This window comes from Cololabis saira, chromosome 15, assembly GCF_033807715.1.
Source record: "Cololabis saira isolate AMF1-May2022 chromosome 15, fColSai1.1, whole genome shotgun sequence".
NCBI lineage: Eukaryota > Metazoa > Chordata > Actinopteri > Beloniformes > Belonidae > Cololabis > Cololabis saira.
In genome coordinates, this window is record NC_084601.1 from 33969857 (window position 1) to 34041945 (window position 72089).

The 72089-nt window shown below is 41.9% G+C and overlaps 1 protein-coding gene and 1 long non-coding RNA gene across 3 annotated transcripts; both read left to right on the forward strand.

The window, feature by feature from the left end:
- The first annotated feature begins 22246 nt into the window (after positions 1-22246).
- On the forward strand, positions 22247-35981 carry LOC133461284 (CD209 antigen-like protein A). 2 transcript variants are annotated; one of them, XM_061742144.1, is made up of 6 exons: positions 22247-22491; positions 22598-22714; positions 31342-31431; positions 33811-33950; positions 34172-34290; positions 35443-35981. In XM_061742144.1, exons 1-6 carry the CDS (start codon positions 22356-22358, stop codon positions 35597-35599), a joined length of 759 nt encoding a protein of 252 aa, XP_061598128.1. In that variant the 5' UTR covers positions 22247-22355; the 3' UTR covers positions 35600-35981. The 2 variants fall into 2 exon arrangements, with proteins under 2 accessions (XP_061598128.1, XP_061598129.1); XM_061742145.1 differs by lacking the exon at positions 31342-31431.
- A 27201-nt stretch (positions 35982-63182) lies between these two features.
- Positions 63183-65222, forward strand: LOC133461285 (uncharacterized). Its single transcript, XR_009784178.1, has 3 exons — positions 63183-63310; positions 63533-63651; positions 64556-65222. It is a non-coding gene; the product is annotated as an uncharacterized LOC133461285 (long non-coding RNA).
- Positions 65223-72089: the final 6867 nt, after the last annotated feature.

Sequence of the window (72089 nt, forward strand, 5' to 3'; positions counted from 1 at the left end):
GCAGCATCACTGCACATTACAGAAACACACACATGATGTAGGGTTTTGTTCAGCTCCTGGCTTTTCCTGCTTAGTTGTGATTTTTTTTTACATTACCTTCAATAAGACTCAGCGCAGTTTTATCTTTGGTTCATTCAATTCAATTCAATTTATTCAAATAATAACAAAGGTCATCTCATGATGCTTCACAACACGAAAAACAGAGATAAAAGTGATTAGATATAACACATCATAAAATAATGTATAAAAACATAAGCATCAGAAAAATATCAGCATCAGAAAAAGATCAGCATCAGTGATAAAAGTGATCAGATATCACACATAATAAAATAAAACACAAGCATCAGAAAACATCAGCATCGGAGAAACAGAAGAACAGCAAAGCATCCCAAAACACAGTAAAATCAGGCTAGCTGACTCTAAGCATAGGATTTTTTGTAGAAAAAGGTTTTAAGCTATACTTTCAGACCAAGACTGGAATATTATTCCAGAGGTTAGGGGCCTGAAATTTGAAGGCTCCACCTCTCACACTTTTCATCACTTTTGTGTGCTAACCAGTTGTTTTACTTTTATTTCTATTTTGAAAGAGTTAAATTTTGTTCTTACTTCTGCTCTTATTTTGAAAGTGTTCATTTTTTGTGTTTGACGATTGCTCACACCCGTGTCTCATTAACACCCTGCCTCTATTGTCTCTCCTCTCTTTACTTTCTGCTGCTCCATTATTGTTTGGTTATTTTAGCTCTCGTGCTGTTTTTCTGGTTATTATTGGTCTTCAGTGTTTTAGATGTCTGTGCAGTGTCTTCTGGTTTACTATTAAAAGGAATCCTGCTTGCAACTTGTGCCTCTTTTGTCTCCTGCTGCTGCATTCAAATCCTTATCACACTTGGAATGCTTAGGATAGAGCTGTGAGAGGACATGACATGAAAAGCCTGTGGCTGTGCTAAACTGAACTTAAACTAAATCTTACCCGGACTTTGAACCATATCTTCACTTTAAAATCTGATCATTCATATGAAAAAGACACAGATTATTTCACTTAAAGGAAGGTGAAACTTTACAACATGATCACTTAAACAGGTTTGCACGTAACCAAACATTTACACCTCAAAAACTCCATGTAAAAATGTCTTGTTTCAAGAAAATCTGAAGACCATTTACATTATTATTTTTCCGGTTTTAGGACAAGACGAGAATTTTTTTCATACCCCATTGGTATGAAAAAAAAAGACAATTTTGACTGGATTTAGGGATATTAGGCATATGTTGGCTATATTTGCAGTGTATTATGAGCACATCTAGACCTTCATGATCAGTTCATACAAATGTCAACGATGTGCTACGAATGCATTGGTAACTACATCATGCAGAGCAGGCAATTGTAGAACGAGCAAAGCAGACATAATAGGTCTTTAAGGAATGAACATATATTTATTATGACCTTATTGGGGCACAATCTGTTTTACAACTAACAGAACCTCACTTTGAGTTATTAAGGGGACCAAAAGCAATAGGAACCAATGCGTTTTTAAACTTGTTAGTAATCCATCTTGGAACATTATTATCTGCAGGCAAAGATATGCAACACAAACTCCTTACAAAGCAGATGGATTGGAATAGCTAGGCTAGTGTGGTTAACGTCAAGGTTGAGACATTATACATGTTATTCAGGTTGTGAACAGATGCATATAAAGAAAGGTGACATTCATTACATTTTGGAGATTTGGAAGCTTGAAATTGGAAAATAACTTCAGTGTTGTGGTGTAAATGTGGAGTTCAATCAATGCAGACAGAAATTGAACGTCTTTGCTGCAGTGAATGGGACCAGGTGCTGCCATCGACTGCAAGGATTCACTTATCTGGGGACGAAGACAGTGCACAAACTGTGTGAGGCGCCACCACAAAAGAATTTTCTGCTAGAATGCATCCTGCATCCCAGTGTGTTGGAAAATAATGGAAAACAATAGAAAAAAACAAAACGACATCAAGTTGCTCTAAAAATAAAATAGTCGTTACGATAAATGATTCACAAAGTGCCTTAAACCCTCTTTATAATTTTGTGCAAGAGATTCCTTTCATTTTACATAGGTTTTTCTGCACAATATAAATGTACAAATCATTACATTTATACTATATTTTGGAGTAATTAGGAAGTTTATTTCATTACTTATGTGACCTTAGGAGAAATGTAGCAATCCGCTTCCAGACACATTGCTAAACCACACTGGAGGAGCTTTGTTAGATGCCATTATTATACGATTATTATATTTTTCTCAGAGGGCCAGTGTTTTATCATTATAAGCACCGACTCATTTTTAATTAATTTCCCTTTGGGTGAAGTATTTTTGAATTTGAATTGAATCATTGGAGGAGAAGAGAATGGTATACGCCCTCATCAAAGTCTGGGACTGATGCGAATGAAAGCAAATCCCCAAAATGTTAGTATAAAGTCTTTAATCTGGCATTAAACCTGTACAGATGTAAGGATGTTCATTATCGGGCATAAGCCTTCATGTGCTTCAAAAAAGTCTTGATGGCGTTGGTGCTGCGACGTCTGCTCTCATCCCGATGGGGCCGTGGCGTCTCTTCAAATGCAAAATAAAACATGTGGGGGTAATTCACCACTCTCGTCATCTTCGGCAACAATGCTCACAGTCTCTTCCCAAATTCCTTTTTCATTTGATAGATTGATGTTTCAGTGGTTGATCTTATTCAATTTAATTCAAAGTACTTTATTAATCCCCAAAGGGAAATTAATTATGTGACATGAATCAATGATTCATGACTGTGTGAATGTGGCATTATATGCAGCCTTTTAGCTTTTTGTAGAATTAGCCCTAACAACATTATTTCTGGTGTTTCTTTATAGGACTGTTGGGTTTTGGTTAGATAACAGCATCAGTTTTGTGCAACTTAAAGTGGTCCCTAAAGTTTCAGTGCACCTCTATAATTTTGATTTCAAATAATTTACTGATAACTGGATTCAATAGAAGTCTATTATTTGTTACAGTCAATAAAAGTGAAATCAGTGTTGTATGTAAAACAGTTCATGCTGCACCAACTCCAAACTTCCTCACTCACAAGTCACACGAATGCAACAGCAAGACCATATCTGTCCACATTTGTCCAATTTTGTGAAACTGCTCCATGTTTCACTGATGACAGAACAACAGGTTAACAGTTTGTCTTCTTCTTTCTGGCTGTATCGCCCTGTTACTGAGTCGGTTTCTTCCAAGGACATTGTTGTTAGAGACTCTTTTTTTCACCTTATGTACAGAGACAGAAGAAGCAAAACATTTAGTTGGATCTAATATTTAATTTAGCATTTAATATGATTATCTCTGTCTCGTGGAAACAGATTTCATAGTTCCCTTTTAAAGACAAGTTCATGTAAAGATTATACAATAGGAATATTACCGATTACAAAAGAGAAGTTTTATTTTCTTTCCATGAGAAGTACGAAATGTTTAATTAGGCCAACACAAAAATACCCAACTCTGGTATTTCTGTCAAACAAAGCTCCATGAAAGACAATTCAATTTCCAGCAGGTTGTGATGAATACAGATGTGGACACAAACCATGTCTTCATAGAGACACATGTGAACACAGTCGGACCTGAACACAGTTCTAGATCCACGTGTTAAACGCGGGGTATCTGCCAATGTTAAAGGGTCTAAAGGGGAATTTAGACAGGGAGCTAAAAGCTACTCATAGGGCCCGATTTACTAAGATCCTAAATAAAGAGTACTAAATTGCGTGTGCACTGAAAAAGTTTGCGCGTGCTGTTGTTGCTTGGTTTGCGGGTGATCAACTAAGATTGCGTGCGCAATTGATAACAGGTGCAAACAGCAGTATTTAAATGAGGTGTTGCGTGTCTTACGGTTTGCGAGCGCAAACTCTGCGCCATGGAGAGTCTGGATGGAATGTACAGTCACAAGTCACAAGCGCAAAATGAAATTTGACGAGTTGGAGTTAGAGATATTAGTGGAAGAGGCAAATAAACACATTCATGAACTACAGCAAAGAAATTTAAACATTACCAAAAGAAACGCAATATCGGAGAAAACCTGCGATAGAATAAATGCAGTTGGTAACACAAAAAACGGAAAAACGTCTGGTTTTTCATATTTCAATTTTAGGCACAGATCAAAAATACGAAATAGAAAAACGGGCCACAAGACTGAATTTGATTTTAATATTGAATTGGTCGGGTTTGCATGACCCCGTGGTGCTCGGCATGATCTGAGGAGAAAAAGACAATCAGACACAGAGCTGGAGAGCGCTTTGATTCATCTATTTATGAGTTAAGTTTTTATTCAGATGTCCACAGTATATTGCAAATATTATATATTATATAGCAAACACTGACAGTAAATGTGTGACAGACGGGACCATCATATGGCACATTAAAAGAAGGTGGCAAGAAGGCGAAGAACTAAAGAAAAAGTGGCCTTTAATAAAACTTAATAAAACTAATAAAACCATTTTTTAAAATAGCATGCAGCAAAATAAAGACTCTCTCTCTGCGTATTCTTTGATTTTGGATGTCGCCTCCTTGCCACAATAACAGCAGCAGCAGATTAGCACCTTCCTTTCAAACGTATTAAATACAGACGCAATCACAATACGCGCAATTACTTTCAGGCTTGGTAAATCTCATTGCGCGTGGTAAATGGAGAAATTTGCATCTTCCCCTCCCAGTATTTAGGATTTCTGCCGGTTACGCCCCATATTGATTATTCATCAGGGCAAAAGTACTAACTGAATTGCATGTGCAATTTTGCGCATTTCAGAGACGCAGTCGTCTTTGCACGCTGTTAGTAGATCAGCTCGCACATTGGTTTGCGGGTGCTGTCAAGTTTGCACACGTTTTTACACACGCAAACCTTTAGTAAATCAGGCCCATAGTCAGGACCATAGAGGAGGCTCGCCGTCTAGTTTTATATGGTCCATGAGAGCTTACAGTGAAAATGATTGACCACTGTTCCATCCAAAAACTTCTGCTTATCACTGGACAAACTATAACAAACTATAGTAAGAGAACTGTGATGTACAGAGCTATGTATGAATGGAACTTACTTCCCAAACACTTTGAGCCAACTACTAGCATACAAGTAGTCAAATTATTAGTAAAGAAACATCTCTTAAATAAATACATATAAACTTAATTATTATTAAATGGCTATTGGTTTACTAAAAATGGTCATTGGTTCAAGTTACGATAGTGATCATAACTTAAACGCATTGTCGATGAGTATACATTGTTTGAATTGGTTGATGCTATTTAAAGAAGGTATGATTTTGTATTGTAAAGCATTACATCTAAATGTTTCGGAATGACTGTAACCTTAATGTGAGTGTCAAAAGGAGCACTGGTCTTATTTGACAGAAATCTAAAGTATATTTTGTAGTAGAATTTCCTTTTTTTTTGACTTTTTTCTTTTCTATGTTTCTTTTCTTTTTCTTTACTACCTCTTTAGGTTTGCTTTTAATTTTTGTCATGTACTGTATATTATGTGTCAGACCCCAGGAAGAATAGCTGCAGTTTTGCTGCAGTTAATCCATCCAAATAAATCCAAATAAATATAAACTGGACAACTGTTTAAGCTGAGAGGACTAGACCTCCATCTCCCCAGGAACTTCCTCCAGTTCCTTTGCGAAGACACTGAAAGATCCGCGTGTTCGTTGGTCTGGTGCACCATTAGAAAACCAGTGAACAGAATCAAATGTTAAGCTTTATTATATCATGCACAATAGGTACACTTTTCTCAAACCACAGAGGTAGGAAAGAAATGCACACACGGTGGTCATTGATCCAGTCGTATTTATACTGAAAAGTTGTTTTGTACATGAACCCCATTTGTGGAGCCAGCAGACAAACATATCCCTTCAGCCGTATTTCTCTGTTGATTGCTTCCTACTTCAGGCGTCAACCCAGAAAAGACTCTTCACTTAAAGAAGAAAAAACAGCTAAACAGTTTTAACAGTCTAGTCGTAAAAACCAGGAGGTGATCCTGCCCTGAGAGCAACCACCAGTTAGACCCTCCAGAAAAACGCGGGCAAAAATCCTTGATTCTGTGGGCTAAAATCATTGATTATGCGATTAAATGTGCGGGTTTTTTATGTGCTTTTATGCAGTGAAATTGCGGAATATGCTGGAAGTTGCGGAATATGCGGGAAGTTGCAAAATATGCGAAATATGCAGGAAGTTGTGGATTCGGCGCTGAGCTCTTCCCTCTTAAATTCAGCGTGTTGTCTCGTCTGATCTGAGGTCGTAGGAGAAAAAAAAAGGAGAGCGAGGGTGGAGAGGAGAGGGGCGGTGGCGGCCCGGGGGCCGGCCGTCTCTCTCCCTCCAGCCCGCGGCTCAGTGCTCGGGTGATTGCCAGGCGCACCGGCGCGACGAGGGGGACGAGCCAGAGCTCCGTCACCCCACGCGTCCGCCGCCAAGATCCCCAAGTGGATGGGAGCTCCGCCTCCACCGGCCCTCGCAGGCGCAGTGGTGCGCGGTCAGCGCGGATCCTGAGTCCACCGGCAGCCGCGACGGCACTCCCTTTTTCCTCTCACCCCCGCGGGTGAGAGCTGCTGTTTGGGGGGTGGTGGTTTCTGCGGGGTGCGGAGGTCCCCGGGCGGGTCCCGCGCGTCGCGATCGGGCGTCCCGACATGTCACTCACAACACTCCCCCCTTTTTCCAAACTTTATGCGAAAATGTGCGGCGATGATGCGGTGAAATCAAGCGAGCCCCGCATAATTCGCATATTCAGCGCGGACATATGCAATATTAACCCCAGTAAAAGTGATTTTTCTGCACCAGACATTGAAATCCACGGAAGGTCTGTAAATCCACGGACAGCCGTGAAATCTGCGATCACGGAATCGCAGATTCCTGGAGGGTCTAACCAGTGTAGAATCCTATAGAAAAACCCTTCAAACCTTTAAACAATTTCATAAAATCCTAACAACACCAAGGTGTTCCCAAGCCAGTCAAGAGATGTGCTCTCCTCACTGTGCCCTGAGTCTGCCTTGAGGCCTTCTCTTGGTTAGACATGCCTGAAATATCTCTCCGGGAAGAGGACCAAGAGACATCCGAGCCAAACCACCTCAAATGGTTTCTCTCCATGTGGAGGAGCAGCGGCTCTACTTTGAGTCCTCCCTTTCTCTAAGAGAGAGTCCTCTATACTTATTTTAGACACTTTGCAGTCAAGAACAAAGGCAAGCAGGAACAACGATTGATTGGTTTGTCAATTGTCCGTTCTATTCTTCTCTTGCTGGTGAAGAAGATACTTAGGCCCAATCTCAATACTCCCCCTACTTTTCTCCACTCGCCCTTCTTTTCTTCCCTAACCCCTAAAAAAGAAGGGGGAGATTTTAGGGCACTTGGCCCAGGTGCCTGTCCCATTTCTCCTACTCCCCCTCGTTTTCATCATAACCTGATCAGGAAGCAGAGAGCCAAAAGCTGTTTTAATTTCAGCTGTAGCGCTGTTAATATGGCACTTTATTAAGTTTTAATATTTTTTCAGGCATAAAGGTAACCTTAAGATCCACAACCGGGGCTCAGTTTATCCAAATAACGCCTGTTAAGAAATTTGACCCGTTGTTTTCGGAGATGAGAAGAGCCGCCGCCCCCGGGGAGCAGCCTCAGCTCACAGCCCGAGAAGAGACGTGTCCGCCGGGTCAAGCTGCTCCGTCAGCCCCGGGAGAGAACTCTCTCTGGGACGCAGCTCTGTTGAGAATTACGCTGGCTGAAATAAATCATTTAGGAAGATGTTGGTTTAATAGATGAAATCTAACAGTTGTAGCTACGCCTGTTTTGCTCCGAAATTTAGAGATTTTCTGTCTGCCGGCTCCGGAGTTTAGGTCTGCGTTAAATAGACGCAGCCTACGGCGTAGCTTACGTAACCTACGGCGTCGCTTACGTAGGTTACGTAACCATATTCCGGCGCGATCTTAGCGAACAACGGACAAAAAAGGGATTATGTACATTCACTGAGTGAATATTATGAAAGTAAAATATTGGTTTGCGCCGAGAAATGTAATCAAAATGCATTTTTATGCAGAAACTAACTCAAAATATTGATTTTATTCCCAAAAAAATAAGAAATGTCCGCCATGTTTTTTTTTTGATTCAGTCTGCAAATGACGACGAAAAGCATTCTGGGAAATTTTCATACCCCCTCGCTCGCCAAGTGAGAATCTGCAAACCCTCGATTTGAAGGGGCTATTCTCAGCCCCTAGCCCTCTTTATGCCCCCTCCCCCTTGGTGAAAAGAGGAATTGGGACACCACTACCTTCACGGGAACGCGCAAAAGTTAGGGTTAGTGAAGAAAACGAGGGCGAGGGGGAGTATTGGGACGCAGCCTTAACCTTCTCCCCCTGAAGCAGAACCTCACTCCCTACCCAAGAGGACATTACCCCCCTTTTCTGATTGAGAACCAAGGTCTCAGGTTTGGAGGTGCTAATTCTCTTCACTCTCTCCAAACCTGAGATCCTTGCCAATACAATTACATTTGGCAAATCTGTGAAAGTGATGGAGCAAATTCTAAAGAGGAACATTTCCAACATCTCACTGAGGTCAGAAAGCAAAGTGGGACTTGGCTAAAGTGCCTGCTGATTATACTTCTCCATGACAACTACCAGTGCACACATGTGTTTTTTGTTACTGGTAAAGTCTCTCCATTATGCCTGTATACAGAGATGAATAACCACAACTGAATGCCTAACCAGAATCCAATCTTTAAACTAATTCTGACTTTCGTTTGAAAACCATGTTCTCCATCAGTCCATCCAGGATCACACATGAGTGTTAAACTATCCCATAAAAAAGCCTTTTTTTGTACCTCCAGCTCACATGATGTTGCAATATTGTGATCATATTTCCATGGTCAGACTGACTCAACTGTTTCATGGACCAGATTCAAATATTTCACATAATGTTCTGACCTCTGCAACGAGAGCCTCAGTCACATGCATTTTATTTCACCATGATTCCAGCGAAATGAAACCTGATTTAATGAAATTTGCTGAGGCAGATTTTGACCCAAATGTGAACCGCATGTGTCAGATTAAAGGTTGTTTCACTGGAGTTATAAATATCACATATCTGTTTCAAGACATGCATTTGATATATTTGTTTGTTCTTCCATACAGCTAACCAACACTGTCATTTGGGAAGATTTTCAAACCATGCAGTTGCTGAAAATGTGGAGTTCAGATCCAGAATCCCAGACCTCAGTGTGAATTTTGACTGAAACTGGTGTTCTGTTATAAAGGGCCTTTTTTTTTTCACTGGGATGATAAAAATTGTTACCGTTGGAGTCACACAAGTAGCAAATGCACCCAAATATACAAAATGACTTAACTTTAGCTTTATCAATAATAATATATGTACTGTAAGTATAGATACAGTAGTTTTACTGTATGGGTCAAATAAAATGAAAAAAATAATAAAATGAAATAAATACATAAAAAAAACAACTTCAACCTGAGATAAGCATTGAATAAAAAAATCCAACCTGAAATTAAATATATATTAAATTAAAAAAAATCAACCTGAAGTAAAAATAAATATTAAATAAAATAATTCAACCTGAAATAAAATAAATAAATATTGAAGAAACACAGTCGACGACGTCAAATGGAATATTTTTAATGGCGACGATGAAGAGGCCCTTCAACAAAAGGGGCACAGTAACGTAAGCTAATGATAAAAACACACACAATAAGCTGTCATAGATCACAGTAACAGATGAGGACACTTGCAGGTAAGAAGTAGAACAGCTACATAAACACAAACCTTTCACAACATCAGACCAACAACTGTCTGACAGCTTCTTCCCTGTCTTATTTAACCGTCTCCTTTGCCTTCTAATGCCCCCTAGGGGCAGGCCATAAACCCACAAATACTAAATCAAGAAACTCAACCTGAAATAAATAAATTAATATTAAATAAAAAACAAATATGGGTCACAAATAGCAATCAATTACTCATCAAAAGAAAGTAATTTGCACCACTTCAATCCCCCAAAATATTCTACCACTCCTTTTTCACAGAGGTGAGTGCATGGGGTGTCAACAAGGCGTTCAATAAATGTTCATCAGGGCCGCTGTAAAAATAAAATCCTCCAGTCTAGACAGAGGCTGGAGACAGAGATTCCTGTCTAATGAGTGGCAGCTTGTTTGTGCCACAAAGTTTTATTTCAACAACACACCCACCTTCAAGTGAAGCACGAGTTTCCTGTGTTTTGCCTTTTTTTTTTCTTGCTCGCTCCTGATTCGTGATGTCTTTTGAACGACATGATGAAATCTCATGTTCTGTAGCTCTGCAAGAGCCTGCCTGCACGTGCAGCTCTCTGATTGGTCAGATGTCGAACGCTGTCAATCATTGCATGGTCAGATTACAGTGTCATGGTTTGGGTTTCCTGTATGGTTTTGAGCTTCATTTGAGCTTCATTTGTTGTGTTTTAATTGTTTCTTGAGTTTTGAGCTTGTGTTTATGACCTGTTTCCTGTTTTATTTTGAAAGTCTGTGTCCTTGTGTTTAGTTAGTTTGACTGACCGTCTGTCCTGGTTGTTTGCACCTGTGTCTTGTCAGTGCCAGTAAGCCTTTTTATTGTCTTGTCTTTCCCTTCCTCCCTGCTGGTCCGTTTGTTTGCCGTTCTACCTTGATGTTTTTTTTTAGCTTTTTTCTATTTTTCTAGTTAAGACCTTTTTGATTTGTATCCCTGCTTAAGCAACGCTTTTTGTTAAATAAAGTTCATTTTTGTTTTGAAACTCCTGTTGCCTCATCTCCTCCACTCAATCAAAACAGCATGCCAAGCTGATAATACTCAGACTTTTTCAGACTGAAAAAGCAATATATTAAACTGAAACACGCTGGAATTATTCTTAAACAAACACAATTTCAAATGATGATGTTTAAACAATTCTATATTTTAACAACTTCAGTCGACAGCCACTGGTTTGGCTTAAACCAGAAAAAAACATTTAATGACTATAATATGAAAAAAAACCTGAGAAAAAAAATCACAGCTCTTGAGTCAGACTTCATGTACGGTATAAGCATCTTCTCTTAGGGATGTGTGAGTAATTGAATATCAATACCACACATAATATCAACCTTCTCATATCTTCAGGTGATTCAGAGTTGAGCTGCTGCTCCTACTCATCAAGAAGAGTCAGATGAAGTGGTTCAGGCATCTGGTTGGGATGCTTCCTGGACGCCTCCCTGGTGACGTCTTCCAGGCATGTGCCACTTGGAAAACAAGGACCCAGGACACGCTGGAGTCACTATTGGCGCTTTTACACTAGTACCTACTTGACTCGACTCGCCTTGCCCTCGTTTCTTTTCAATACCCAGATGAGAAGTAGGAGGTTGGAGCGAAGCTGCTGTGACGTATTTGATTGTGTGATGTAAACGAAGAAGACAACAACACTAAAGATGTAGAACCTTGAGGAGATGATAAATGTGCTGCTGGGTCTGTGACTTGTTTGATATCAAGTTAAAAAATGAGAGTGAGAGAAGCTTCAAGCAGCAACGCTTTTTTAAATTATTTTGTTTGTCTCTGCGCTGCTGAAAAGTCAACTGAGCCGTGAGCAGCTATGAGGTGACAGAGCTCCTGGTGGATCTGGTCGTTCCTTATCGCCCGTCTAGATCCTTTTTAATTCTCTCCTGAGCCACCAGGTTTATGAACATCTGCACCTCAGAGTTGGATCACCAAACAGACTTTTGCTGCTATTACCTATCGAATAAACTGAACAAGAAGCCGCGAGTCGCTCTTTCGCTGATTTCCACCTCCTGACTAAGAAGTCTGACTCCAACCCCCCGACCAATCGGTGGCCTGTAGTGTGATGATGTCAGATACAGCCGACTCAGCCGCTTAGAACCTCAGCAGAGTAGATACAGAAAAAGTATCTACTCTGCACGTTAGACCCCTAGTGGGAAAAGCACAAAACCGAGTCGAGTCGGGCTGAGTAGGTGCTAGTGGAAAAGCGCCAATCATTTTTCTCGTAGCTGGCCGAGGAACATCTTGCTGGATGAAGTGGCCGAGGAGAGGAAGGTCTGGCCCTCCCTGTTGAGGCTACTGCCCCCGGGACCGACCTGGGATAAGCAGTAGAAGAGGGAGAGATGGATGGATGGACACAGTACTGTTCTGACATGTCATAGTAAATCTGACTACTTCATTAAAAGACAGAATTCCAGATGGGTCTAAAGATGCTGCTATAGGACACATTTGTTTGAGACAGTTACTTCTTGTGCTCTGTTGGTTTTCACGGCCAGATCAAGTCCAAAAGTCCAAAATCATGGCCAAAAGTCAATGTTACAAGAACATGGAATAAAAAATCTGTTAAATAATTTGTGATTGTAACAATGTTCATACAGTAAGAAAAACATGCCAGAGTTTCCTCATACTTTGGTAACCACTTAAAATTGTATTGTTATTGTAATCATGTTCAATAATTGATACGTTTCATGCATAGGTAAGTCATTTCTCCCAGATTTGTTTGAGATATGCATGCGGTGTATAAGGGAGGTCTGTTTGGTTTTAATTTGTTCTTTCTGTCCTGGTTTTGAGGTGAAATGTGACGCAGGTGGAAACCGGAGAGGATGGGGGGGGACTGAACAGTCTCGACCAAAACCCTGGGGAGTCAGTGTGGATGCCCAGCATGTTCAAATGTTCACACATTTTGTATTGTACTATCGCACTTATTACTCTGTCATGTGAAAAATTATTTGAACCCCTGGGAATTAATTGGTTTTCTGCAAGAAATTACCATAAAATGTGATCCGACTCCTTACTAAGTTATGATAATAGACAAGCTGGGTTTTAGATGTCCACTTTTGGAAAGAGAAGTTACATTATTGTTTGTCTTACGGTGGACTGATGGATGCTTAAATACTTGTGTACCATTTTAGCTGGCACTGCTTAATTATTGGAGGGGGGAAAAATCACAATGACTTCAGTAAGTGCTGAAATGATTATTATTTAAAATGATTATCCACTCACTTTAGATTTATACTACATTACTCAAATTTAAAAACAATTTCCATGGTGAATTTAAATTGTAGGCTAAATAAATGTTCAGACTGAGTAAAATTGATTGAGGCCAACAGGTTAAATGCTGGTAAAGCTGCTCAAACAATCCCTTAAATGTATTTGACCAGAAACACCGGTGTGAACTTGATTACTAAATTAATACATTTAGGTTATGCTCAAACAAAAAGGAATAACTCACGAGTGGATTTATTATTTTATCTGCAGTGCAAGTGTCATTCACAGCACGAGACAGAATATATGGCAAAGTATTTACTGTAATTATACTTTGGGTACAGTTAACTTAGTTTAGATTATTTAGGATCCCCATTAGCTGTTACACTTGGCAACAGCTATTCTTCCTGGGGTCCTCAAAATATCATACAAAATACATACAAAAAACTTGAATTAAAAATAAAAATACAAGTACAAATATTGCAAGAGAGAACAATTCATTACAGCATAAAAAAAGTTAAAAGTTAAATTACAATATTTCATGGGCGTCAGTTTGATTTCAGAAGTGGTGGGGACATTTACCATAAACCTGAGTAAGGTTTGAAAAGTGCTGGGTACGAGCTAGGCCCATTACTTCCGAATTGAGGTTTCATGATAAATAATAGGCATTGCATTAGATGATGCGTATTGACGCGATATTGTCCCCATATTAAAAGCCATCTGCGCGGTCTAATTTAGGTCGTCGGAAACATCATATACATATTGCAAGCCTTTTATTATTTTAATATTGCTGATCATGGCTTACAGTTTAAGAAAACTCAAATATCCTATCTCAAAAAATTAGAATATTCTGGGAATCTTAATCTTAAACTGTAAGACATAATCAGCAATATTAAAATAATATAAGGCTTGCAATATTTCAGTTGATTTGTAATGAATCCAGAATGTATGACATTTTTGGACTCCAGAAAAATAAAGGACTTTATCACAATATTCTAATTTTCTGAGACACCCTGTAAACTTGTTTATGTCGTTGTGCTGAACCACTTGGGAATATCCATGGTTACTTTGTGTTAACGGAGCAGCAGAGAGCAGTGTCTTGCTGCTGCAGGAAACTGCGCGCTGGAAGCAGATCATTGACGGACACTGGCTGATTTATGGTTCCGCGTTGCACCAACGCAAAGCGTACGGCGTAGGATACGCAGGGATGCGAACGTACGGTGCGCGACGCTGCGTAACCTACGCCGTAGGCTACGCCGTCGATTTAACGCGGAACCATGAATCAGGTGCATTTGTCAGTTTTTTCAGACTTTTCGTCTTTTCAACTGAGCATGAAGACACGTAAAATGAGGGTGCAATGCATGCTTATGCACCCTCGTAGAACCGGGCCTGCAGAACGCAACTTTTAATTCCCAATTCCCAACTCCTACCTGGAGGTGAAGCTCAGTCCTCCCCGCAGCGATGTCTGTCACACACATACAGATCTGGGCACAGACGCAGCAGGTCCTGTTGTCCCGCCACTAAGATTTTGCTGGCCTTAATGTTTCCTGTGTTTTATTGTGTTCATTATTGATACATTTAGTGTTGATGTGTGTGTGACAGACGTGTGTATGGGGCGTTAATGAAAATACGGGACAAATCGCGTCTTACTTAATTTTTTTTTTTTTTTTTTTTTTTTTTAAGTGGTGGGGACAAATCTGCTCGTCAGACAAAGTGGTGGGGACGCGTCCCCACCGTCCCCGGTGGAAATGACGCGCCTGCAATATTTTCATTGTGTATAAGAAAGTCCTTCAGTCGTTTCTTAAACTGCCTTTTATCGTTAATTTCTGTAATACATGCTGGCAAAGAGTTCCAGAAAGTCATTGCCCTGTACATGACTGTGTTCCTCATTGCCTCAGTTCTCGGCTTAGGCATTGTGAATCGACCCATTGCAACATGTCTTAGTTATTTTTTCATGCAGCACTGTTTAATGAAGGGAACTTACAGGTATTTGTATCAGCCTAAAACACATTGTGATAGTTTATTAATGTGACTCTTGTATTGCAGATGAAATCAATTTGTTGCAAATTAATACAGAAAACCAGTTAATTCCAAGGGTTCACATACTTTTCCTCCATACTGTATTTGACCAACATGTTTCGGGTTTTACCTCCTTTATCAGTGTCATCTAAGTCGTCTGTAAGCATCTTGTTTCCAGACAGCACGTGTTGTACAGCTTTGTAACTTCTAAGTCTAATCCAGCCCCATTATTCAAATCAATTAAAGGGGACCTATTATGAAAAACACGTTTTTTCTTGTTTTAACATATATAAAGTGGTCTCCCCTCACCCTGCCAGCACAGGGGAGACAAAATACCATGAAATTCTGCAGGGTCTCTGACCCCCGCCTTACAGAGTCCCCCAGTGTCACGTGACCTTTTTTTGAGCCATTCTGAATCTGCGCCTAGGGTGACGTCACCATAGGCGCTCATTTCCATAGGTTCAGCCTCCGCTGCTGAAACCACGCCCACAACCAGCTCTCTCCGCTGCTGGAGCGTGCTACCTTCAGCCAGTCGGACGCGGCGGATCCGGGTTAAATCATCCAGGTTCCCGGGTGGTTTGGGAGCTGGGTCCTCGGGGGTCCGTCCCAGGTCGGACCAGCTTCACTCTTCGAGATTTTCAGCGAAATCTGTCGGTTTGATCACCGGTAACAGGAGATGCGCCGCGGATGCGCTCCGGAGCCGATCTGTGCGCCTGCCGTGAGGTTGCAGCGCCCGTCGCGCAGCATCCGCCGGGCAGATCCGGCTGAAATTCCGCTGGTCGGTCCCCGGGAGTCCCTGCTACCAGTCCAGGCGGGTTCCTGCGGTCCCGGCCGGTCGGAACCGGTCAGATTCCCCCGTTAAAGCCGCGGTGATGCGCGCTGCTCCAGCAGCGCTGCTCCCGGGCGCCCGGCGTGGCTCCGGGGCCAGCGTTCAGCATCCGCCGGGTAGATCCGGCTTAAATAGTGCATAAATGTTATTTATATACAACTCATATTTTATTTTTTTAACAATAAAGTTTCCATTTGTGAAAATTCAGTGTTGTGATAATTTACAGGCTCGGGCTGCTCTGGCGGAGCAGGTTTATTCTCCTCCCCTGCTACACGTCATTCAGGGAGCCAATCAGCACAGAGCCTCATTATCATACCCCCCCCTTCCCTAAAAATTAGGTGCAGAAAAAGAGGTTAGAAGCGGTAAAACTAGTGACAGGGCCCACAGGCTGGATTTATGATTTATGTAGAAAAAACAAGCTTTAGATTGTTTTTAAGACATTCAAGGCCTGTTTAAAATATACATTAAATGCCATAATAGGTCACCTTTAAAGAAAAAAAGTGTTCACATTTGTTTTTAAGTGTGTAAATTGTCACATATTGTAGAAGCCTAGTGATTCAATAATAACAACCTGTTCTCTCCATTATTATCAAACCTATTTCATTAAATTACATTAAGATGTCACACTTATTTTAGATATATTTCCAAACCTGCACCAGTTACCTTCATAAAATGTCACTAAAATCGAAGGGAGGTGGGAATCTTCTGTCTTTAATTTTTACGATTCTTTTTTTTGCATTAACATGAAGGAAGGAGGAGAGAAATGGCGAAGGGAAGGAATGAATGAATGAAGGAAGGCATGAAAGATAAAAAATCAAAAAAAATTGTAATTTCCTTTTGTGTGCTACTCATTCAAACCACAAGATGGCAGCATTTAGTTAATTCCAGAAGCTGAGAGCTGCAAATATGATGCTTTCATCTCCTTTGCAGTGTTGACCTTTGGCCTTGTCCCTTGCACACGTAGATTCCTCCTGATTCTCTGAATCTTTTGACATTACACACTGTAGATAAGGGGTCTTCAATTCAACTGGTCACCAGGATCTGAGATCCAGTCATATAGAAAATGATAGTACAAGAAAAATAAGCAGTAATAAAAAAGTGGTACAGAATAGAATAAATAAAAATTCACATTCACACACCAAGTTTTTGATCCAAGTGTCACGATATTGCACATCAGCGGTCAGATATAGCACGTTCTTTTGGATATTTTATGGCAGATCTTAGTTTCCTTGCACGTCATCATCATCACATCATCAACACATCTCCTCTCCATCATCCATGATGGTCAGCAGTTTGTCCAAAGTTCTTTTTTCTGCATCTGTCACCAGCGAGTCCAGCTTTGTTCCAACCATGAATCCAGCCCATCTGAGAAGTTTATCAAACCCAGAGGAGTCTTTCTTGGATATGCTACACCCTCATCACACAACTGTGTAGAAAACGACTCTGGCAACCACAGACTGGTAGGACATACACGTTAAATGAGAGCGGCCTTCTCACACTTGTATTTTTGAATGAAAGTGCTTACACTTGTATTGCACTTCTGCTCAGATCATGGTAATACAGCATATTGCCTGTCATTATGTCCATTTGCACAGCAGATGGCAGTATTTGCTGTTTCAATGAGACCCCGAGTACTGAACTATCTGGTGAAGCAATGAGCGGGAAAGACCCGCTGATTCATGGGGCTTCATTTGACCATCATGAAGTAAGGCTGAAACAGAATCCAAAAAACAGACAAAGTCTTACACTAAAATCAAAACAAAATGCAAAGCTGGAAACTCAAGGGGGGAAAACAGACTATCTGGCAGAGTACGAAGGGAGAGGTGTGCTTAAATACATGTCAGTGGTTGACATTTCCCCCAGTTTGTGTTTCTGTTTTGCCCCGCCTGTCTTCCATCTGCCCTGATTGTTCACACCTGTGTCTCGTTACCCCCTTGTGTATATCTGGTCTTGTCTTCCCTTGCTCCTTGTGGTTCCGTACTGTGCTTTCCTCCATGTGTCCTGCCAAGTTTTTCCTCCAGTTTTTTTGATCCCTGTTTCCGTGTGCCTTTTGATCCTGCCATAGCAGCGCTTTTGGTTTTTGTAAATAAACCCCTTTTTGTTGAATTCCTGCCTCTCGCTCTCCTGCATCTGAGTCCTCATCCAACCACTCCGTGACAGAACGGAACCACCAGTATGGACCCAGCGGGAGAGAGTTCCGCCTTCTGTGACATCGTGTACCGGGAGGCGGAACTCACTATTCCTGGTTGGCGGCACCCGGATGAGCTGGAATCCCCGGATGAGCTGGAATACGCTGGAACACGCCTGACTCGGGATGGCCCCAGGAGCATTCAGGCTCTGGAGCGACGCCGACGACGGCGTCAACGCCAGCCCCAGCTAGCCGCTGTTCCGGCGGTGGTCTTGGGCGCGTTGTCGGTGGTGGTCCCGGACGCATCAGCCCCTGCTCCGGTGATGGTCCCGGACCCCCCGCAGCCAGCCCCACGGACCCGGGTTCCCCCGCAGCCAGCGACGAGGACCCAGGTTCCCCCTCAGCCGGCGCCTCGTATCCTGAGTTCCCCGGCAAGTCAAGGTTCCCCGCCAAGTCGTCCAAGCCCCACGCCAAGCCCCTTGGAACTTTGGCTGTGTGTTGGCCTGGTCTTTGGTTTTTGGTCCTTGCCCTTTTTGTGGAATAAACCCTTTTTTGTTGAACTCCTGCCTCTCGCTCTCCTGCATCTGGGTCCTCACCACACCAGTCGTGACAATACACTTGGTAGACATTTAGGCACAGGTGGAATAGATCAGGGAGGATGAAGCGAACACATGAAGTGAGGCAACCTGAAATGAGAGGAAATATGAGCAGCAAAATAAAAGCAGGAAGTGAGAATGAAAGAAACAAAAACAGACACAAATAGACTCAGGAAGCTGAAGGGACGTCACCATCAAATTCTCAATGAGCTAATATTTTCCATTAAATGCCAAAATGTCTGATATGTTGTTCATGTTCTACTGGAAATAAAATATGGGTTTATGAGATTTGCAAACCACTGTATTCTGTTTGTATTCACATTTTACACAATGTCCCAACATTTTTAATTCACCTGTAGGAGTTTAACTATGGTATATACATTATTAAAGTCACAGAAATATGAGTGTTACACTATCTCAGGTTTGCTTGAGTTTACAAGGTCCCAGTCAACAGCCTGCACATCTTTTTACTGCTCACAGACGGTGATGCATGAAACATTTCAGAGGTAGTTGTGGTTTTTATGCTGTTACTTCCTGATGGTTTTCTATTGAAAGTTTACTAACCAACAAAGAAACAAAGTGTAGTCAGGTCAGTTACAGATTGCCTCTCAAGATGTCAACAGAGATTCAAACTGCACTAGATTTGAGAGTAAAATTCAGTAGAGGGGATCATAAATATGGAAGAGACCAAGATAAATGTGAAATAGAGACGTTGGACGAAGGAAACCAACACTCTGATCCGGACTAACAACAAACTCATGAACTTTTCTCAGTAACACTTGATGCTAAAAGGAAGTTTCTAGTGATTTGGTTTAAAACATAAACCATTATCAGTAATTAGCAGTAACAGATTACATCATCATCCATTTCAGTTTCTGTAACTACAACATGAACAAGATTATTTAAGAACGTATACTTTCAAATATGATTTAAAAATACAAATGTTCTAAATTAGTTTAATAACAAGACAAAGCTTCATAAGAGCTTATTGGTGGATTCTCTGTTTTTTGCTTTTGAAGAAAAAAAACCCCAGAAGAACCTCCCAGCTGTGAAAAGAAACAGTTTCAGAGTTTTCAACGTTTTCCTGGGAGTGTTTTATCTTCTGGTTCTGGTTGGATTCATCATACGCTGTGAGTATTTGTATCTTAATATGTCTGATGTGTTATATGCCACATTAGATGCAAGTGCTACAAGTAGCACTTGCCAGGCCATTGGGAGACACTCAAACCATCAGGTGGAATAAACTGGAACAAAAGTGGTAAAAGGACTGATCAGTGGTCTCTGTTCTCTGTTCAGCTCTGTAGCTTTCAGAGTTTCTTTGACTGAATCAAAGTAATGATGGAAATACGTGACTGAGGCGTACCGAGGTGGTTCATAGATCATCACGTAGGAGCTAAACATTTAACCACATTGCTGCAGATCACATGTTTAACACCAGACTTTAATCTTTCCATACAAACACAATTTAACAAGATGCATCAAATGAACATTTTATAAGAAACTCCATGTGACTGTAGAAGGATGAATGAGGACCAGAGTGAAGCAGTTTGTAACATTTAGAGATGGTTAAAAAGGTGGCATTTTGAGCTCTTAAAAACCACTGAAGTTTCCACTCTGTTTGCTCCTTACTTTGGTGTGAGGCACTACTTTTTAACGTTACAGAGCACTTCACTCCCCCTTGTTAATTCCCAGTCTCATGAAGTATCTGGGGAGGATGTTCTGCATCCAACCTGGGACATACATTGCAAAAACCTCAAAATCTTACCAGGAATATTTGTCTTATTTTTAGTCATTACCAGAAAAATAACTTATTTGACAATTTTCACCTGTTTCAAGTACATTTTCAAATTTGCAAATTTCCCCTCTGTGGGACTATTAAAGGTTTATCTGATCTTATCTTATCTTATCTTATCTTATTTTCACTTGGAATAAGTAGAAAAATCTGCCAGTGGGACAAGATTTATCTTCTCATTACAGTGAAAATCTTCTTGAAACAGGTGAAAATTGTAGTTTTTTCCAGTGATGAGTCTTGTTTTAAAGGAGCATGAGGCTCCTTGAAAAAAAATCGTATATGTTTTAAGTTTTCTAGTAATAATGTCAGATGAAGCGTTCCAAACCAAAAAGAATGAGCTCTCTAGTGTATCTCTCCGTTGCCTTGAACAGGCTGTGTGCTGCAAAATGTGCTGCAATTCTGGACCTGAATTTCCCACGCTGTCCGTGCCGGCTTCGCTGTTGGCTGCAGTACCCCCAACGACCGTCGTGGCGAAGGGTGGCTCTAGAGAGTCTCATTTCTTAAACGGAGCCTTATGCTCCTTTAATGCAAAGTATCAACAAAAAAAATCACTCCACAGAGGAAAACTTTCAAAACTGCAAAAACACAAAGAAATACAAAACCTGACTTTAACAAATGGCCTGAAATGGAACCTCAAACGCAGCAGACAAGATGAACTGGCAAGAAGACAAGGGGAGACACAGTAGCTGTGTCCCAATTCAGGGGCTGCGTCCTTCGAGGGCTGGATTTGAAGGCCGATTACGTCACAGCGGCGCGCCGAAGGCTGTCCCATTTCGAAGGTTCCTTCAAATGCAGCCCACAAATGCAGCCTTCTTTTCCCGCTGTTGGATCCATCGGTTGTATCCTCCGCGGCCCACCATATCCCAAGATTGATTGCGCACAGTCAGAAAAATATTTATTTCCAGAAAAATATTTTCAGATTCAAATTTTTTCAGAAAAATATATTATTTCTGCCGGCGCCGGCGGACACGCCTCTCTTCCTCCTCCAACAAAATGAAAAACAAAACTTCTGGCTCCATTACTTTTTTTCTTTCTTTCTTTCTTTCTTTCTTTCTTTCTTTCTTTCTTTCTTTCTTTCTTTCTTTCTTTCTTTCTTTCTTTCTTTCTTTCTTTCTTTCTTTCTTTCTTTCTTTCTTTCTTTCTTTCTTTCTTTCTTTCTTTCTACTTTGTTTAGTGATGTAGGACAAGGGCGGGAACAGCTGGTGACGCAACCAGGAAATCCCCCACAGGCTAGACTGTCTCATTTCACTAGCGTCCGTCCAGCCTTCGGTATGGCCTTCGCGGTCTTCGAAGGCGTGGCCTACAAAGACCGCGTCCTCAGAAGGATGCAGCCCCTGAATTGGGACACAGCTACAGACTATTTATACATGAGGTAGGGAACACAGGTGGAGCCAATCAGGGGCGGGGTTGACAATCACAGTGGAGGGAAAATCACACAAAGGGGGGAAGTCAGGATCTGAAACGAGAGGGAGAAGGTGAGTATCAAAATAAAACAGGAAGCCACAAGACAACATAGACACAAGACAAAACTAAACACAACTTAAGGTTTCTTGGACATGACAGGTGGTGTGGTCCGTCTGTCCTTGTTAAAATAACGGTTAAAACACTTTCAGTCTCTCTACACAGTTACAAGAGAACAAAACCATCAAGATAACACCTCATCTCGTGTACAGGATGGTCATTCTGCAGTGTAGGTGTTAGTGTCATCCTTTGAAGTCGACCATGTTGCTGAGAATGGTTTTGAAAAAAAACCTCTAAAGTAGAGCAGACCTCAAAGTCAAGGGTTACTTACTAGGAAATGGACACATTTTAGCATGTTTTTGTTTTTTTTTAAAGGCAGTACTTCCTCAAAAATGTAATTAAACCACATAGAAGGCTGAACAAAAAACACCAGCAGCTGAACCAGCACGGATGTTACATTGAATATTGTACAAGAGAAGATCAGCACTTTAACGGCAGATCCACAGTTAGTCAAGTACAGCACCTGTCCGGCTGTCTCTGTCCTCTCAGGATGTCCTCAGACATTTATTCTAAACCAGATTTATCAACAAAGGTGAGATACAACAGGGCAGCAGGATGGGAGGAGATGGAGGTGGATATCTATGAGACTGTTGATAATCTTACTGTTTTTCAGTCACAGGAAGAAGGTAAGTGCATGACATTTAGTTAATAAAGTTCAACTTTAGAGATAATTATGTTCAGGTATTATACATTCATGTGTAGCAGCAAAGTTTATGATCTCTGGTTCTGCAGGACGACAGACTCAGGAGCATCATGCTCTGCAGAAAAGACCTGTCAGAGGTGCAACACTGTGTCGAGGAGTGTTGTGCACGGTGGTTTTAGTCGTGGTCGTCATCTTGTTCATATACGGTAAGATAAAATGCTGCACCTCAAAAACTACATGATGCATTTTGGTCACAAAGTAGGGAAACTGCTGTTTATCTCTGAAGTGCTGATGACGTACTTTCATGAAACATTGCTGAGTTTTACCAAAAATCAAACAGAGAAGTTTGTTTGACAGTAAGCCAACCCAAGAACTACTGGGGTTTTTTCTACTTACATGTGGGACAGTTCTGTGGACAAATGCTTTAAGAGTTACGTGTTAGGGTCAGAGACCATTGTTTTCATTGCACTACATGTTATCTGTCATTAGTCTTGGACCATTTGTAAGTATTGTTCCTGAACAGTAAAACAACAACAAACATCTGCAGAACAAGAACCAGTAGATTCATATGAGCTGGATGAATTGTTTCTAAGTAGAGTCGTTGTACCGCTCTGTATTCTTATTCAAACGGATCCCTCCTCACTTATGGGATTTTGCTGGCATGCTCTGTTTTTCTTTGATTTTGGAGGTTTTTTATGAAATATTAAAATATTAATTTTTTTTTGTGACCAATTTTTTATTAAGAATCTCATGGATACAAGATGATCATGGTATTGTGATAAATGGCATATAGAATGGGAGCAGTATGGTCAGAGATTCCTCCTTTTTCTTATATTAAATTAAAAAAAAAAAGAAATAAAAATTAAAGCTGCAAGCAGCGATGAACGGGCCCTTGCGCATGCAATTTTCACCAATAAAAGTCTAGGACTCAAAACTAAGTCCGATGACACCACATGACTCTTTATGTCAAACCATTCAAAAGTTATTGCAGAAAATAGGAACTATCACATATCGACCAATCAGAAGAAGGGGCGGGGCTAATTTGCACCAATTAAGGTGAAGGAGTAAAAACCGAGTCCGATCAATCAGATGAAGGGTGGGAGCGCTTTTTGGCGTCTAGCGTCGCAACGGTAACGCTTTTGACTGAGAAAAGTAATGCCCATTGTCGAAAGATCGAGACGCACATTTTGATGTATAACACACCTTGATGCACGTTACGGTTCCGGCGAAGAAACGGCCGAAGAAATGGCATAAATTGCACCAAAATTACACGATTAATTCAAAATGTCCGACTTCCTGTTCGGTTTCGGCCATGGCGCCAAGAGACTTTTCTTTAAGTTGCAACATGATACAGGTGTGTACCGATTTTCGTGCATGTGAATCAAACCGTATTTTGGGGCTTGAGGCACAAAGTTTTCTAGGGGGTGCTGTTGAGCCATTAGGCCACGCCCATTAATGCAAACCATTGAATATCAAATTTTTTGCCAGGCCTGGCTTGCGTGCAAAATTTGGTGACTTTTGAAGAAAGAAAAACGAGAAAAACCAGAAACAAAAATATTTCCTAAAGATACAATAGGGCCTTCGCACTGTAAGTGCTTGGGCCCTAATACGAATAAAAAACAACAAAGCATAAGAACTACAACAACATTAATACAACACAAAAAAAAAATAAACAAACAGCAAAAACAAAACACAGCAGATATTGACAGTTTATGACTACCCCAACCCTTCCCCCTGTTACCCAAGTATCCCAGTATCGCAAACCATCAAGATTAAGATATCCAATGACACATAACAGCAGTAATTTTCTCCACCATTAACGATGATATCCACAGAAAGTATCTGTATCCACTAGAGGATAAACAAAGAGTACTCATAATGTGTATACAATGTATATACAAAGTATTCCAAGCGAAATAAAAAAAACATAGAACCATAGTCAAAAGACAGTTGACGAGGGATGGTTATAATAATGCACTGATTTTCTTCAATAAATTCGACCAACAAATAATATTTTGTGCTTTGGCATAATGTAAAAGTGCTGTGGTAAGCTCCAACTGTACAATATCCCGGAATGAAGAGAGCCACTCCCTCACAGACAGTGTGTGTGGTGGTTTCCATCAGCAGGCAATCATCCTTTTAGCCGCTGTAAGACCAGCTAGCAGACGAAGCCTTTCATTGGCGGTGAGCTCTAAGAGGAAGTGTCATTGAGTAGCAGCAGACACTGTGAGGGAGGGATGGCTCTCGCCAAGACATTAGACATAATGCTTGAAACATTTTCCCAAAATCTATTAACCTCCGGACACTGCCAAATCATATGAAGAAAGGTGCCAATGGTATTGTCTGAACAGACAACACAGTCTCACTCCGGAGGCGTCGGATTCCGACGAACGGTCAAGAGCCATTTGCGCCATCTACTGACGCAAAAGGTACCCTTCTGCGTCTCTTTCAGACGCAAGTAGGCTCCAATTGACTCCAATGTAATCCCGTCTGCGGCTATATCTGACGCTCAGAGCAGCTGATCACCGCGTCCTCATTCCTCTTTTAAAATGCAAATACTTCAATTTAAAAATGTTTATCCCACAATCTCTGTTCAGTGAGTATCATGCATGGTTTATCAGTTATTAAGAAGCATTTTTCCACTTTGACCAGAGTGAAATGCGGATGGAATTGGGCACCAACAAACGACAGCAGCCTTTTTGAAAAATATATTTTCAGTTTAATGCATTGCATGCATGCGTTTATAATTCCCATATATTCTGTGGCTGTAGCCTACTAGTTGTCTGACATTTTTGGGAGATGTATATATATTTTAAAAACTTAAATAGGGGACTAGTAGCCGTCGTCTCGCTTTATATCCTCCCCCCACCTTTCCGCTACCCCCGATGCGTCCCACAAGGACGCTTACGCTGCGGCACTACTTGACGCGCAGGGCAAGTAATCACCAAATCACCATGACAACCACACACTACACTCCCGACTCCTCTCACATAAAAACGTACCCTGCCTACTTGTTCCAAAGTACAAAAACGTAGAGGGATTACAATAATAGCCCTTGAATTGTATAAATACATTTTTCTGACTATTCCTTTTGCGACCAAGTCACGGACTTTCAAGATTCGGGAACCCCCTCTGGGAATTCCCTCTACGTCATAGGGACGAGGGGGGATCCTGGACACGTGACAGATGCTCCGTTCGTGGGCCGTTGACTGGTATCAGCCCATGGAATGAGGCATTATTTAGTCCCATAAGTAGGCTAGTGTAGGGCTAGTAACCTGCTAGTAGTTACCGGCCATTTGTTTCAGTTATGGATAACTGAAACAAATTGTTTGAGTAGCCCAGTAATGATTTGTACGCTTGGTAAGTCTCAGCCAATCACGGGGCTGGTTGTTAGTAGGTAGGGACCCGGATCATGCCAGCCAATCAGAATCCTGGAAAAACATCAACAAATGACATGTGTAACTTCAGGTTAAGGCTGAATTATGGTCCCCCGTTACACCAACGCAGAGCCTACGGCGTAGGGTACGCGGAGACGCACACCGTACGGCGCGCATCGCCGCGTACCTTACGCCGTAGGCTCTGCGTCGATTTAACGCGGGACCATAATTCAGGCTTTACTTCCAAGACGGAACGAGTCTTTCGTTTGGAGTGACAGAGAAGTGGAGTTACTTTTAAGTGTGACTTTAGAATATTAAATTTATGATTATGATGATTATTATTATTATTATTATTATTATTATTATTATTATTATTATTATTATTATTTATATTTATATATAACTATTTTAACATTTCTAAACACAAAAACACGAAAGTGTCCTTGATAATTCAATAATACAATAGGTTCATGTTAAGGACATCCGTTTTAATTAGTTCTCCTTCGATTATGACATGTTATTAATGCTCAGTAGGCAAAGGAAGTTTGTTATGTATTGTTAGGAGGCCTATTTCAATTAAATTCAATTAAATTTTATTTGTATAGCATCTAATACAACAGATGTTGTCTCTAGACGCTTTCCAGAGATCCAGAACATGAACATAAACATAAACATAAACATAAACCCCCGAGCAATTATTACATAAACAATGGCAGGTAAAAACTCCCATAGTGGGAGAAAAGCCTTAAGCCAAACAGTGGCAAGAAAAACTCCCCTTTAGGAGGGAAGAAACCTTGAGCAGGACCAGGCTCATAAGGGGGGACCCTCCTGCCGAAGGCCAAACTGGGGGAGTCGGGAACGTCAGCAGCACACAGCAGGCAGTCTATTTTTGAACATATCACTAACGCTTTGAGCTACGAGGCTGAAATTCTAGACTCTGTATCAGGAGGTGACTTTCATCCACTGTGCGGATTTTCAGATCTGTGTGACCTTCGGAAGTGTCAAAGGTCACGCTTTTCGGTCTGCAAAGACTATTTCGTGTCTTTTTTTGCATAGTTCACTAATGCTTTGAGCTAAGAGGCTGAAATTCTAGACTCTGTATCAGGAGGTGACTCTCATCCACTGTGCCGAGGTGCAGACCCATGCGACCTTCGGAAGTGCCAAAGGTCACCGTGTGTGGTGCCTTTTTCGGGCCTTTGAAATGTTTTTTGAATAATTCACTAACGCTTTAAGCTGGGAGGCTGATTTTTGACTATGTTGCAATGCAGAAGGCCCTTTGCTAGGATCTTTTGGTCCCGTGGCTGTACGACTTCCACAGAGCTAGTTGGCATTGCAGAGGGTTCACAGAGTTGAGACTTGGCAAGCCCAATCTAGGCCCCATATGGAGGCCACAGATCAAGTTTTACTTGGTTTGGTCAAATATTATGGCAACAGTGTCCGCTCGAATGTTGGAAAAGGTGACGTTTCAAAGCCCCGCCCATCGAAAAGTACAGGTCCGATCTGCACCAAACTAACGTCTGTCTGATCAGGGGATGCCCCCAAACAACATATAAAAAATTCAGACTCCTAGCTAAAGGCGTTAGTGAACTATGCAAAAAAAGACACAAAATAGGCCCTGTTCCATTAGTCAGGAGGGGAACCGGAAGAGCTTGGAACCAGGAAGTGAGAGGGCGAGGGGAGGGAACACAACCGCCTTTTATTCCCTCACCCTCCATGCTAATAGGCTGATGCCTGATCTATCTATCTATCTATCTATCTATCTATCTATCTATCTATCTATCTATCTATCTATCTATCTATCTATCTATCTATCTATCTATCTATCTATCTATCTATCTATCTATCTATCTATCTATCTATCTATCTATCTATCTATCTATCTATCTATCTAGTAAAAACATGAAGCTTCACTTTATATTCAGACAAACTAACGTGACAGCTACGACTGTTAGATTTCATCTATTAAACCAACATTTATTTTCCTAAATGGTTTATTTCAGCCAGCGGTGATGCTCCACAAAGCTGCAGGTTTCTCCCCGGGACGACGCCGTAGTTTGACCCAGCGATCGCGTCTGTTCTCCGGCCGTGAGCTGCTGTCTTTTGATCCCCGGAACATCGGATCAAATTTCTTAACAGGCGTTATTTGGATAAACTGAGCCCAGGGTGGGGATCTTAACAGTTACTTTTACACCTGAAAAGATGTTAAAACGTAATAATGTGGCATATTAACAGCGCTACAGCTGGAATTAAAACAGCTTCTAGTCTGCTTTTACATCTCAGCTTTCGCTGTCGTTTTGGTGCGAGATGCATTCTGGGATACACTGTAGCACACTGCTGTGTGAACGGTCTGCTGGAGCAGCGTACTGAATCGTTCATTTAGTAGGCAGTATTCAGTGCATACTTTGCAGTATGTAGCATGTAGTGCGGTAGTGTCCGAATTCGGAAACGACCTTAAATAAGCCCAGACCAGCTGGATGCATTTTACCCTGGGTAACTCCAGAGAGGGTTGATTGATTACAGAGCCCATGCTGTGCAGAGGTGAACCTCGTTATGTCTAGTCCATATCCGTCGATCAGATCCGTCCCTGCTGAAGAGGTAATGCAGAAAGAGCCAGTTTCAGTATCCAAGGCCCACACCTGCTGATCAAAATGCATTGCACCTGACCTGTAAGGCCCCTCCTGCAGGTTTTAATCCCACACATTTGATTTGGGCTGAACCTTACTGGACCACGTGGGTAAAGACCTGGCAACCAGGTGCTCACTATTGGCACTTTTCCACTAGTACCAGTGCTTTAAGTGGGCCGGTACGGAGCGGTACGCAGTACTGGCACTTCTACATTTTACCCATCAGCGTACCGGAAATTATTTACTGTGTGCGGCACGTACCGGTACTGTTCTTCCCAGATTCCCCATCAGTCAGTAACTCCCCCCGATCTCCCCAAAGTCTACAGGTTGGATTTGTTGATTAAGGTGTTTTGATGCTCAAAGCTTGCCGTACAGACGTAAAGGCGTGCTTGGCCAACCTGCGGCTCGCGAGCCGCATGCGGCTCTTTGGCCGGTGTCATGCGGCTTTTGCAACTTTATTTGATAGGTGCAGTGAAAGACAGACTCGTAGGAAGTGGGTGCAAAATACGCTGCGACTGGAATCGAACCCGTGTTCGCTGTATGCAAGTCGCCTGCTGAGCCCTATACGGGCGCGCTCGTGGTTGTGACGGAAATAACTTGGAGGGACAAAATGCACGGCCAAACGGAAATATGAAGGTAAACACAGGAGGTTTTTAACAGAGTGGGAGAGTTTAATATATATATATCTATATATATATACATACACAAATTTACATAGTCCCATATTTGTATGACTGGTGGGGGAGAGTACCGGAACTTATTTTTTCCCACTTAAAGCACTGACTAGTACCTACTCTGCGCCCCCAACTTGCGCTTCTCCACTACGGGCCGAGACGGGTAAAGACTGGCAGAGTAGATACTTTTTCTGTACCTATTCTGCCGAGGTTCTGAGCGTGCTGAGTCGGCCCAGTATCTGACGTCATCACAATACATGCCACCGATTGGTCGGGGGGGCGGGGCCGTCAGACGTTTGAATCAGGAAGCGGGATATCAGCGCGAGAGTGACTCCCGGCTCGCTGCGTTTTTATTATACAGTGCAAACGTCTGTTTGGTGATCCAACTCTGAGGTGCAGATGTTCATAAACCTGGTGGCTGAGGAGGTCTGTCACTTCCCAGCCACTCGCGGCTCCCAGCTGATTTCTCATCAGCGCGACACGAACAAAATTAAAAAGAAAAGCGTCGCCACTTGAAGCTTCTCTCACTCTCATTTTTTAACTTGATATCGAACACAAGTCACAGACCCAGCAGCACATAGATCATCTACTCCAGGTTCTACATCTTTAGTGTTGCTGTCTTCTTCGTTTAGATCACACAATCAAATACGTCACAGCAGCTTCAGTCCAACCTCCTACTTCTGCTCCAGGTGCTGAATTGTAGTGGAAAAGAAACCAGGCCGAGTTGAGTTGAGCTGAGATGAGTAGAGCTGAGTAGGTGCTAGTGGAAAAGTGCTGTCAGAACCTCGGCAGAGTAGTTACAGAAAAAGTATCTACTCAGTACGGGTAGACCCTTAGTGGTAAAGAACCAAACTGAGTGGAGTCGAGTCGGGCTGAGAAGGTACTAGTGGAAAAGCGCCATTAGTGCTGGAAAGTAGTGCATGCTGCAAAGACAACCTGGCCGCACATGAGGCCTCAGTGCAGCTTAAATGCTGGCATGACATGAAGCTGTTGAGGTGGTGTGACACGGTGGTGAGTGAACTCACCACAACAATCCAGAGTGTGACACACTAATAACTAAACCAGACTTTCTGTCTGGATCCAAGCGGCAGCCGAAGTACCGCTTCTCATCGAGCTGCTAATGTAAATGTAAATGTAAATGTACTTTATTTATATAGCCCTTTACAGCCACCTCTAGGTGAGCCAAAATGCTTTACAGAATAAAACATAGACACAATAAATAGAATAAAAGAAAAAGAGTAAAAAGTGTCACCACACTACTGGGTATTAAAAGCCATTCTAAATAAATAGGTTTTAAGCCTTGATTTAAAAAGCCCCAGGTCAGAGATTGTTCCAGATCCCGGGGGCGGCAACTGAAAAAGCTTGGTCACCCCAGTGCTTGAACTTTGACCTGGGCACTTCTAACAACACTTGGTTTGAGGATCTCAACGCCCTGCCATGCTCATGCACCGTTAAAAGCTTTGATAAAAAGGGTGGGTCAAGGCCGTTGAGGGCTTTAGAAACAAACGTTAAAAGTTTAACATCAATTCTAAAATGGACAGGAAGCCAATGGAGTGACTAGAGGACCGGAGTAATGTGCTCACGTCTTTTAGTGTTAGTTAAAAGACGGGCAGCTGCATTCTGCACTAGTTGAAGGCTAATTGAGGACTTGGAGACGCCAACATATAGTGCATTACAATAGTCTGATCTTAAAATAACCATCAGAGCCAGACAAACCACAATACATCTGATCCTTCCTAGAACTAGTTTGCCTTGAGAGACAGATCAAGTGGAAATTCCCCCAGACAACGAAGCTCCAGAGATCGTTAGGAGATGTAAACCTCTTCATCACAATAAGGTGCAAGTTTGAGGAGAAGGTTAAACTTCTGCAGACACTAAAACGATATAAACATGATATAGAAGGTTACATCTGAGAAGATGCTTGACTTTCATATATATACACAAACACACACCGTTACATCCCAGTGATGAAAATAATCAGTTATAATATTTCAGTTCATAATAAAATCCTCAGCACGTCAGATTCACTGTCATTACGCCGCACTGCTTGTTGAATTAAAACATATAACTACAATTTGTAACAGTAGAGCATTATCCAATAAAAACCTTAAAGTAAATGGTTTCTGTTTTTTTAAAGCAAATTTAATGTGTGTTACAGCTGTTTTAGTCACCTTGGAAGTCAACCAGCTGAAGACCAAACTCAACCAACTGAACAACACCTACAATCAGCTGCTCAACAATGTTTCTGGTGAGAAAAATTTTAAATTAGCAAAAAAAACTCAAGCGACACAATCACCACCTAAAATGTTCATTAATCTGTTTACCAAAATTTCATGGCATGGTATTTCTGAGCAGTTTTTCCAATGAAAGAGACAAACAGCAGAAAAAAGAGTCAGAAAACGGACTGAATGATACATTTAAATGTGATATTTTTTCATCCCACACGTTGAAAACACTTGAGAAATATAGAGAATAAACATCAGAGGATAATGTTAAAAAAGATCTGAAAGTGAGTGATAGTAAGAAAGAAATAAGTTCAGTTGTTTCCTCTCTTACTTTCTGAATGTGTGTGCGGTCACACGTGCACATGTGGGGCGAGCACATGTCCAGGAGGCTGAAACTGAGTGTATTCAGTTACAACGCTGCCATCTAGTGGTCAATACATGCAACAACATGACGCACTTTCCTCTTTAATTCATGTTTCTCCTTCATAGATCAGTTTCTTAAATCCAGGTCCTCAGTCTCCACTTCCCTTCACGTTTTAGATGTGTATCTGGTCATATCTGCTCATTTATAAAAGAGTGCGTAGGATTCATACTAAAAGTGCACGTAAACCCAAAAGCCGAAAATGGCGGGCGCAAAAAAAATCCAGGATTTATAAAACCTTGTGCACGCACACTTGCACGCAATGTTTGCTTTATAAATCACAGTCCAGCTGGAAGGTTGCGCAGGTGAATTCGCCTCATATCCCGCCCTTTACACGCCCACTTCATACCATAAATGGGCAATGCAAAGTAGTTATAGCGACTATCATGGCAAGCAATTAGCCATTGGCTGGGTGCGGGACGGGACTTCTTTTTTATGACGCGCTCAGCTGATGGATGAGTGAATGAATGAAAAGTACACTGTAACGTCCACTGTCGGGTGAGGTTCCCATTTATTCTCGTTACTGTATATTTCAAAGCATGTTTATATTATGGAAAAACTGTTTATGGAGTGATCTGAATTAATTGTGATGGTTCTGGCTGGTAGAAAAGCTGTCTCCCCGTCACCCATGCTTTAATTGGCCGCCCAGAACACCTGCACTTAAATACCAATTGCACCGGTAGTGACGCGGACCCAAACCACCATCTAACCTGCCACCAAGTGACAACTTGTAAATAAACAAAAAGACTGAAATAAGCAGACAAATAATGGCTCCTACAGTAGTATTTGCATATGAATGAGCCTGCTGAGCATGCGCAGCGGCTTCCTGCAGCCTGTTTCTGCTGTGCGTCAGGATGAATGAGACGTGTCGAGCCACCGTGCCACTAAATTTCACGGAGACTGAGATCGAGATGTTGAGGATGAGGTGGAGGACAGGAAAACCACATTATTTGGTGGTCACAGTAAAAGTAGAAAAAGTATATAAATAGTATAAAATAAAGCGAGTGAGTGGCAGCACGTCGTTGCTGCGCTAAACGCCGCAATTTCCACTGCGGACAGGGGGGACATGTCCCCCCCACTTTTCAAAATCATGTTTTTGTCTCCCCCACTTTTTACAGTTTAAAAACTAACGGTAGGCTCAGCCTGTAATTGCAAATCATCAAGACACCCTGTGCGAAGGCGATGCGAAGACGGCCCAGCAGCCCCGCACCCTCTCCCTCCCCTCTCCCCTCATTGCTGCTCTACTGCGTAGGCTCTGCGTCGTTTTAACACGGAACCATAATTTAGGCTTACACCCGCACGTAAAGGTTTCACGCGCGCGTAAAACTCATTATATATATAAAAAAAATCTGTGTCCCTTTAGGGGCTCCGTAGAGTGGCCCGGCACTATTTGTTCTGTCCTCAGTCACTCTATGGTTGGAATCGGTGGGTGAAGAGGAGGTTCCGGGCGTGTCCTGGCACTGCGGCTGCAGCAGCAGCACCAGAGTCCTGGCTGACGCTGTGCTTCAAACACAGAGGGACACGATTAGCGCTATTATGTTATAAGCCTGATTTGTGATGACATTATTAAGAGTTAAGCGTTATTAAGAGTATGACACAAATGTTATCAGGAGTTGTTTTCATGTTATTCTTCTAACCAGATATGACTTTGGACAAAGACCAGCTGCAGAGGGAACACGACCAACTGAACAACAATTATAATCAGCTCAAAAATGAAGTTGATGCTAAGAAAGATTTATTACCAAATAAATACATTTGAACTTCATTGTTAGCTTTCATAACTTCGTATTTCTATGAGTGTAACTTAATTAAAGCTAAATAGGACAGAAAGCTAGAGCTAAAATTTTTGAACAAATAACCGGAAAGGTAAAAGTGACACCTGAAGGAGATTTCTGAATATTGAAAGAACACTCATAAATGTGATGCTGCTCAGTAACATGAAATCTTTAAAACACTTGTCTGTCTGATATCTCATATGAAGGAGAATGTCCTGATGGATGGAGAAGATTTGGATCCAGTTTTTACAAAAAATTCACTGAGAGTAAAACTTGGTCTGAGAGCAGGAAGGACTGTGAGAAAAGAGGAGCTGATCTGGTGATCATAAACAGCAAAGAGGAGCAGGTGGGTGTTTGTATCAGTGTATTTGATGTTACTGCAGTTTTCTGTTACTTGTGTTCTCCTCCTGCTGTCAGTCTGTGTGCTGCTTCTGTCTCCATTCTGATGGATTTCAGTTAGAAATGTGTTTTTAAATCATTTAGATTGTTTTCAAACACAATCATCAGGATACTGAGACAGATTTGCAGATTCATGACGGCAGAAAATACTTTTGTCTCATCATTTAGGATTTTGTGAGACGACTGAACACGAATGGATACTCATGGATTGGTCTGAAAGCTGAAAGGTCGACAAGGACACAGGAATATGAATGGAAATGGGTGGACGGATCACCACTGACAACAACGTAAGTGTTTCTTTTACAATTTCATCAAATTTATTATTTCAAATTGTTAACAGGTAAAACAGCTAAACATTTTAAAAACTGTATCATCATTATTTCTGTAACACATTTATTTGAATGAACAGCTGCGTGAACTCTTCATCTGCAGTCTGTGATGAATTTATTTAATAAAAACTCAACAATAAGTCTAATGAAAGAGATTTCAAACGTTTGTTCTCAAATAGTGTAAATAGTGTGTTTAGTTTGTGTTCTGTATTTTTGACCCTTCAGAATAACAGCAGAATGACAGAATTCAGGTCTTTTCCTCATTGGTGACTTTAAGAACATTAAACATGAAACACGGTAACGTCAACATTAGAATCTGGGATGAAATAAAAGAGCAGCTTCACCACAGAGTTTTCCTGCAGACTAACTGGTTCAACCAACATTAACAGACAACCGTTTCAATGTTTTGTCTGTAAAACTGCTGCACAAACTGGTAAAACAACAGCTCAACTATGACTCCTTTATCACCAATGAAACATGAAGATTTAGAGACTGAAAACCTTGACAGTGTTTCTAGTGTCTGAGAGGATTCACAGTAGGACGTCTTCAGAAGAGCTGAGTGTGGTTGGGAACAGAGACACTAATGAGCATGTGCAGGGAGATGAAAAACCAGGAAGCAGATCAGCAGGAGAGAAGAGATTTGTGGAAGATGTGCAGACTGAGCTGCTTTCACTGGAATAAATGAATGGATACCATGTTGGAGTATTTAATGAAGACCTCATACAACATCTGGAATCAGACCAAACGTTCTGTAGCAGGGTGGATGCTACGGGGGCCGACCGAAGGATGGAGAGACACAGAGTTTCGTGCAGACCCTTTATTAGCCCAGTTCACCAACACCACACACAGCTCCTCAGCAGCAGCTCCATCGGCCTCTTTGCTGCTGTCCAGCTCTGCCTTATGAAGGCTGGCAGGGTGGAGAGGCTGATTGGGCCCACCTGTGCCCTAATCAGCCTGAGTGGCTGCAGCTCCTCCACCCTGCCGCACGTTCCTTGTGATCTTTAAAAAGTGAAGATTTGTGTAAAACAATTAAAGAAGACGTCAGTTTTATCAGAAAATGAAAATAATCTTGATTTTCATCTCAGCTGAACATGTTTTAATACTTCACAGGTTCTGGTTTGCAGGATGGTCTCAAGATCAGTATAACCGACATGGATATGCTGCACTGTGTTGTACTAATAAAGGGAAATGGACATATTCATATTACACTCACAGTAATCACTGGATCTGTGAGAAGAAAATACAAGATTTCTTTGTTGAATCCTGATTAACTTCAGATAACATTTGGTCACTTTCATTTATTGTGTTTCATGTGTCATTTATAAATGTGTTTATTCTGAACTTCATCATGTGTACAGGGTAGTGAAGCTGTCATCAGAACTACAGGAGAACCTGATAATGCTGAAGTAAAATATAATTATTGTAAATAAGTATAAATGCAGCTTTTCTTCACTTTGTTTACTTGGGTTTTTAAATTTGACGTGTGAGGAATGAAGAGTTGTCAGTTAAAATAATTCTTTATTCTGCTTCATTTACATAAACATTTGTCCTCCTGCTTCATTTTCCCAAAAACTAAAGTTACAATTTAGTTGTTTTTAACATAAAAATGTTTAAATCAAAGATACTTAAATACAAGAACACGAGGATGGGCAAACTGTTTTTTTTTTAAATTTTACATCAAGTTTATATTATTTTTACTTGTAATGTTCAAGGATTTTTAATAAAGATGCCGTCTTCAACTTAAGTGTGTTATCAGTTTTATTTTTTCCATTTCTTAGAAAGTTTCTGAGTTTGAAACTGAAACTGATCAGCCAGAACATCACAGCCACTCGTTCAGTTTCTGGGTTATGCAGCAGCTCCTCGTGGTCCTAAAAGACCTCCAACCAGTCAGGATCTGAACAGAACCATCTGAGGGAGTCCTGCAGTGTCTGGTACCAGGATGTTAGAAGCAGATCATTCAGACTTTCTAAACCTTTTCTCATCATAAATTAAAATATTTCCATTTTTTTCTTTTTTGTCCTAATTATTGTATTTTTCTGTAGTGTGGCCGAGCGCTTTAAGGCCCTGGATTAAGTCTCCAGTCTCAAAAGGGGCGTGGGTTCAATTCCCACTACTAAGACTTCAATGAACATTTTATCTGTGAACTTCTTTGGAGTTAGAATTAAAGATGTGTTTGCAGCAGAATGACTGTTAATCTCCACCTGGGGTCTGTTTTACAAAGTGTTTTATGTTGAACCTGAACTCAGAGAAACACCAAGTGAGATTTCTTGACCCCGGGCAAGAGGGCTCAGTTCAGTCTGTTTCAGAAAGTGAGCTAACTCATACTTGGAGTCTGAACCGTCAACTAAAATGTCAACTCTCTTTCCTTTGCAACCGTGATACATTTCAGTGTGAAAATGTGCTCATATGATTGAATGTGACTGCACTCACATGTTCAGTTCTAGTCAACTAAAATAGGAAGATCACTTGTGCTTACTATGCGTTGCCATGGTGAATCATGGTATCTGAGTTCTGTCTTTAATTTTTACGATGCTTTTTTTGCATAAACATGAAGGAAGGTGGAAATAAATGGGAAGGGAAGGAATGAATGAATGAAGGAAGGCATGAAAGATAAAAAAAATCACCACATTTATCCAGAATTCCAGAAGCTTAGATCTGCAAATCTGATGGTTTCATCTCCTTTGCAGTGTCGACCTTTGGCCTTGTCCCCTGCACACGTAGATTCCTTCTGATACTCTGAATCTTTTGACATTACACACTGTAGATAAGGGGTCTTCAATTCAACTTGTCACCAGGATCTGAGATCCAGTCATATAGAAAATGATAGTACAAGAAAAATAAGCAGTAATAAAAAAGTGGTACAGAATAGAATAAATAATAATTCACATTCACACACCAAGTTTTTGATCCAGGTGTCACAATATTGCACATCAGCGGTCAGATATAGCACATTCTTTTGGATATTTCATGGCAGATCTTAGTTTCCCTGCACGTCATCATCATCATCACATCATCACCCCATCTCCTCTCCATCATCCATGATGGTCCGCACTTTGCCCAAAGTTCTCTTTTCTGCACCTGTCACCAGCGAGTCCAGCTTTGTTCCAACCATGAATCCAGCCCATCTGAGCAGTTTATCAAACCCAGAGGAGTCTTTCTTGGATATGCTACACCCTCATCGTACAACTGTGTAGAAGATAAGATAAGATAAGATAAGATAAGATAAGATAAGATAAGATAAGATAAGATAATCCTTTATTTCTCCCTCAGTGGGGAAATTCACTTTGTGCAGCAGCAGTACACATCACAAACATGCAGGGAAAGGGTAAAAAAAAACTAAAAAAATATATAATTATGAAATATATAAACAGTAGGTATACATTGTGATGAAAAATAAAAAGTAGTGCAGTACGGGAAAGAAAGAAAAAAAACAGTGCAAAAAAGCAGGTAGGATGTTTATGAGGTAGACAGTTATTGCACATCTTGTTTTTTTTTTTTTTTTTGAACATTTATTACAACCAGTTCCTTGACAGTCTCACACAGTATGACAGGTACAAATACACAGCTTGGTATCAAAATAGCATTGTATCAAATAGACAATCAAATTGCCATGAGGTGAAAGGATATTGCTCATAAGTCCACATATTTCAGAATACTAAAGAAAAAAAAAAGGAAAATTCAACTAGCCCAGTTGCACAGAGACGATATTCTCACTTCTCTAAATACATTCTAACAGGTGTCCATTTCGTGAGATATAAGTCCGTCTGGAGTCGAAGCTTTGCCGTTATGTGCTCCATACAGTTCACATCCTTAAGTCTTTGGGTCCACTGGTCCAGTGTGGGTGGAAGAAGCTTAAGCCAATTTACTGTGATCATTTTATGTGCAATCAACAAAAGTGCCCTGAGTAAAGACACACAGTTTTTCCCTAAATCTGTTAACAGAACAGTACCCAAAATTAGTTGCTGTGGTTCTATTGGTCTGTTTAAATTCAAAATCTCACTTATCTGTCGCTTCACAATCTCCCAGAATTTTTGCAATTTAGGGCAATCCCAAAAAATGTGAGAGAAGTCCCCTATCATGCCACAGCCCCTCCAACAAAGGGGGGTACAATTATTATCATATCTAGATATCACTAAAGGAGTTTTAAAATATCTAATTTTCAACTTCCAGCTAAATTCTCTCCAGGTTGGGCTGCTTAAACATTTCTGCCAGGGTACCCAAGAATTCTCATTGGCCTTAGCTTCCAATTCCCATTTACCTTTCACATCCAGCGTATCTACTGATGTGTCCATATGAATCCTACTGTATATACAAGATATTGTGTTTTTAGTGTTCATTTTTTTCTCCGCTATCTCAATCCAATATTGTTCAAAATTAGATGGGGCTTCTTTAATTTTTTCCCACTCTTTGTGTGTCGTCAGATAATGGCGAATTTGAAAATATCTAAATAAATCCTTAGAATCAATACCATATTTTGCCTGAAGTTGTGAGAAAGCCCTTAGAGTCATTCCTTCGAATAATTGGTTTATTGTGCTGAGGCCCTTCTCCGCCCATCTAAAGAAACCCTTGTCCATTCTTACTGGCAGAAAATCACAGACAGTAGTTATTTTTGTTGCCCTCGATAGAGATAGAGGTAAATTCAACATCTTTCTAGTCTTCTCCCATACCTTTAGTGTATAATTAACCCATTCATTTTGAATCTTAAGTTTACGCCACAGTTTTGAATTTAGAGTGGGAAGGGTTGAGAGTGACATATTTTTTACTGAACCTTGCTCTATGTGTATGTGTGTATGAAACCAATTTTCCAAGTTGTGCTGCTCGGTAATAATTTCTAAAATGAGGCAAGGCCAATCCACCCTTGTCCTTGCGTGCACAGAGAACTTTGAGTCTCACTCTAGGTCTTTTGTTCTGCCATATAAATTTGGAAACAAGCTTATCCAGAAATGTAAAGGTAGGTACAGGAACAGTAAAGGCTCAGTTATGGTTCTGCGTCAAAATGACGCCGTGCCTACGGCGTGTGGTTTGGATCGACGCAGAGGACACGCCGTCACCTGCGTCGTCTCTGACGTGCACCTCCTGAAAATTGTAACTACGCGTCGAGGAGACGCCGACCACACGCAGACCGAGAGGGCTGTGATTGGTTCGTTTGAAAGCGAAGCATTTCCGGTTTCCGGTTTGAATCAGTAGTGAACTTCCAGGGCTCTTTTCTTCGTTTATGTGTGATTTTTTTTGTTTTTGTTTTTTGCACAATAGTTGTCCTTATCTCTTTGATTTACTGTGACCGGAAAAAGTCGGATAAACCATTCAGAAAAAGATCGCTAACTAGTGGCCGCGGGGGGTACTGCACCGCGACCAAATGGAGAGACGGAGAAGTCAGAAGGGTTCAGCACGGCGTCACGGCTGCGGCGTGTGCTCTGCGTTGGTGTGACGCAGAAGCATATTTCAGCCTTAACAGGTAACAAATTAAAAAGAAATAACCTTGGCAAAACGTTCATCCTGATTGTTTCTACCCTCCCAACTAAAGACAAAGGAAGCATCGCCCATCTTTCTAAGTCATTTTTGATTTGCGAAATAAGTTTATCATAATTTGCTTTATATAACTGATTTGAGGTATGGGTCAAAACAACTCCCAGGTACCTAAAGCCCCTTTTTGACCATTTGAATTTCACCTGTCTGTCCAAACATGTAGGCCAGCATCCTGTTATCATCATAGCTTCTGATTTCCCCTCATTAACCTTGTACCCTGAAACCTCCCCATAGTCCCCCAGGCATTGCATAAGAGCTGGTACAGATGACTGTGGATTTCTCATAAACAAAAGAATGTCATCTGCGAACAACGAAATTTTATGCATCATTCCTCCGTCATCCACTATTCCCTCAATCTGGTTATTTCCCCTTATTAACTCAGCAAGCGGTTCAATACCCAGCGCAAACAAAATAGGAGAGAGTGGGTTTCCCTGTCTAACACCTTTTTTAAGCTCAAAAAATTGGGAGCAGTATCCATTGACCCTAACCCTTGATGTTGGGTCTTTATTCAAGGTATTAATCCAATTTATGAATGTTACATTGAATCCCATTTGTTCCATAGTGTAATTTAGATATAACAAATCTACCCTGTCAAATGCTTTCTCCGCATCAAGACTGAGAAGCATTGACGGGTGGGCAGAATGCCTTGCTACTGATTGTACATTTAAAGCTCTCCTTATATTATTTGCTCCTTGACGACCTGGTATAAAACCGGTTTGATCAGGGTTAATCAGTTTACCTAAGTATTTCTGCATCCTATTCGCCAATATGGAACTGATAATTTTTACGTCATTCCCCAGCAGGCTAATTGGTCTGTAGGCACCGCAGTCCAGTGGGTCTTTCCCCTCTTTATATATTACCGTTATTATGGCCTCTGACCAGCTCTTTGGGGGGTCATTCTCCTGTAAAGCATAATTAAAGACCTGGCAAAGTTTTGGCACCAGCTCCTCCATAAAGGTCTTATATAATTCACCCGGTAAACCGTCTGTGCCAGGAGATTTATTATTTTTAAGTGACTTAATAACGTCTCGTATCTCATTTTCTCGAATTGGAGCCACCAATTCATCCGCCTCAGACACAGAGAGTTTTGCTAAATTAAGGTCTTTAAACATATTTTCCAATTTTCTTTTGTCTTGTGTTTCTTTTGGAGTATCATAGAGCTTTTTATAAAAAGTTTGAAATGCTTCTGCTACCTCCTCTGGGCGTGAGACCTCGGCTAAAGATGTTGGGTGTTTTATCTTAGCACATCTTGTTTTTACTGTCCGTTTGCTACTGTAGCAGGCCTGGTTGTAGAGTGATGGCAGCGGGGAGGAAGGAATAATAATAATAAATTAAAGCTGCAAGCAGCGATGAACGGGCCCTCGCACTCACGGCCACCACCCCCATAAGCATATCAGAAATGACACCACCCACGACTTCCTATGTCAAACCATTCAAAAGATATAGCAGAAAAAAGGGACAACCAATCAGAAGAAGGGGCGGGGCTAATTCAGGCCAATGAAGGTCAAGGACTCCATACAGAATCTGATGACACCACCCACGACTCTCTATGTCAAACCATTCAAAAGTTATAGCAGAAAATCGGGACAACCAATCAGAAGAAGGGGCGGGGCTAATTCAGGCCAATGAAGGTCAAGGACTCCATACAGAATCTGATGATACCACCCACGACTCTCTATGTCAAACCATTCAAAAGTTATAGCAGAAAATCGGGACAACCAATCCGAAGAAGGGCGGGGCTAATTTTCACCAATTATGGTCAAGGACTCAATACCGAGTCCCATGACACCACCCACGACTCTTTATGTCAAACCTTTCAAAAGTTATGGCAGAGAAAATTATTCTAGGGGGCGCTGTTGAGCCGTTAGGCCACGCCCATTAATGCAAACCATGAAATATCAAATTTATCGCCAGGCCTGGCTTGCGTGCAAAATTTGGTGACTTTTGGAGAACCATCAAATATGGACCAATCAGATGAAGGGGGGCACGCTTTTTGGCGTCTAGCGTCGCCACGGTAACACTTTTGAAAGAGAAAAGTAATGCGCGTAGTCGCAAGATGAAGACGCACATTTTGATGTATAACACACCTGGGTGCACGTTACGGTTCGGGCCGTATTAATTGCCGAAAGAATGGCATAAATTGCACCAAAATTACACAATTAATTCAAAATGGCCGACTTCCTGTTCGGTTTTGGCCATGGCGCCAAGAGACTTTTCCTTAAGTTGCGACATGATACAGGTGTGTACCGATTTTCGTGCATGTACGTCAAACCGTATTGTGGGGCTTGAGGCACAAAGTTTTCCGGGGGGCGCTGTTGAGCCATTTTTCCACGCCCATTAATACAAACCATGAAATATCAAATTTATCGCCAGGCCTGCCTTGCATGCAAAATTTGGTGACTTTTGGGGAACTATCAAATATGGACCAATCAGATGAAGGGGGGGTGCGCTTGTTGGCGTCTAGCGTCGCCACGGTAACACTTTTGAAAGAGAAAAGTAATGCGCGTAGTCGCAGGATGGAGACGCACGTTTTGATGTATAACACACCTGGGTGCACGTTACGGTTCGGGCCGTATTAACTGCCGAAGGAATGGCATAAATTGCGCCAAAGTGACACGATTAATTCAAAATGGCTGACTTCCTGTTTGGTTTCGGCCATGTCGCCAAGAGACTTTTCTTTAAGTTGTATACTGATACAGGTGTGTAGCGATTTTTGTGCATGTACGTCAAACCGTATTGTGGGGCTTGAGGCACAAAGTTTTCCAGGGGGCGCTGTTGAGCCATTTTGCCACGCCCATTAATGTAAACCATTAAATATCAAATTTTTCGCCAGGCCTGACTTGCATGCAAAATTTGGTGACTTTTTGGGCACGTTTAGGGGGGCAAAAAGGCCCTCCTTTCGTCAGAAGAAAAAAGAAAAAAGAAAGAAAAATTCCTACAGATACAATAGGGCCTTCGCACTGAAGGTGCTCGGGCCCTAATTAAAGCTGCAAGCAGCGATGAACGGGCCCTCGCACTCACGGCCACCGCCCCCCATAAGCATATCAGAAATGACACAGATTTTCGTGCATGTACGTCAAACCGTATTATGGGGCTTGAGACGCAAAGTTTTTTCTGTCTGAACCAATCAGATGAAGGGGTGGTGCGCTTTTTGGCGTCTAGTGTCGCCACGGTAACGCTTTTGAAAGAGAAAAGTAATGCATGTTGTTGCAGGATGGAGACGCACGTTTTGATGTATAACACATTTGGCACATTACGGTTCGGCCGTATTAACTGCCGAAGGAATGGCATAAATTTCGCCAAAATGACACAATTAATTCAAAATGGGTGACTTCCTATTCGGTTTTGGCCATGGCGCCAAGAGACTTTTCTTTATGTTGCGCCATGATACAGGTGTGTACCGGTTTTCGTGCATGTACGTCAAACCGTATTGTGGGGCTTGAGGCCCAAAGTTTTCAAGGGGGCGCTGTTTTGCCATTTCGCCACGCCCATTAATGCAAACCATTAATTATCAAATTTTTCGCCAGGCCGGTCTTGCGTGCAAAATTTGGTGACTTTTTGGGCACATTTAGGGGGGCAAAAAGGCCCTCCTTTTGTCAGAAGAAAGAAAAAAAAGAATTCCTACAGATACAATAGGGCCTTCGCACTGAAGGTGCTCGGGCCCTAATAATTCCTGCAAATACAATAGGGCCTTCGCACTGCAAGTGCTCGGGCCCTAATAAGAACTAATAACTAATAATACATTTTATTTCATGCACTTTTCATTAAAAACAAATCTCAAAGTGCTACAAGTTAAAGGACCTGCGATGCCTCTCAGTGACGCATCGCGGGTGACGAAGCCGGTCACTGATGGAACTCTCCAGGCTCTGACAGTCTCATGAAGGGGGTGGGAGACATTGTCCATGATGGATGACAGTTTAGCCTCCATCCTCCTCTCCCCCACCACATCCACAGGAAGGAGACTGCAGCCCAGGACAGAGCTAGTACTACTACTACAGTACAGGAAAGAGCTAGTACTACTACTACAGTACAGGGCAGAGCTAGTACTACTACTACAGTACAGGACAGAGCTAGTACTACTACTACAGTACAGGACAGAGCTAGTGCTACTACTACAGCCCAGGACAGAGCTAGTACTACTACTACAGTACAGCACAGAGCTAGTACTACTACTACAGCCCAGGACAGAGCTAGTACTACTACTACAGTACAGGACAGAGCTAGTACTACTACTACTACAGTACAGTACAGAGCTTTCCTCACCACCTTGTCCAGTCTCTTCCTCTCTGCTGCAGTGATGCTGCTGCTCCAGCAGAGCTCACCATAAAAGATGGCCGACGCCACCACAGAGTCATAGAAGGTCCTCAGGAGGCCGTCCCTCACTCTGAAGGACCTCAGTCTTGCAGCAGGTGGAGTCTGCTTTGGCCTTTCTTGTACAGAGCCTGGGTGTTTATAGTCCAGTCCAGTTTTTTGTGCAGGTGAACACCCAGGTACTTGTAAGAGTCCACTATCTCTATGTCTGTTCCCTGGATGTTCACCGGCGAGGGGGGGACTCTGCGCCAGTGGAAGTCCGCCACCAGCTCCTTTGTTTTCCCAGCATTAATCTGGAGGCGGTTCCGCTGGCACCAGTCCACAAATCTGTGGTTCAGTTCTCGGTACTTCCTCTCGTCTCCGTTGTTGATGAGACCAACGATGGGGGAGTCATCCGAGAACTTCTGGAGGTGGCAGTTTGTTGTGTGGTGGTGGGTGAAGAAAATGACTCTGGCAACCACAGACTGGTAGGACATACATGTTAAATGAGAGCGGCCTTCTCAAACTTGTGTTTTTGAATGAAAGTGCTTACACTTGTATTGCAGGTCTGCTCAGATCATGGTAATACAGCATTGCCTGTCATATGTCCATTTGCACAGCAGATGGCAGTATTCGCTGTTTCAATGAGACCTCAAGGACTGAACTGGTGAAGCATCGAGCGTGAAAGACCCACTGATTCCTGGGGTTTCATTTGACCATCATGAAGTAACCCCCCCGTTCACAAGCGTCACAGGCGTCATAGGCGTCTGGCTGCCATTAATGGTCAAAATTATAACAAATAAAGGTTCAACATATCTTGCTTTGCATGTAATAAGACTAGGTAATATATTAGTTTCACCTTTTAAGTTGAATTATTAAAATAAATTAACTTTTACACCATATTCTAGTTGAATTATTGAAATAAATTAACTTTTACACCAAATTCTAGTTGAATTATTGAAATAAATTAACTTTTACACCACATTCTAGTTGAAAAAAGACCACAAAGGAACACGGTAGCCGCTAGCTAATTTTAGCTTAACAAACAGTTCTGCACAACACACACAGAGGCAAGCTGTCCCACAATCAGCCGCCAAGACTGACAGCCTGGCAGGAGCTTTTCAGGTGTTCACTCCTGATTGGACGGCTGGGATTGGCCAGCCCCAGACACGGCGCACCAATCAGGGACCCAGGTGATCGGAGGGATGGACTGCCCAATCGAGTCATGAGTAACTGCAGGCAGGGAGTAGCGAGTGACATCACAGGGGGGCGTGCTGCGAACTAAGCACTGGGCGTACCGCAAACCAAGCCGCCCAATGAAATTCAAACGCGGGGAACATATATTTCCCGACCGTTTATCATTTTATTCTTTTATCACACACACACACACACACACACACACACACACACACACACACACACACACACACACACACACACACACACACACACACACACACACACAGTTCACGTAAACTTTTATCTTTTATATAGGCACAGCACTATTTACTATATGCTTAGTATCATTACAGATCTTCGTGATACACTAACCCTTACGTATAATTAATATTTGACACTGTTATACTACTTAGCATATCTGATGTATTTTTTGTTCTTGCTTAGTAGGCCTAAATCGCTCTGAATTAAACGTCTAAATATATATATATATATATATATATATATATATATATATATATATATATATATATATATATATATATATGTATATATATGTATATATATATATATATATATATATATATATATATATATATATATATATATATATATACACAATTTACAATTTAGGCATTTAGCAGTAGCCTATATATTATAGATAAACACATACTTGGATGAATCCGCAATTATCTAATGGAAATAGTTATAATAAATTAGATAAATATAATACAAAATTGAGATGTCATTGTAAACCCACTGATTGGCTTGGATCGCAGCACACCCACTGCAGTTCTCACCACGCCCCCACTCCCCTCGCACCACGCCCCCTCCCCTCGCACCACGCCCCCTTCCCTGCACCACGCCCCCCCTCCCTGCCTGCAGTTACCCATACTTGCCCCAATCAGGCCAACGAGGGAGGAGCTGTGCAGCTTGGCAGAGGCAGGGGGAGGAAACAAATTAAAACACAACAAAAAGGCAGCGGCCGTAACAGTGCAATGCCTGCTTATGCACCCTCGTAGAACCGGGCCTGGCATAATATATGTCCGTATTGGTTCAATACGGAACTTTTAATTCCCAAGCCCTACCTGAAGGTGAAGCCGAGTCCTCCCCGCTGTCTGGCACCATGGGTCTGGCACACACATAGAAAGATCTGGGCACAGACGCAGCAGGTCCTGTTGTCCCGCCACAAAGATTTTGCTGGCCTTAATGTTTCCTGTGTTTTATTTTGTTATTATTGTTAAATTTAGTGTTGATGTGTGTGTGTGTGACAGACGTGTGTATGGGGCGTTAATGAAAATACGGGACAAATCGCGTCCCGTATTAGTTCAATACGGGACGCAACATTTTTTTCTCAAATAAAGGACAATTCCGCATTTAACGGGTCGGGGGGCAACCCTACTGACGTAATCCATCTCTCTGATTGGTCTTGGTGTCTCGACGTCATCCCGTGTTGCATTCACTGATAATGGAAAACTACAACTTCTTTAGTGACTCGTTAATGTACAGTTATGATTTTTTTCTTCTGAAGTTGAATTATCCGGGGCTAAAGAAAAAACCCAGAAAAAGCCCAGGCCAGGCGACGCCACTGGCGCAGACAGACTGCAGCTTCGCCTGAATTATGGTTCCGCGTTAAATCGACGGCGTAGCCGACGGCGTAGGGTCGCAGTACGGTGTGCGTCGCCGCGAACCCTACGCCGTCGGCTCTGCGTTGGTGTGACGCGGAACCATAAATCAGCCTAGACGGATTTATGGTTCACCGGGAGTGGGCTCTGGCGGTTGATGTTGATCCGCGGACCAAACTTGTTAAAGGAGCATCAAACTCACTCTTATCTACGCGGAAATAACGCTAAAATATAAAGAAGGCGTCCCAAACTGTGATCTATGGTGAAATAGGAAACTGAAGATGTGTAGGCTGTTCCCAATGTTCCCTCCAGTTCTGCAGCGCAGCTTTAAGCCCCGCCCACTGCAGGCGTCAACAGTGCATGCCACTTTCAGTGTGAACGCACCAAGCAGCGAGATGCTGGCGTCGGGAGATTTTTGACGCTTTCAGTGTGCAGGGTAAGGCTGATAACAGACAAAGTCTTACACTAAAATCAAAACAAAATGCAAAGCTGGAAACACAAGGGGGGGAAACAGACTATCTGGCAGAGTACAAAGGGAGAGGTGTGCTTAAATACACATGGTAGACATTTAGGTACAGGTGGAATAGATCAGGGAGGATGAAGCGAACCCATGAAGTGAGGCAACCTGAAATCAGAGGAAATATGAGCAGCAAAATAAAAGCAGGAAGTGAGAATGAAAGAAACAAAAACAGACACAAAAACAGACGTCACCATCAAATTCTCAATGAGCTAATATTTTCCATTAAATGCCAAAATGTCTGATATGTTGTTCATGTTCTACTGGAAATAAAATATGGGTTTATGAGATTTGCAAACCACTGTATTCTGTTTGTATTCACATTTTAGACAATGTCCCAACATTTTTAATTCACCTGTCAGAGTTTAACTATGGTATATACATTATTAAAATCACAGAAATATGAGTGTTACACTATCTCAGGTTTGTTTGAGTTTACAAGGTCCCAGTCAACAGCCTGCACATCTTTTTACTGCTCACAGACGGTGATGCATGAAACATTTCAGAGGTAGTTGTGGTTTTTATGCTTTTACTTCCTGATGGTTTTCTATTGAAAGTTTACTAGCCAACAAAGAAACTAAGTGTAGTCAGGTCAGTTACAGATTGCCTCTCAAGATGTCAACAGAAATTCAAACTGCACCAGATTTGAGAGTAAAATTTAGCAGAGGGGTTCATAAATATGGAAAAGACCAAGATCAATGTGAAATAGAGACATTGGACGAAGGAAACCAACACTCTGATCCGGACTTACAACAAACTCATGAACTTTTCTCAGTAACACTTGATGCTAAAAGGTAGTTTCTAGTGAATTGGTATAAACAAACCATTATCAGTCATTACCAGTACCAGATGACATCATCATCCATTTCAGTTTCTGTAACTACAACGTGAATAAAATTATTTAAAAACTTATACTTTCAAATATGATTTAAAAATACAAATGTTCTACATTAGCTTTTAACAAGACAAAGCTTCATAAGAGCTTATTGGGTATTGAGTATTTGTATCTTAATATGTCTGATGAGTTATATGCAACATTAGGTGCAAGTGCTACAAGTAGCACTTGTCAGGCCATTGGGAGACACTCAAACCATCATGTGGTAAAAACTGGAACAAAAGTGGTAAAAGGACCGATCAGTGGTCTCTGTTCTCTGCTCAGCTCTGTAGCTTTCAGAGTTTCTTTGACTGAATCAAAGTAATGATGGAAATACGTGACTGAGGCGTACCGAGGTGGTTCATAGATCATCACGTAGGAGCTAAACATTTAACCACATTGCTGCAGATCACACGTTTAACATCAGACTTTAATCTTTCCATACAAACACAATTTAACAAGATGCATCAAATGAACATTTTATAAGAAACTCCATGTGACTGTAGACCAGTGGTTCTTAACCTTGTTGGAGGCACCGAACCCCACCAGTTTCATATGCTCATTCACCGAACCATTCTTTAGTAAAACATAAAATATGATATATTTTTTTTACTGGTGCACGAAATGAATTGTGCATTAACCTTGTTAATCACCTTGTTCAAATAACAAAACCAACACAGTGCATGAACTCAAAACAACTTACCTTAGTGTGACTTCTGCTGTTGTGTTGTGCAACTCAGGTAGCTTGGCTGTCCAGTTATCGAAGGGTTATTAATAATTTTATTCAAGAATTATTAATAATTAATAAAGTCGATTATTTATCAAATTGAATGACTAATATGATAAATAAAATCCTCGGGGCACCACCCTGTTCCTTAAGCAGGGAAATGATAACTTTTACAGCAGAATATCAGTCTCAGAGTAATTACTATACCCAGTTATTAATTGAAGGAGTGAGATCCGAACACACACTTCGTCACCCAGCCTTGGCGGCAGATATGCACAGAATAACAGAGACGACTTTTTGCGATCAGAAATTTATTCACACTAGTGTCCAACAGTTGGTAAACAACACTTCGAATAAATTCTGATGGTTCAATTACACAAACAGAGACAAGAAATCATAAAAGGAAAAGGAGGAGTTCTTCGGATCCTCCGGGTGGAGACTGGTGTGTGTGTGTGTGTGTGTGTGTCCTGGTGTGTGTGGGTGTGTGTGTGTGTGGGTGTGTGGGTGTGTGCGTGTATGCGTCAGAGCAGCATACGCTGCGCGTCACGCGGTCTGGGGGCGGGTCACGCCGTGGTACGTGAGCACGTAGCCCGAAGGGTGTGCTACGTCGCGCTACGTGAACACACCTCCCGGAAGGCGGACCACGGCAGTACAGCCGTGGGGGAAATATGACGGAAAGCGCAACAGACCACGGATAAAACAACGGTGAAACACCACGTGGATCTGACGCGCAACCGGGTTTAGTGAAAAGAGGGGGGTGCGGAGGAGCGGGTCAGCGGACTGCGCTCGGACGTCGCACCGCCGTGCCTGCGGGATCTCCGACGCGTCACACAGATGCGCGGCTGCAGGTGGTCACACCGCAGCCGGGGGACCCAAAGGGGGTTTGTGAGCTCTAACGGCCGGTGTGGTAGATCGGCCGCAGGTCCCACTCGAGAGCCGGGTCGGGAGTGAAACCCACCCGCTCCGAGATACAGTCGGGAGCCGCAGTCCGATCACTCGGGGGTGAAAGCTCACGTAAACAGGCGTACAGTACAATCAATACGTCACACAGTGTATAAACTCAATAAACAGGATCAAAACAACCGAAATAAACTTTACTAAGTCTGCCCAGACGCTAATTGCCTCTTACTTTGCAGTAGGTGGGGGAGAGCAGCGGCTCTGTTGAGGAGGAGGAGGAGGGGGAGTGCGTCAAGCCCGTGGTGCTGTATAACGCTCCTTGCGCGCACCCAGGGGGGACTCCGTCTCGCCCCGTCCGACTCTGAGGGAAAAACACAGGCAGGATTGCAGGACCGGCGAACTTATTACCAGCGCTTGGCGATCTCCAGTGGCCCTTTGTGGCGGTCGGTGCCGGGCCCCGATGTCGGGTGCTCCGGGGAAGACCTTTCTACCGTGGTGGCGCCCACGGAGTCGGCTGGCAGGATGCCCGGGGCAGATGCTGCGCTGGTTGGATGCGGTAGTCGGGCTAGGAAAAATTGCACCTCTGCCAGCAGGCAAAAAGGCCGGGCAGATGAAAAAGTGAAAAGGAAAAAGAAAAAGAAAAAGAAAACTTGGAGCTGAACTCCAAGTTTTGGCCTGATGCCAAAAAAATGAGAAATGGCAGAGGAAAAACGGAAAAGGCAGAGAGATGAGCATCAGGTGGCTGCTCCTCTTTTATAGTCTCCTGGGCGGGACTGGCCAGCGGGCAGTGCCCCCCACCTCTTCGGGCCGGTTGAGGCCTGGCTTTTTGGGCTCCGCTGCGTCCGGCCCCCCCAGGTGTCGTAAACCCCCAGGGAGTCTGTTCCCTGGCAGAAACCCTGCTGATTCACTGTTTTGACCCCCCTCTAGGTGTCATAAACCTTAGTTCTGTTTCCGTGGACCTTCTTTGATCTGGGCATAAGCGGACCATATCGAGCCAGGCCGCAGGGGTCATGGACTGAGCAAGAATATAGCAGCAGGGCCATAAAACTCTCAGGAAGAAGGCCGAGTCTGGCTTTCACTGGAATTTGATGACAATGTAATGTTCCTCCGATCGCACATGTCATGAATTCATCATCATATTTTCACATGGGCTGAAGCCCAACAGTTGCCATTGAGAGACCAGTTCAGATATGCGTGGCTTCACCTTGGAAAGTGCCAGTCTCATGTCATTTTCACAGCAAAGTCTGTTCCTTTTCTTAGTTTTTATATCCAGCATCCTCGAAAACGATTGCTCACAAAGATATGTTGTAACGAATGGTACAAAAAAATCCAGGGCTTTCTTAGCAATAACTGGATACTTCACTGGAGCTCCGTCCGTACAAACTGCAGAAACCATATCCCATGAAAGGTTGTTGTCTCTGAAGAAGTCATCCACAAGCTTCTTCACATCGGCTGCCTTAGTTGTTGTTGTAAGAGGCTTACAAAATAAAAACTCTTCTTTTATCATGTCGTCTTTCACATAGCGCACAAAAACGGCAAGCTGGCTTAAATTGGAAACGTCGGTGGTCTCGTCGAGTTGAAGGCTGAATTTTGCCGGGCTTGAAATCAGATCCGCGACTACTTGAGCCAAGATGTCTTTACTCATGCACTCTATTCTGTCGCTGATGGTGTCATTTGAAAGAGGAATTTGGGATAATTTACCTCCAGCCGCTGTTCCGAGTATCAGATTCGCCATCTTTAACGCAGCTGGTTTCACGAGTGTTTTGCCAATGGTGTGCGGTTTGCCCTGCTTTGCGATCAGATAAGCAACTTCGTACGATGCTGTGAGGATCGGTTTGTTGATGGGTACAAATCCAAGAGCGGGCAGAGTGGCCTTTTCGTCGAATCTGGCTCTCTTCACCTTGAATTCAGCAAGCGTTGTGTTCTTGTATTCCCCATCTCCATGCAGCTTCAAGAAGTGTTCCTTCAGTTTTGCAGGTGCGAGACTAGAGTTGCTCAACTTGGCATTGCAAATCATGCAGATGGGACGCTGACTCCCGTCACGTTCCGTGATACATGTAAATCCATGTTTTACATATTCGTCCGACCACTTTCTTTTTTTGCCCGACATAGTTAGCATGGATTAAAATATTCTGTAAGAAATCACACGACAACCCGACAGTCACACGTTGTGGCGGATGGAGGTGGACGGGGGGTCGGCGTCACTAACGCTAAACGTCACACCGTTCCGGTGTGTGGTCCCGACTGAGAAGGAGGTCTCACTCTGCTGCTTATCTAGCGCTCTCAAAGCGGACCGGTAGGGACTCTCACTCAGACACATATACAGCCCTCTCTAAGCGGTCTGAGAGGGAGGTCTCACTCTGCTGCATAAACCAGCGACCTCAAAGCGGACCGGTAGGAAATCCCAGAGCAGGACGTTTTCAATTACTGTGCCCACCTGCGTTCACAGTGAATGCGTCACGGGCGTCCCGACGCCAGCATTTCGCCGCTTGGTGGATTGACACTGAAAGCGGCAGGTACTGTTGACGCCTGCAGGGGGCGGGGCTAAAGCTGCGCTGCAGAAGTGGAGGGAACAGTGGGAACAGCCTACTCATAGAGCGTACACATCTTCAGTTTCCTATTTCACCATAAATCACACTTTGGGACGCCTGCTTTATATTTTAGAGTTAATTTCCATGTAGATAAGAGTGAGTTTGATGCTCCTTAACAAGTTTGGTCCGCGGATCAACATCAACCGCGAGCGAGCCCTTGCTCCCGGGAACCATAAATCCGCCTAGGCTGATTTATGGTTCCGCGTCACACCAACGCAGAACCGACGGCGTAGGGTACGCGGCGACGCACACCGTACCGTGACCCTACGCCGTCGGCTACGCCGTCGATTTAACGCAGAACCATAATTCAGGCGAAGCTGCAGTCTGTCTGCGCTGATACTGACACACCGGGTCGGAGCGGATTTGGTCATGATGTTTAAACTGTGTTTTGTGATTAATAAGCACGGTTTTTAATTATTTTTCATTGGATCAATGTAGCAAATAAAATAGTTTTGGACCATCCAGCTCCTCACCCATCCTAGTCTTCAGGTAACTGCAGACTACACTAAGGGGTGGACCTTTGCGGCGGAGGCTCCACCGAACCCCTGAGACCGACTCACCGAACCCCTAGGGTTCGATCAAACCCAGGTTAAGAACCACTGCTGTAGAAGGATGAATGAGGACCAGATTGAAGCAGTTTATAACATTTAGAGATGGTTAAAAAGGTGGTATTTTGAGCTCTTAAAAACCACTGAAGCTTCCACTCTGTTTGCTCCTTACTTGTGTGAGGCACTACTTTTTAACGTTACAGAGCACTTCACTCCCCCTTGTTAATTCCCAGTCTCATGAAGTATCTGGGGAGGATGTTCTGCATGCAACCTGGGAAATACACTGCAAAAAACCTCAAAATCTTACCAGGAATATTTGTCTTATTTTTAGTTTTAGTCTCATTTTTTTGTCAGAAAACCTCATTACACTTAAAACAAGAGTCATTACCAGAAAAATAACTTATTTGACAATTTTCACCTGTTTCAAGTACATTTTCACTTGAAATAAGTAGAAAAATCTGCCAGTGGGACAAGATTTATCTTCTCATTATAAGCAAAAAACTCTTGTTCCACTGGCAGATTTTTCTACTTATTTTAAGTGAAAAGCTACTTGAAACAGGTGAAAATTGTTGTTTTTTCCAGTGAAGAGTCTTGTTTTAAGTGTAATGAGATTTTTTTTTGACTAAAAATTAGACATTTTAACTAGAAATAAGACAAATATTCTTGTTAAGATTTTGAGTTTTTGCAGTGTAGATTTCAAATTGAGAGTTATTCTATCAACCTGTGTGGTACTGAGCCATATGGATTGGCAAGGCCTCACCACACTACTAAGTCGCGCTCTACATCTTTTGGCACCCTGGATCTGGTCCCACATCAAGGAAGACGACTATATTCAGGGAAGTCTGGGATTCCAGCTTCTGACAGCTGCCGTCAGTATATCCTTTTTCCAAGGGAAGTTGGTCAACCTTGTCAGAACAGAGGAGAAGATCTTTCCCTCCAAGTTCAACAACACAGTTGTTGGTGGGACTGACTGTGGTACCGACCCTGGTGGTGTCACGACAGATCTAAGACCTGGACCCAAATGCACGACCGGAGACAAGTTCAAAATAAAACAATATTTTAATGCAAAGTATCAAAAAAAAATAAAATAAAAAATCACTCCACAGAGGAAAATTCTCAAAACTGCAAAAACACAAATAAATACAAAACCTGACTTTAACAAATGGCCTGACATGGAACCTCGAACACTTGATGCAGCAGACAAGACGAACTGGCAAGAAGACAAGGGGAGACACAGGCTATTTATACATGAGGTAGGGGAACACAGGTGGAGCCAATCAGGGGCGGGGTTGACAATCACAGTGGAGGGAAAAATCACACAAAGGAGGGAAGTCAGGATCTGAAACGAGAGGGAGAAGGTGAGTATCAAAATAAAACAGGAAGCCACAAGACAACATAGACACAAGAAAAAACTAAACACAACTTAAGGTTTCTTGGACATGACAGGTGGTGTGGTCTGTCTGTCCTCCATCATCAAGATAACGCCTCATCTCGTGTACAGGATGGTCATTCTGCAGTGTACATGTAGGTGTAACTGTCATCCTTTGAAGTCGACCATGCTGCTGAGAATGGTTTTGAATCAAGGTCAAGGGTTACTTACTAGGAAATGTACACATTTTAGTTTAGTTTTTTTTTTTTAAAGGCAGTACTTCCTCAAAAATGTAATTAAACCACATAGAAGGCTGAACAAGAAACACCAGCAGCTGAACCAGCACGGATGTTACATTGAATATTGTACAAGAGAAGATCAGCACTTCAACGGCAGATCCACAGTTAGTCAAGTACAGAACCTGTCCGGCTGTCTCTGTCCTCTCTGGATGTCCTCAGATATTTACTCTAAACCAGATTTATCAAAAAAGGTGAGATACAACAGAAATGAGCAAGAAGACGGAGCAGGATGGGAGGAGAGGGAGGTGGATATCTATGAGACTGTTGATGGTGTTGGGAATAATCTTACTGTTTTCCAGTCACAAGAAGGTAAGTGAATGACATTTAGTTAATAAAGTTTAACTTTAGAGATAATTATGTTCAGGTATTATACATTCATGTGTAGCGGCAAAGATTATGATCTCTGTTTCTGCAGGACGACAGACTCAGAACCATCGTGCTCTCCAGAAAAGACCTGTCAGACGTGCAACATTGTGTCGAGGAGTGTTGTGCACGGTGGTTTTAGTCTTGGTCGTCATCTTGTTCATATACGGTAAGATAAAATGCTGCACCTCAAAAACTACATGATGCATTTTGATCACAAAGTAGAGAAACTGCTGTTTATATCTGAAGTACTGATGAAGTACTTTCATAAAACATTGCTGAGTTTTACCAAAAATCAAACAGAGAAGGTTGTTTGACAGTAAGCCAACCCAAGAACTACTGGGGTTTTTCTACTTACAACATGTGGGACATGACTGTGGACAAATGCTTTAAGAGTTACATGTTAGGGTCAGAGATCATTGTTTTCATTGCAGTACATGTTATCTGTAATTAGTCTTGGACCATTTATAAGTATTTTTTTTTCATTTAATTTAATTTATTCCATTCATGGTATATCTTCTTAACAATGTTGTACACAATTCCAAGAAGTACACATTATCACCATGAAGAAAAGGAGCAGGAAGAAGAAAACTTATGATACCTGCCCCTCTCTGTAAATACAATTACATTGACTTGCTGAACACCAATCTATCTATACATATATAAACAAGAAAACAAACAAAATACCACTCTTCTATCTATTTTTTTCTCTTTCTCCTTCTTCTTTTTTGTAGGCACTTATCTTCTCTTTTTTAAACATTTTCTTAAGCTGGTACAAACTTGTGCAACCTCTCAGTTCCTTGCTTTGTCCATGCCATAATTTTACACCTGTTTTATGTTTAGCCTTGCAAGAGTATGTTTGAAATCATGTTTAAGTCTGTTGTCTTCATCCTCCAATCTGAACAAATTTTGTAGCTGTTCTGGTAACGATCTATTTTTTGCTTTGAACATTATTTTTAAAGTTTGAAGTTCAACCATATCCGCCATTTTCAACAAACCTGCCGAAACAAACAATCTGTTTGATGGTTCTCTGAAGCCGACCCTGTGAATGACTCTCATTGCTCTTTTCTGTAGCACAAACAGAGGAGAGATGTTACTTACATAAGTATTACCCCACACTTCCACACAATAATTTAGATATGGCAAAATAAATGTACAATACAGAGTTCTTAGTGTGTTAGTATTCAAAATAAACTTAACCTTATTCAAAATATATATACTCTTCGCCACCTTGGCTTTTACATATGCTATATGGTTTTTCCATGTCAGCTTGTCGTCTAAAATAATACCCAAAAACCTAAACACAGACACTCTCTCAATGCTCTCTCTTGCAAATGAAAGTGCAATTTCATCCTTTTTTCGATTTGTAAAAACCATAAATTAATTTTTTTTCAGATTTAACAAAAGCTTATTTTCGTCAAACCAACTTTTAAGTTTAACCATTTCATTGGTGATATTTTCAGCAATATGCCCCAAATCATCCCCAGAACAAAAAAAAATTAGTATCATCAGCAAATAAGACAAACTGTAGAGTCTTCGAAACTTCACAAATATCATTAATGTATAACATAAAAAGTTTAGGTCCCAAAACGGATACTTGTGGGACTCCACATACTGTCCTCAGACATTCAGATTTAGAACCCTCCAGCTGAACATATTGTTTTCTATTTTGTAAATAACTACTTAACCAATCCAAAGCAATTCCTCTCACACCATAATTATGTAGTTTTGAGTATTGATCCTGGTCAGTGAAACAACACCATACATCTGCAGAACAAGAACCAGTAGATTTATATGAGCTGGATGAATTGTTTCTAAGTAGAGTCATTGTACCGCTCTGAGACGGATAAGATGTCAACCATGTATTCTTTTTCAAACGGATTCCTCCTCATTAATGGGATTTTGCTGACATGCTCTGTTTTTCTTTTATGTTGTAAGTTTTTTATGAAATATTAAAATATTAGTTTTTTTTGGTGATCCATTTTTTTATTAGGAATCTCATGGATACAAGATGATCATCGTATTGTGATAAATGGCATATAGAATGGGAGCAGTATGGTCAGAGATTCCTCCTTTTTCTTATATTAAATAAAACAAAAAAAGAAATAAAAATTAAAGCTGCAAGCAGCGATGAACGGGCCCTCGCGCATGCAATTTTCACCAATAAAAGTCAAGGACTCAAAACTAAGTCCGATGACACCACCCATGACTCTTTATGTCAAACCATTCAAAAGTTATGGCAGAAAATAGGAACTATCAAATATCGACCAATAAGAAGAAGGGATGGGGCTAATTTGCACCAATTATGTTCAGGTACTCAAAACCGAGCCCAATGACACCACCCACGACTCTTTATGTCAAACCATTCAAAAGTTATGGCAGAAAGTAGGAACTATCAAATGAAGGGGTGGCGTGCTTTTTGGCGTCTATTGTCGCCACGGTAACGCTTTTGACTAAAAAAAGTAATGCCCATCGTCGCAAGATCGAGACGCACATTCTGATGTATAACACACCTTGGTGCACGTTACGGTTCGGGCCGCATTAACGGCCGAAGAAATGGCATAAATTGCGGCAAAATTACACGATTAATTCAAAATGGACGACTTCCTGTTCGGTTTCGGCCATGGCGCCAAGAGACTTTTCTTTAAGTTGCGACATGATACAGGTGTGTACCGATTTTCGTGCATGTACGTCAAACTGTATTATGGGGCTTGAGGCACAAAGTTTTCTAGGGGGCGCTGTTGAGCCATTTTGCCACGCCCATTAATGCAAACCATTAAATATCAAATTTTCCGCCAGGCCTGGCTTGCGTGCAAAATTTGGTGACATTTGGGGCCCGTTTAGGGGGGCAAAAAGGCCCTCATTTCGTCGTAAAAATAAAGAAGAAAGAAGAAAGAATTCCTACAGATACAATAGGGCCTTCGCTCTGTAAGAGCTCGGGCCCTAATTCAAAAGCGTCGCTGCTTGAAGCTTCTCTCACTCTCATTTTTTAACTTAATATCGAACACAAGCCACAGACCCAGCCGCACATATATCATCTCCTCCAGGTTCTACATCTTTAGTGTTGTCTTCTTCGTTTAGATCACACAATCAAATACGTCACAGCAGCTTCGCTCCAACCTCCTACTTCTGCTCCAGGTGCTGAATTGTAGTGGAAAAGAAACCAGGCCAAGTCGAGTCGAGCTGAGATGAGTAGAGCTGAGTAGGTGCTAGTGGAAAAGTGCCAATAGAACCTCGGCAGAGTAGTTACAGAAAAAGTATTTAGGTAGACCCCTAGTGGTAAAGAACCAAACCGAGTGGAGTCGAGCCGAGTCGGGCTGAGAAGGTACTAGTGGAAAAGCGCCATAAGTGCTGGAAAGTAGTGCATGCTGCAAAGACAACCTGACCGCACATGAGGCCTCAGTGCAGCTTAAATGCTGACAGGACATGAAGCTGTTGAGGTGGTGTGACACGGTGGTGAGTGAACTCACCACAACAATTCAGAGTGTGACACACTAATAACTAAACCAGACTTTCTGTCTGGATCCAAGCGGCAGCGGAAGTGCCGCTTCTCTGGGGGACGTACAGTACATCGAGCTGCTGATGTAAATGTAAATGTAAATGTACTTTATTTATATAGCTCTTTACAGCCACCTCTAGGTGAGCCAAAGTGCTTTACAGAATAAAACATACAGAAATACAACATACAATCATAAGACAGAGCAAAGATATAAATAGAATTAAAGCTGCAAGCAGCGATGAACGGGCCCTCGCACTCACGGCCACCGTCCCCCATAAGCATATCAGACATGATACCACCCACGACTTCCTATGTCAAACCATTCAAAAGTTATAGCAGAAAAAAGGGACAACCAATCAGAAGAAGGGGCGGGGCTAATTCAGGCCAATGAAGGTCAAGGACTCCATACAGAGTCCGATGACACCACCCACAACTCTCTATGTCAAGCCATTCCAAAGTTATAGCAGAAAATCGGGACAACCAATCAGAAGAAGGGGCGGGACTAATTAAGGCCAACAAAGCTTAAGGACTCATTACAGAGTCCCATGACACCACCCACAACTTCCTATGTCAAACCATTCAAAAGTTATGGCAGAGAAAAGTATTCTAGGGGGCGCTGTTGAGCCGTTAGGCCACGCCCATTAATGCAAACCATGAAATATCAAATTTATTGCCAAGTCTGTCTTGCATGCAAAATTTGGTGACTTTTGGAGAACTATCAAATATGGACAAATCAGATTTCAAAATGGCCGACTTCCTGTTCGGTTTCGGCCATGGCTCCAAGAGACTTTTCTTTAAGTTGTGCCATGATACAGGTGTGTAGCGATTTTCGTGTATGTACGTCAAACCGTATTGTGGGGCTTGAGGCACAAAGTTTTCCGGGGGGCGCTGTTGAGCCATTTAGCCACGCCCATTAATGCAAACCATGAAATATCAAATTCATCGCCAGGCCTGGCTTGCATGCGAAATTTGGTGCCTTTTGGGGAACTATCAAATATGGACCAATCAGATGAAGGGGGGGTGTGCTTGTTGGCATCTAGCGTCGCCACGGTAACACTTTTGAAAGAGAAAAGTAATGCGTGTAGTCGCAGGATGGAGAGGCACATTTTGATGTATAACACACCTGGGTGCACGTTACGGTTCGGGCCGTATTAATTCTCGAAGGAATGGCATATATTGCTCCAAAATTATGCGATTAATTCAGAATGTTCAAAATGGCCGACTTCCTGTTCGGTTTCGGCCATGGCGCCAAGAGACTTTTCTTTAAGTTGAGACATGATACAGGTGTGTACCGATTTTCGTACATGTACGTCAAACCGTATTATGGGGCTTGAGGCGCAAAGTTTTTTCTGTATGAACCAATCAGATGAAGGGTGGGCGCGCTTTTTGGCGTCTAGCGTCGCCACGGTAACGCTTTTGAAAGAGAAAAGTAATGCGTGGAGTCGGAGGATGGAGACGCACATTTTGATGTATAACACACCTGGGTGCACGTTACGGTTCGGGCCGTATTAACTGCCGAAGGAATCGCATAAATTTCGCCAAAATGACACGACTAATTCAAAATGGCCGACATCCTGTTCGGTTTCGGGCATGACGCCAAGAGACTTTTCTTTAAGTTGGGCCATGATACAGGTGTGTACCGATTTTCGTGCATGTACGTCAAATCGTATCGTGGGGCTTGAGGCACAAAATTTTCAAGGGGGCGCTGTTGAGCCATTTTGCCACGCCCATGAATGCAAACCATTAAATATCAAATTTTTCGCCAGGCCTGACTTGCATGCAAAATTTGGTGACTATTTGGGCACGTTTAGGGGGGCAAAAAGGCCCTCCTTTCGTCAGAAGAAAGAAAGAAAGAAAGAAAGAAAGAAAGAAAGAAAGAAAGAAAGAAAGAAAGAAAGAAAGAAAGAAAGAAAGAAAGAAAGAAAGAAAGAAAGAAAGAAAGAAAGAAAGAAAGAAAGAAAGAAAGAAAGAAAGAAAAAAGAAAAATTCCTACAGATACAATAGGGCCTTCGCACTGAAGGTGCTCGGGCCCTAATAAAAGAAACAGAGTAAAAAGTGTCACCACACCACTGGGTAATAAAAGCCATTCTAAATGAATAGGTTTTAAGCCTTGATTTAAAAAGCCCCAGGTCAGAGATTGTTCCAGAGCCCGGGGCGGCAACTGAAAAGGCTCAGTCACCCCAGTGCTTGAACTTTGACCTGGGCACTTCTAACAACAGTTGGGTTGAGGATCTCAACGCCCTGCTATGCTCACCCACCGTTAAAAGCTCCGATAAATAGGGCGGGGCATGGCCGTTGAGGGCTTTAAAAACAAACATTAAAAGTTTAAAATCAATTCTAAAATGGACAGGAAGCCAATGGAGTGACTAGAGGACCGGAGTAATGTCCTCACGTCTTTTAGTGTTAGTTAAAAGACGAGCAGCTGCATTCTGCACTAGTTGAAGGCTAATAGAGCACTTGGAGACGCCAACATATAGTGCTTTACAATAGTCTGATCTTAAAATAACCATTAGAGCCAGACAAACCACAATACATCTGATCCTTCCTAGAACTAGTTTGCTTAGAGAGACAGATCAACGAAGGAGACCTGAGCTCAGTGTAGGGCCCTCCCTGGGTTGGCAGAGGGGAGCAATGCCCAGGACTGTCTAGGTATGAGCACTGGGTGATGAAATGGGTAAAAAATCGGGGATAAATAAACCGTTACATCCCAGTGATGAAAATAATCAGTTATAAAATTTCAGTTCATAATAATTTCCTCAGCATGTCAGATTCACTGACATTACGCTGCACTGCTTGTTGAATTAAAACATATAAATACAATTTGTAACAGTAGAGTATTATCCAATAAAAACCTTAAAGTAAATGGTTTCTGTTTATTAAAAGCAAATTTTATGTGTGTTACAGCTCTTTTAGTCACCTTGGAAGTCAACCAGCTGAAGACCAAACTCAACCAACTGAACAACACCTACAATCAGCTGTTCTACAATGTTTCTGGTAAAAAAAAATTTAAATTAGCAAAAAAAACTCAAGCTACACAATCACCACCTAAAATGTTCATTAATTTGTTTACCAAAATTTCATGGCATGGTATTTATGAGCAGTTTCTCTAATGAAAGAGACAAACAGCAGAAAAAAGAGTCAGAAAACAGACTGAACAATACATTTAAATGTGATATTTTTTCATCCCACACGATGAAAACACTGCAACACAGCAATGCAAAGTAGTATTTGCATATGAATGAGCCTGCTGAGCATGCGCAGTGGCTTCCTGCAGTCTGTTTCTGCTGTGCGTCAGGATGAATGAGACGTGTCGAGCAACCGTGCCACTAAATTTCACGGAGACTGAGATCGAGATGTTGAGGATGAGGTGGAGGCCAGGAAAACGACATTATTTGGTGGTCACAGTAAAAGTAGAAAAAGTATATAAATAGTATAAAATAAAGCGAGTGAGTGGCAGCACGTCGTTGCTGCGCTAAACGCCGCAATTTCCACTGGGTACAGGGGGGACATGTCCCCCCCCACTTTTCAAAATCATGTTTTTGTCTCCCCCACTTTTTACAGTTTACAAGCTAACGGAAGGCTCAGCCGTTATTTGCAAATCATCAAGACACCCTGTGCAAAGGCGATGCGAAGACGGCCCAGCAGCCCCGCAGCCCCGCAGCCCCGCAGCCCCGCAGCCCCGCTCCCCCTCCCCTCTCCTCTCAGTGCTGCTCAGGGCTGATTTATGGTTCCGCGTTACACCAACTCAGAGCCATCGGCGTAGGTGCGCATCGAGGCGTACCCTACGGCGTAGGCTCTGCGTCGTTTTAACGCGGAACCATAATTTAGGCTTACGCCCGCGCGTAAAGGTTTCACGCGCACGTAAAACTCATTATATATATAAAAAAAATCTGTGTCCCTTTAGGGGCTCCGTAGAGTGGCCCGGCACTATTTGTTCTGTCCTCAGTCACTCTACAGTTGGAATCGGTGGGTGAAGAGGAGGTTCCCGGCGTGTCCTGGCACTGCGGCTGCAGCAGCAGCACCAGAGTCCTGGCTGACGCTGTGCTTCAAACACAAAGGGACACGATTAGCGCTATTATGTTATAAGTCTGATTTGTGATGACATTATTAAGAGTTAAGCGTTATTAAGTGTATGACACAAATGTTATCAGATATTTAACCTACACAGGAGTTGTTTTCATGTTATTCTTCTAACCAGGTATGACTTTGGACAAAGACCAGCTGCAGAGGGAACACGAGCAACTGAACAACACTTATAATCAGCTAAAAAATTAAGTTGATGCTAAGAAAGATTTATTACCAAATAAATACATTTGAACTTCACGTTAGCCTTCATAACTTTGTATTTCTATGAGTGTAACTTAATTAAAAATAAATAAAATACAAATCTAGAGCTAAAATATTTTAACAAATAATCTGAAAGGTAAAAGTGACACCTGAAGGAGATTTCTGAATATTGAAAGAACACTCATAAATGTGATGTTCAGTGACATGAAATCTTTCTAAAACACTTGTCTGTCTGATATCTGATATGAAGGAGAGTGTCCTGATGGATGGAGAAGATTTGGATCCAGTTTTTACAGAAGATTCACTGAGAGTAAAACTTGGTCCGAGAGCAGGAGGGAGTGTGAGAAAAGAGGAGCTGATCTGGTGATCATAAGCAGCAAAGAGGAGCAGGTGGGTGTTTCATGTCAGTGTATTTGATGTTACTGCAGTTTTCTGTTACTTGTGTTCTCCACCTGCTGTCAGTCTGTGTGCTGCTTCTGTCTCCATCCTGATGGATTTCAGTTATAAATATGTTTCTAAATCTTTTCGATTGTTTTCCAACATAATCATCAGGATACTGAGACAGATATGCAGATTCATGACGGCAGAAACTACTTTTGTCTCGTCATTTAGGATTTTGTGAGACGACTGAACACGAATGGATACTCCTGGATTGGTCTGAAAGCTGAACGGTCGACAAGGACACAGGAATATGAATGGAAATGGGTGGACGGATCAACACTGACAACAACGTAAGACAGTGTTTCTTTTACAATTTCATCAAATTTATTATTTCAAATTGTTAACAAGTAAAACAGCTAAACATTTTAAAAACTGTATCATCATTATTTTTGTAACACATTTATTTGAATGAACAGCTGCGTGAACTCTTCATCTGCAGTTTGTGATGAATTTATTTAATAAAAACTCAACAATAAGTCTAATGAAAGAGATTTCAAACGCTTGTTCTCAAATAGTGTAAATAGTGTGTTTAGTTTGTGTTCTGTATTTTTGACCCATCAGAACAACAGCAGAATGACATAATTCAGGTCTTTTCCTCTCTGGTGACTTTAAGAACATTAAACATGAAACACGTGAACATTAGAACCTGGGATGAAATAAAAGAGCAGCTTCACCACAAAGTTTTCCTGCAGACTAACTGGTTCAACCAACATCAACAGACAACCGTTTCAATGTTTTGTCTGTAAAACTGCTGCACAAACTGGTAAAACAACAGCTCAACTATGACTCCTTTATCACCAATGAAACATGAAGATTTAGAGACTGAAAACCTTGACAGTGTTTCTAGTGTCTGAGAGGATTCACAGTAGGACGTCTTCAGAAGAGCTGAGTGTGGTTGGGAACAGAGACACTAATGAGCATGTGCAGGGAGATGAAAAACCAGGAAGCAGATCAGCAGGAGAGAAGAGATTTGTGGAAGATGTGCAGACTGAGCTGCTTTCACTGGAAAAATGAATGGATACCATGTTGAGTATTTAATGAAGACCTCATCCAACATCTGGAATCAGACCAAAAGTTCCTTGGGATCTTTAAAAAGTGAAGATTTGTGTAAAACAATTAAAGATGTCAGTTTTATCAGAAAATGAAAATAATCTTGATTTTCATCTCAGCTGAACATATTTTAATACTTCACAGGTTCTGGTTTGCAGGATGGTCTCCACATCACTATAACCAACATGGATATGCTGTACAGTGTTGTACTAATAAAGGGAAATGGACATATTCATATTACACTCACAGTAATAACTGGATCTGTGAGAAGAAAATTTAAGATGTCATTGTTGAATCCTGATTAACTTCAGATAACATTTGGTCACTTTCATTTATTGTGTTTCATGTGTCATTTATAAATGTGGTGATTCTGAACTTCATCATGTGTACAGGGTAGTGAAGCTGTCATCAGAACTACAGGATAACTTGATAATGCTGAAGTAAAATATAATGATTGTAAATAAGTATAAATGCAGCTTTTCTTCACTTTGTTTATTTGTGTTGTTTTAATTTGATGTTTGATGAATGAAGAGTTGTCAATTAAACTAATTGTCTTTATTCTGCTACATTTACATAAACATTTCCTCTTGCTTCATTTTTCCAAATACCATCAGCAATGATATGAACAAAATCGAAAGTGTATTTCAGGAACAGAGGAAAAAACATCAATAAACAAGGAAACTTGACAACAGCTGTTGGATTAAATGTTTCTGCAGGACACAAAGTCTGAAGTTAAAATTTAGATGTTTTTAACATGAAAGTGTTTAAATCAAAGATATACAAGAACGTGAGGATGAACAAACTCTCTTTTTCAGAAACAGCCCAGGATCTTTTATTATTGTGGGTTTTTTTGTCAGTTTGACATCAAGTTTATATTATTTGAACTCGTAATTTTCAAGGATTTGTAATAAAGATGCCGTCTTCAACTTAAGTGTGTTATCAGTTTTATTTTTTCCATTTCTTAGAAAGTTTCTGAGTTTTGATGAAGAATTGTGACAGCTTGGCCCCCCTGCAGGGGCAGGTTGCCCCAGTCCTACCCCCTACAGGGCTTTGAACTGGACTCAAGACCTTTTGAGGTAGCTCCAACTTCCTACCCAACTTCCTACCCCCCGTGCAGATCCCGACACCTCGGAAGTTGGTTCAAACAGACAACTGGACTCAACACGTTTGAGGTAGCTCCAACTTCCTACCCAACTTCCTACCCCCCGGGCAGATCCCGACACCTGGAAGTTGGTTCAAACAGACTTGAATCATGAGAACACCCTATGGGGTAATTTAGAAGTCTGTGACAGTCATGCCAAATGTCTGATAATGACATTTAGACATCCGACTGTAAATTACTTTTGTCTCTCGCCTGATTTGTGTATTCCTGCTTTAACTTCTTGTATAAAAAGCTTGTTTCAAAATCACTCGATGTCAGCCCACCGTCCGAGACACTGTGTCTGTGTTGGTCTGCTGAACGCCGGCTAAATAAAATCTCTCACCACAAAGCGGACTTCTGAACTGGTTTGATAAATTCCTCAACAGTTTGAAACTGAAACTGATCAGCCAGAACATCACAGCCACTCATTCAGTTTCTGGGTTATGCAGCCGCTCCTCGTGGTCCTAAAACACCTCCAACCAGTCAGGATCTGAACAGAACCATCTGAGGGAGTCCTGCAGTGTCTGGTACCAGGATCTAGAAACAGATCATTCAGACTTTCTTCTCATCATAAATTAAAATATTTCAATTTTTTTCTTTTTTGTCCTAATTATTGTATTTTTCTGTAGTGTGGCCGAGCGCTTTAAGGCCCTGGATTAAGTCTCCAGTCTGAAAAGGGGCGTGGGTTCAAATGCCACTACTAAGACTTCAATGAACATTTTATCTGTGAACTTCTTTGGAGTTAGAATTAAAGATATGTTTGCAGCAGAATGACTGTTAATCTCCACCTGGGGTCTGTTTTACAAAGTGCTTTATGTTGAACCTGAACTCAGGGAAACACCAAGTGAGATTTCTTGACCCCGGGCAAGAGGGCTCAGTTCAGTCTGTTTCAGAAAGTGAGCTAACTCATACTTGGAGTCTGAACCGTCAACTACAATGTCAACTCTCTTTCCTTTGCAGCCGTGTTACATTTCAGTGTGAAAATGTGCTCATATGATTGAATGTGACTGCACTCACATGTTCAGTTCTAGTCAACTAAAATAGGAAGATCACTTGTGCTTACTATGCGTTGCCATGGTGAATCATGGTATCTGAGTTCTGTCTTTAATTTTTACGATGCTTTTTTTGCATAAACATGAAGGAAGGGGGAAATAAATGGCAGAGGGAAGGAATGAATGAATGAAGGAAGGCATGAAAGATAAAAAAATCACCAAATTTATCCAGAATTCCAGAAGCTTAGAGCTGCAAATCTGATGGTTTCATCTCCTTTACAGTGTCGACCTTTGGCCTTGTCCCCTGCACACGTAGATTCCTCCTGATACTCTGAATCTTTTGACATTACACATTGTAGATAAGGGGTCTTCAATTCAGCTTGTCACCAGGATCTGAGATCCAGTCATACAGAAAATGATAGTACAAGAAAAATAAGCAGTAATAAAAAAGTGGTACAGAATAGAATAAATAATAATTCACATTCACACACCAAGTTTTTGATCCAGGTGTCACAATATTGCACATCAGCGGTAGGGCTGCAACTAACGACTATTTTAATAGTCGACTAGTCACCGACTATTGAAACGATTAGTCGAAAAATCGGATAATTAGTAATTTTTTCTTAAATTTAGTATGTCGCTTTAATTATGTGGCAAATTATAATAAACACGATAAAGATGGGTACTTCAATGAAAAATACAGGACTGTCTCAGAAAATTAGAATATTGTGATAAAGTCCTTTATTTTTGGTAATGCAAAAATGTCATACATTCTGGATTCATTACAAATCAACTGAAATATTGCAAGCCTTTTATTATTTTAATATTTCTGACCATGGCTTACAGCTTAAGAAAACTCAAATATCCTATCTAAAAAAAATACAATATTCTGGGAATCTTAAGCTGTAAGCCATAATCAGCAATATTAAAATAATAAAAGGCTAGCAATATTTCAGTTGATTTGTAATGAATCCAGAATATATGACATTTTTGTTGTTTTAATTGCATTACAGAAAATAAAGAACTTTGTCACAATATTCTAATTTTCTGAGACAGTCCTGTAGATATTTTATTCAACTTTGCCCCTGTTCATACAAAAAATTAATAAAATGTCCTATTTAAAACCAAGGACAGGCACAGTGATCAGTCAGACATAATCCATGAATAAATAAACCTCTGTCCATTATTTTTCATTTTTTAAGAACAGGCAAATGTGTTATATAAAAAATAAAATAAAACGTCTCATATTTTTTCTGTATCAAGTGGGTGAAATCGGTTCTGGATGGAAGGACGTTCTCTGGGTTGAACTGGTGTATCATTTGTTGAAACCCGTCACCCAGACCCGACGTGCTTTCTCTTCAAATGCTTGTGCATTACAAACGTGCTCCCGTGATAAGCAACGTCGGCTTTGCAAACCTTGCAAGTCATCTTTTTATTTACCGTATCGAGGCTAAAAGGCTCCAAAACTTCAGAAGTTTTGTTACATGCAGCTGCTACAGGACGGGACGCCGTCATTTCTGTTTACCCGCTACCGCTCAGCAGAGACGTTATCGCGCATGTGCGACTCTCTGCAGAGATTGTATTGAAGTGTGACGACTCTGTTGGAAAAACACGTCTGGCGACAATTGTCGACAATGGAATTCATTGTCGATAATTTTGATTATCGATTTTTGTCGACAACGTCGACGAATCGTTGCAGCCCTAATCAGCGGTCAGATATAGCACATTCTTTTGGATATTTCATGGCAGATCTTAGTTTCCCTGCACGTCATCATCATCACCACATCTCCTCTCCATCATCCATGATGGTCCGCACTTTGCCCAAAGTTCTCTTTTCTGCATCTGTCACCAGCGAGTCCAGCTTTGTTCCAACCATGAATCCAGCCCATCTGAGCAGTTTATCAAACCCAGAGGAGTCTTTCTTGGATATGCTACACCCTCATCACACAACTGTGTATAAGATAAGATAAGATAAGATAAGATAAGATAAGATAAGATAAGATAAGATAAGATAAGATAAGATAAGATAATCCTTTATTTCTCCCTCAGTGGGGAAATCCACTTTGTGCAGCAGCAGTACACATCACAAACATGCAGGGAAAGGGTAAAAAAAAAACTAAAAAAATATATAATTATGAAATATATAAACAGTAGGTATACATTGTGATGAAAAATAAAAAGTAGTGCAGTACGGGAAAGAAAGAAAAAAAAACAGTGCAAAAAAGCAGGTAGGATGTTTATGAGGTAGACAGTAATTGCACATCTTGTTTTTACTGTCCGTTTGCTACTGTAGCAGGCCTGGTTGTAGAGTGATGGCAGCGGGGAGGAAGGAATAATAATAATAAATTAAAGCTGCAAGCAGCGATGAACGGGCCCTCGCACTCACGGCCACCGCCCCCCATAAGCATATCAGAAATGACACCGATTTTCGTGCATGTACGTCAAACCGTATTATGGGGCTTGAGACGCAAAGTTTTTTCTGTCTGAACCAATCAGATGAAGGGGGGGTGCGCTTTTTGGCGTCTAGTGTCGCCACGGTAACGCTTTTGAAAGAGAAAAGTAATGCATGTTGTCGCAGGATGGAGACGCACGTTTTGATGTATAACACATTTGGCACATTACGGTTCGGGCCGTATTAACTGCCGAAGGAATGGCATAAATTTCGCCAAAATGACACAATTAATTCAAAATGGCCGACTTCCTATTCGGTTTTGGCCATGGCGCCAAGAGACTTTTCTTTATGTTGCGACATGATACAGGTGTGTACCGATTTTCATGCATGTACGTCAAACCGTATTGTGGGGCTTGAGGCACAAAGTTTTCAAGGGGGCGCTGTTTAGCCATTTCGCCACGCCCATTAATGCAAACCATTAATTATCAAATTTTTCGCCAGGCCTGACTTGCATGCAAAATTTGGTGACTTTTTGAGCACGTTTAGGGGGGCAAAAAGGCCCTCCTTTTGTCAGAAGAAAGAAAAAAAAGAATTCCTACAGATACAATAGGGCCTTCGCACTGAAGGTGCTCGGGCCCTAATAATAACTAATAACTAATAATACATTTTATTTCATGCACTTTTCATTAAAAACAAATCTCAAAGTGCTACAAGTTAAAGGACCTTCGATGCCTCTCAGTGACGCATCGCGAGTGACGAAGCTCTCCAGGGCTCTGACAGTCTCATGAAGGGGGTGGGAGACATTGGTCCATGATGGATGACAGTTTAGCCTCCATCCTCCTCTCCCCCACCACCTCCACAGGATGGAGACTGCAGCCCAGGACAGAGCTAGTACTACTACTACAGTACAGGACAGAGCTAGTACTACTACTACAGCCCAGGACAGAGCTAGTACTACTACTACAGTACAGGACAGAGCTAGTACTACTACTACAGTACAGGACAGAGCTAGTACTACTACTACATTACAGGACACAGCTAGTACTACTACTACAGCCCAGGACAGAGCTAGTAGAATCAGAATCAGAATACTTTATTGTCAGTGTACCTGGGTACAGTGAGATTTGAAGCAGCATCACCTCTCCAGTGCAAGACAAATAGCAGTAGTGAAATTTTTTTTTGCAAACAATAAGACATATAAAGCAATAAGAAATATAAGAAATATAAATAATATAAAAAATATAAAAAAGGTTAAGGTGCTTTTGAATCGTTTTTTTTCTTCAGATGACAGTATATACATATGTAGGAATATTGCACAGAGTCCGGGAGAAGTATTGCACAGTTAAAAAAGACAGTAACGAGGATAATTCACAAACTACTACTACTACAGCCCAGCACAGAGCCGGCTTTCCTCACCACCTTGTCCAGTCTCTTCCTCTCTGCTGCAGTGATGCTGCTGCTCCAGCAGAGCTCACCATAAAAGATGGCCGACGCCACCACAGAGTCATAGAAGGTCCTCAGGAGGCCGTCCCTCACTCCAAAGGACCTCAGTCTTGCAGCAGGTGGAGTCTGCTTTGGCCTTTCTTGTACAGAGCCTGGGTGTTTATAGTCCAGTGCAGTTTTTTGTTCAGGTGAACACCCAGGTACTTGTAAGAGTCCACTATCTCTATGTCCGTTCCCTGGATGTTCACCGGTGAGGGGGGGACTCTGCGCCGGTGGAAGTCCACTACCAGCTCCTTCGTTTTTCCAGAGTTAATCTGGAGGCGGTTCCGCTGGCACCAGTCCACAAAGCTGTGGTTCAGTTCTCGGTACTTCCTCTCGTCTCCGTTGTTGATGAGACCGACGATGGCGGAGTCATCCGAGAACTTCTGGAGGTGGCAGTTTGTTGTGTGGTGGGTGAAGAAAATGACTCTGGCAACCACAGACTGGTAGGACATACATGTTAAATGAGAGCGGCCTTCTCACACTTGTGTTTTTGAATGAAAGTGCTTACACTTGTATTGCAGTTCTGCTCAGATCATGGTAATACAGCATTGCCTGTCATATGTCCATTTGCACAGCAGATGGCAGTATTTTCTGTTTCAATGAGACCTCGAGGACTGAACTGGTGAAGCATCGAGCGTGAAAGACCCACTGATTCCTGGGGTTTCATTTGACCATCTTGAAGTAACCCCCCCGTTCACAAGCGTCACGGGCGTCATAGGCGTCTGGCTGCCATTAATGGTCAAAATTGGAGAGAGCAAATGAGCTGAACACATTTTTCAACCGGTTCAGCTCTGGCCCCCCCACCTTCCCTGCCATCCCCACACCAACCACAACTGCACTGATCCATCAACAGCTGGCTCCTCTCCACCCTTCTGCACATACCTCCCTACCTGATCACCCCCCCCTCCTCCAGGAGGTACCCCCTCTCCCTCTATCAGCCCACCCCCCCCGCCCCCTCAATCTGCACCTCTCACTGGATTGTCCCGTTCATCTCCAGGCATCAATCCCACCGCACCAGCTCCTCAACCCATCCCACCTGATCCCCCCCTCATCACTGCTCATGAGGTGAAAGGGGTACTGAAGAGTCTTAATCCAAGAAAAGCAGCTGGTCCCGACCTGGTGTGCCCGAGGCTTCTGAGAGCCTGTGCTGAGGAGCTTGGAGACCCTCTTCAGTACATCTTTAATCTGAGCCTGCACCTGGGGAAAGTCCCCTCCCTGTGGAAGACATCATGTATCGTCCCCGTCCCCAAGAAAAGACACTCCAAGGACCCCAATGACTTCCGTCCCATCGCCCTCACTTCACAGGTCATGAAGTCCTTGGAGAGACTTGTATTGCACCGCCTGAGGTCACAGGTGCAGCAGACCCAGGATCCACTCCAGATCTATCTATCTATCTATCTATCTATCTATCTATCTATCTATCTATCTATCTATCTATCTATCTATCTATCTATCTATCTATCTATCTATCTATCTATCTATCTATCTATCTATCTATCTATCTATCTATCTATCTATCTATCTATCTATCTATCTATCTATCTATCTATCTATAACAAGTAAAGGGTCAACATATCTTGCTTTGCATGTAATAAGACTAGGTAATATATTAGTTTCACCTTTTAAGTTGAATTATTGAGATAAATTAACTTTTACACCATATTCTAG

Coding starts and splice junctions, on each gene's coding strand:
- LOC133461284 (XM_061742144.1), top strand. CDS start 22,356: ATGTCCTCAGACATTTATTCTAAACCAGATTTATCAACAAAGGTGAGA. Junction 22,492..22,597: donor TTTTCAGTCACAGGAAGAAG/GTAAGTGCATGA, acceptor CTGGTTCTGCAG/GACGACAGACTCAGGAGCAT. Junction 22,715..31,341: donor CGTCATCTTGTTCATATACG/GTAAGATAAAAT, acceptor TGTGTGTTACAG/CTGTTTTAGTCACCTTGGAA.